Source organism: Passer domesticus, chromosome 2 (genome assembly GCF_036417665.1).
Source record: "Passer domesticus isolate bPasDom1 chromosome 2, bPasDom1.hap1, whole genome shotgun sequence".
In the NCBI taxonomy this organism is placed as follows: domain Eukaryota; kingdom Metazoa; phylum Chordata; class Aves; order Passeriformes; family Passeridae; genus Passer; species Passer domesticus.
Genome location: NC_087475.1, coordinates 37,515,150 through 37,587,238, shown reverse-complemented (window position 1 = coordinate 37,587,238; position 72,089 = coordinate 37,515,150).

The following is a 72,089-nucleotide window of genomic DNA, read 5'->3' as shown; positions in this document are numbered from 1 at the left end:
GTATGGGATAAAGGCTTTGGTTAAGTGTGATTATTTGCTTTATACCACTTCTGAAAGACTTCTTTTTTCTGCTCTTTTACTAATAAATTTGGGTAGAAGATACCTAGGTATGTGTACAATTTATTTGGACTGAATGGCATATAACTGTGTGTGGCATGTTTGTGATAATAGTCTTTATTTTGTACTATATTAAAAATAAAAGCTAAAGAGATTGTAATTTCATTTAATAAGAAGAAAATTAAAGAGGTGGCGATTAAACTAGAAGGTAGAGAGTTGTAGCTTTTATTGTACCTTCTATGTAAGTTTTTTGCTACATTAAAGTAAAAATTGAGTTCAGGTATTCTTGTTAGTTTGAATGACCATCTATGCTCTTTAAAGCATTGATATCCATCACCAAGATCCCTTTCCCTTCTGAAAATCTAAACTTTAACTGACCTATGCATGTAAGTGTATTTTTACATATAAACACTTCTGTCATCTCTGTTGTACCTCTGGATGCTCCATAGTTTTGGAGCCTGTCACATTCAGCCTTTCCTTTCAGTGTTCCATATCTCGTCTCTCCTCCTGGGAAGATTAAAGTATAGATAGAAGATGACAGGACTATTATAAAGCTCCAGACCTTGGAGTAGTGTGTTTTGTGGTATGAAGGTGGTGCAATTATAGATTTTATTCAAGGATCTACACACAGGGCCAGAATGTTACTTTAAACTATATCAGTCTTACCTCCTAGTTAATCTAAAAGCTCAAGGAAGAAGTCCTAAAAAACTATGTAACTTTTTTATTGTTCCTGAAGATATAGTGAGGAAGTGAGGATTGTTATGGGACAAATATCCAGAATAACACTTTCCTCTTAGTTACAACTGCCTCTAACATCATCATGGAATATGTTAATTTAGATGGATTTAGGTGTATTTACTTCTATGCTACCCCCACTTCTCAGAACATAACCCAGCAGGTACATGTTTCCTAATCATTATGTAAAAGTGAAAATCATCTGCAAAAATCTATTGAGCTGGCCTTACCAAAAAATGTAATTCCATTCCATAATTATTTAGAAGAGTACAATTTTCTTAGAAATGGAATAAATTAATTTTATTTAATTGTGATTATTCATTACATGAGACATGGATTTCTTGAGAAACTTGAGAACAGACATCTTGTCTAGCGGCGTTTAGGGGTGGTTTTTTTCCTTTGCAATATGTAAAAATGGAAAAAAAATAATTTATATGTTCTATATGATGAAAAACAAGCAAGACAATAAAAGAAACATTCTAAACCTCCTAAACCTTCTAAAATAAAGTAATAGAGAACCGTAACCTCTAACAGCTTAATAAGGTTAGCCATAATACCAGGTAACAGCCTGTCAGGGTTCTGGTTTGAGAGCAGGATGAAAAAGATGTTTCTGTCTTTACATAAGAATAACCATAAGACAGTCTCTGGTAAAAAAAGAAAAGCAAAATGTCACTAGGGGACCTGTGCTTCAATTTATCCTAATAAACCCAAATAATTGATCAAAAAGTAATATTTACACACTACTAAGAAATAGAACAGATCAGAATGTCCTCAAGCAATACCAGTTTTTCTGCTTTAGAGCACTCAGTAAACACTAACACTTTTCAGTACTGCTTGCTAAGTTGTTTAATGAATAAAATATCAGCTAGTACTTTAAGTATGTGAATACCACAAGTCTCAAAATGTTTTAAATATTAAATATCGCTTTTAATCACTCATGTACAAAAAATGTCTTAAGACTTTAATGGAAAGAAATTGTACAACATACAGTTTACAGATCACTTAGTTATTGTAGTCATAAAAATGCTTTAGTAACGAAATTAATGTGGTAGTTAAATACTCATGAGCTTAATAGAACATCTCTCTCAAATTGAACTTTGGAATTGAAATTAAGACAGATTTATCCTAACGGTAATTTTTTTTTTCCATGGAAAAGATAAAGTAGGCTTGCAAGTTGAGAAGGAAGGAAAGAATTTATCATATGGAAAAAACAAAATGCCTTCAGTCATTCCAATCAATTTCTTTCTTTGTCATTGTAAAAAAAAAATACCCCTGTTTGACAGGTAGATATGTATTTTTCCATTTAAAAACAAAACAAAAAAGTCATAAAGTATAGGAGGTTTGTTTCCAGAAATGGTGCTGTTGAAACCGGTGTATTGGTAACAGATTGTTAGAATGATTTCAATTAATTTATTTCCTTTTCAACAATTTTTATTACTTCTTGTCAAAAAGAAGAAGCTTGTAAATCAATGCAATTAGTCATTTTATACCGTTATACTAGAAATTATCTGCATTTTGAAATATTGGTCAGGTTTCTATAAAAATACTATACACTTTTTATGGCTATCAGATGCTTTCATAATTATTATGAGATTACTATATCTGGAAGTGTTCAAAAAGCATCTTGTGGCACTAAAGGATACAGTTTAAGGCTGATTAGGGTGATGCTGGGTAGGTGGTTGGAGTAGATGACCTTGGAGGTCTCTTTCAACCTTGATGAATCTATGACTATCTGATTGTTTGGTATGAAATCTTGTTTTGAATTCCAATTTGCAAAGAACTGAAATTTCTAACTGTGATTGTTTTGCTAGTAATTTTCTGGACAGTCATAGGAAAGGAATTAAAATATTTACATGAACAAATAACTCTTTTGAGTGTTTGAAATTCAATAAGCTTTTTCCCCTCCCTCCTCTTGTATAGCTAATATTTGTTAGTGCTAATGTTGAAAAAAAAATAAAGATAACTAAACTGAAACAACATAACAAATGATTTTCCCTTCAAGACAGTAAGGCTTCCACAGACTATATGTAGATATTCACAGGCACAGAAAATATTCAATCTTCCAGTCCAAGGTGTTTTTCAGTGAAGAGTCATTCTATTATCTGGTTCTTACGTGGCCTACTTTATGCCAATGCACATAAAATAAACAACTTTTCATCATGTAATGCTGATAGAATTATCTAACATGATAATTCCTCATGCTGAAATGATCTCTTCCTCATTCAAGAAACCTAACAATGCAAAGTTGTTATTTTATAATTTTCACTGATTGTTAATGAAATTGCATAAACAAATAATAAGAGGTGCTTAACAAACCAAATGAGAACTTCTGATTGCTTTTTCAGAGAATGGAAGACTATTCAAAAAGCAACTGAGAATTTATGGGTCAGGATTAAAGAGTGGGCAGTACCCATATTGATAACAGTGGTAGTGAATAAGGAAGTCAACTGGTGGGGAGATCACTAGTGAATTGATTTCAACCACATCTTTATTCAGATTAAGCTACTCTTCTCCATATATGTTCAATCAAACTGTCATATTCAACTGCTTCTTCTATGACTATCTACTAAACAAAAAAAAAAAAAAAAGAAGTTTACCTAACAAGCTGGAGCTACTTATCTGATAAAGAGTAAGCAATGTAGCTGGGTGTCAGATTAATTTTTTCTTGTCTTCTTTTTCAATTTTCATAGAATGACCTGGATTGGAAGGAACCTTAAATATTATCTAAGTTCAAGCCTCCTGATGCTGGTTAGGACACCTTTCACTAGACCAGGGTGGCTCAGATCTCCATCCAACATGGTCTTGAACACCTGGAACAATGTTAAGAGATGAGTTTCAAATATTTTATAATGGTTTATATTTAGTAATGAATTTAAATTACTACAGTACACAAGCAAAGAGTTAAGAAGCTGAAAATGAAGCAGATCTAAGGGATGTCCCTAGGTTTGAAAACCATTGTGTGGAAAAGGATGTGGGAAGCAGAAGGTTTTCTCAGAGTCAGCAGAATGGCCTTATGAAAATGTACCAATGAGATTTCTTTCCTCCAGAATTCATTGAACATACTGAAAAAAAGTTTCTCTCTTGATAAAACAGACCCTTATAGCTGACTACAGCAGCAACATGGTGGGGAATGTGATTGAAAGTGCAGGCTGCAGTGTCTGAACTACCTCAGGTCTGCAAACAGAGACTACCCCTTCTCACAAGTGGGACAAAAGCTCTCCCCAGCAGCAGTAACAGCAGCTTCAAGACCATTATTGGAAGCACTTCTCTGACTTATTTACAGTGATGAAAATGTAAACAGATAGGGCAAGAATTCAGAGCAATGCAGTTCCCTTTCATGTCACTTTTCTTCTGCTTTGTTATAGATTTTGTTGATGGAGCTGCAACAATCATGACATTATTTAAATTACATCCAACTAACATAAATATTTAAATAGTGATTCAGGTATAAAAAAATGGGCAGGAACTGATCTATAGGCAGTTCCACCTGAATATGAGGAAGAATTTCTTTATTGTGCATGTAACTGTGTACTGGAACAAATTGCCCAGAGAGGTTGTGGAGTCTCTCTCACTGGAGATTTTCAAGAATCATCCAGACACAATCCTGTGTAATTTGCTCTGGCATGACCCTACCTGATCAGGGAGGTTGATGAGCCACTGCGGTCCCTTCCAATATGACTCAGTTTGTGAGTCGGTGAAATTAGCCAGAGTTATGGAAAACAGCTCATTCTAAACACAGATGAGTGACTGTTATTAAGGAAACAAGTTGGAAAACTTTTTCAATAGCCATTTTATTTCTTTTGCTTTAGGGTTGTTATCTTATAAAAGCAATAAACAAAGAACAAATAGAATTTTGCTTTTTAAGTTACATAAAAAGGTAACGTAGAGCTCAAGGGTAGAACATTTTCCTTTAGCTATAAGTCTAAACAAAACAATGTAACACTTTTTCTATTGCATTATTCAGATGGATTTCTAGGGGTTTTTTTGTGTTTAATATGGAAAAGGATTTTGTAAAACTAAAATTCCCTTTAGGTAGACTAAGATTCTCTGAAACCGTTAGTTTCTTTTCTCTCTGAAGAAGGCACATTCAGAAAAAATATTTCATGTGCATGTGTGAGATTTATACAAAGAGGTCTCAGTAATACTAATGGGAACATAAATAATTGTGTGACAACTCTAAACATATTTCAAACCAGAGAGATGCATCTAGATTCAGTAAGGAGGGAAGAAATTGCATTCCATGGCCAAAGTTTAATTTAGGCTAAAGTGAATGGGTTTAAGCTATGCTACATGAGTTTGAGCTCAGCTTGCCATTTCAAAAGCAAAATAGCCTGAACGTAAGAAAAGCTTATAATTGTTCCAAGTCAGAGCTAGAGAAATTCTTATATAATATGTTTTGCAGAGATTTTTTTGATAATGGCTTTTTGTTTATTTTTTTGCCAGATAGGTTGAATGGAACTTTATATGCATGTGCACACACACAAAAACACATACATGTGTTTTACTTAAAATGAGATTTGGTTATTAAGTTTTGTTTCGTCGGGCCAGGGTTTTATGAGCCTTTAAAAGAAAACTTAATACACACAAAGGATAGCTCAGCTATTACCTTTGGAGGCAAATAATGAGCAGGATGGCTTCTGCTGCAGTGTTGGAAACCAAACTGTTTAATAAAAGGAAAAACAATAAACAGAAAATCCGATCCAGGTACAGAGGTCTGCTCCTGGTAAAACACCTTCACAAAAGCCTCGCAGTTTTTTTGTCTTCTCTTTTTCTACCTGATGGCCCAGGCGGGATCTTTTGGCTCTCATCCAATTAGGTGACCCTAAGGTTTTAGTGAAGTCTCTGGGGTCCTATAAGGTGGCTTTTCACCTGATCGTTGGGAGAAACTTCTGGGCTTTCTTCCTTTTTTGGGGGACAAAGGCTAGTTTGTCCCTCTCTCATTGGGGGCATCCCCCTACACTCCTTCATCTCACCCTTTACTATACATTTAGAAAGAAAGAGGAGAAAGGAGTATAGATTAGAATGCTAATAATTTTTGCTGCCAATTCTCTATCTTAACTTTGGTGAAGTGTTTTTCCCGGTAGGCTTCAAATTTCTGGTTATATGTGTGACTTTTACATAGAGGTAGGTTTAACAACTTTTTTATCACAACAATAACTACAAAACTTTTTCAGTGCAAAACTTTCTTGTAAACAATTTTAACTAATGCAAACTTAGAAAACAGTCTTTGCTTCTATCCGTGGCTCAGTTGTTTGTGCATTCTTCTTCTGGTGCCGTCTGCTGCTCTCGGATCGGCTGCACTTGTGGCTTGACATTCTTTGCAGGGATCCATCGAAGACCTGTGTTTGTAGAAATGCATGCAAACCCCCGGCCCCATGTTACAAGAGGATGGGGTCCTGAAATCTGTCCTGTCTCTGGATCCTTGATGAAGACTGGTGGTCTTTCCTTGAGCTTTGCTTGACTGGTATTGCTGAAATGCCTGAAAATTGGTGGTACCTGCTCCATAAAGGAATTGTTTAAGAAGTTAAAAACATATACAGCTTTATTCAGCCTCTCTATTGTAGAAAGCACTTCTGTCCCCCCTTTCTGTCTTTCTAGTATCATTTTCAATGACCTGTGTGCTCTTTCTACAATAGACTGGCCTGTGGAAGAATGTGGAATACCTGTGGTATGTTTGATACCCCAAGTTTTGAAAAACTCCTGCAATTTATTAGAAATGTAGGCTGGTCCGTTGTCAGTTTTGACTTCTTGAGGAATACCTAGGGATGCAAATGCTTGTAAGAAATGTTTAATCACATCTCTACTTTTTTCTCCTTGATGTGCAGAAGCAAAAATTGCTCCTGAGAAGGTATCTATTGATACATGTATATGTTTGAACCTTGCAAATGACTGATATTGAGTGATGTCCGTTTGCCATATCTGCAGGCTATTTAAGCCTCGAGGGTTAACTCCTGTTGCTATTGCTGGTATAGCTAATTTCTGGCAATCTGGACATGACTGAACAATTGCTTTTGCCTGATTCTGAGAGATGTTAAACATTCTTACTAAAGCAGGTGCATTTTGGTGATAGAAAGCATGGCTCATTCTTGCTTGTTCAATAACATTAGGAAGTGTGTGCTGGATTGGCATGGCTAACAAATCAGCCATGGCATTTCCCTCTGCTACGAAACCTGGAAGAGAAGAATGTGAGCGAATGTGCATTACAAAGTAAGGTTCTTGTCGAATGGAAAGAAGTAAGATTAACTGTTTGAGCAAACTATATAACTGATCATTAGCAACTTCTTTTAGCAGAGATCCTTCTGCTCTTTCCACCACACCTGCAACGTAAATTGAATCTGTTACTAAATTAAAAGGAAATGTGAATTTTGAAAAGACCCGTACAACTGCTGCCAACTCTGTAATCTGTGCAGAACCATCTACTTCCTCAATATCTGATTCCCATTTTTTTGTCACTGAATTCTGCCAAGCAATCACAGATTTTTTAGACTTCCCAGAACCGTCTGTAAAAAATGTGATTGCCTCAAGGGGTACATTACTTCTTAAAGGCTTATGAATTAATTTTAAAGATGAACTTAATAGCTCATGTTTGGGACAATTGACTGAAATTTTTCCTGCAAAATTTTCCAAAGCAAATTGCATAACTTCTGAATTTTGAATTAACCATTCTAAGTAGATGGTTGTGACAGGCAGAAAGATTTCTGCAAAATCTCTTCCTGCAAGGGAAAGCATTCGAGATCTAGCCTTGATAATCAATTGTGAAATAATTTCAGGGCAAGTTGTTATAGTTTTACCCAATTGACGCGATAGGAAAACCCACTCTAAGATTATCAGATGGTCCTTCTTCTCTAGATCCCACTGGAATATCAAACCATGAAGTTGTGGACTCTCCCCTAAAACTGCAAACAAAAAAGACAGGTTAGGATTATACCGATGAGCCTGACGTGACTGGATGGTTCTCATCACTTTCTCTAAAGCATTTTGAGCTTCTTTGTTGAATTCTCGCGGTGAGTTTAAGGCTGTGTCTCCTCTTAACAAATCTGCCAGAGGAGCCAAGTCCTGATTTGAAAGGCCTAGTAGTGGACGAAGCCAGTTCAGAGTGCCTACAAGCTGCTGCACTTCATTCAAGGTCTTTGGATTTGTCCTTAGCTGGAGTGGTTGCGGAGTTACCGTTTGTTCTGTGATCCTGTATCCTAAATATTTCCAGGGAGGAAGTGTTTGTATTTTTTCTTTTGCTACAGTGAGTCCTGCTTTCTCTACTGCTGAGATGACCTGATCTGTTGTCTCCTGCATTGATGCTTGGTCCTTTGCTGCTACTAAGATATCTTGTTAAAATCCAGTTTCTAACCTGAGATGCCATTGTGATAAAATGTCCCGTCCCCAAAGAACTATATCAGCTCCTACAATGAATGGTCTTGTGGTGGCAACACGACCTTCAGGCCCCTCAAATGTGACTGCGTGCGAGCTTCGAAAGCTCTCACAGTGACCACCAATACCTGCCAGCTGATCCAGCGTAGGCACGACGGTCCAGTCCTGTGGCCATTTCGATCTCGATATCAGAGTGACGTCTGCTCCGGTATCTATCAGGCCAGTGAGGGTGATGGCTTGCCCGAGGTGCTTCAGGACACAGGTGAGCTGAGGCCGCCCGCGGCTGATGTGCCTGGTCCAAGCGATGATAGCTGTGTTGTTCTGTGACTCTGGTAGGAGGAAAGCTTGCGCTATGGTTAACCCTTTGGGTAAAAAACATGGAGGGTCTAGACACAAAGCTAAGACTGTAATTTCCTGTGAACAGGTGACAGACAGCACAGTTGGAATGACATAAAAACCTTCTGCATGGGATCTGCTCACTCCCACTATTAAGAACTGACGTGGTTGTGGTTCAGGTCCCAGCTGTCCTGTAGACACTGTGTAAGCAATAGCATTGGTTAGCATCACTGGCTGGGCTGTAGACAGCTCCAGTCTGGTACCTGGGGACATTGTGGTCGGAAGTCCTGCAAGGATGTGTTGCAGTTCTGAACTTGGTGGCCTGTGGTGGTCTCTGGCCTCTGGTGCAGTGGTTTTTGTATCATGGCACGCCACTGCTCCGTGCTGGGCTGCACGTTTCCCGGCAGATGGTACGAAAAACCCTGTGCTGGGTAAAAGCTGTTAGTATTGTGACAGAAACCTCTGCATCCACTGTTTCTTGGCAATGGCCTTCTGCGGGTCCTAGGACATCCCCTTTTAAAATGACCTCTCTGACCACACGAATGGCACGAGTCCCTTGGAATTTGTTGGTTCTCAATTGCACCTTTGAATGCTATTAAAGCTTCTGCTAGGGTTTGTGTTTGCCTTTCTACTGCTTTTTCCTGCTGCTTTAGGGTGTTTTCTTGAGCTGTTGTGATGGCACTGGCCAATACTTCTGCCTGCATGGCTGCTGCATGCTCAGGGGTGCTCAGGCGGTTGCAAGCATCTACTAGCTGTGTCAGGGTGGGCTCAGGATCCTGTGGTAATGTACGTAATGCCTTTTTACAGGTTGGGTTTGCATTAGAAATTGCAAGCCGTTTTAATAACTCTTGTCTGGCTCGGTCTATTGGAATCTGCTTTTCTAATGCCATTTTTAAACGGTCCAAAAACTTAATATAAGGCTCATCTATGCCCTGTTTTATTTCTGTGAAATCTAGTTCTGGCTTGTTGCCATCAGGGACCTGTAACAAAGCTGTTTTTGCTGCTTCTTTGACATCCTGCAATACTTGTCTACTAAGAGTTCGGGCTTGTATTTGAGGATCTGTATGAGCTCCTTCACCTGAGAGCTGATCTATAGTCAAATTTGCAGTAGCTGGAGTTCCTGCATAACCTCTTAAAAGGTCGTTTAACAAACGTTTCCATGCTAGTTCCCACAAAGAAAATTCTGTTGGAGATAGCAGGGATGTGCAAAGCTGTTTTAGATCATGTGGAGTGAATATGTTTGCTGTGAAGGTGGCCTGTAATAGGCTTCTGAAATAGGCAGAATCTCTACCATACAGACGAGAGGCTTTGCAAATCTCTTTTAACTCAGCAAAGTTAATTTGTTGCCATGTAGCCCTGGGTCCCGGACCTGCAGTGTATTTCACAGGAAAAACCTTCAATTTCGATGCAATTTCCCACTCTCCTTCCTGAACTGCATCCTTTCTTATCCTCTGCCAGGTATCTGTGACTCCCTGTGTGTTAAACTCTTCCTTAGATTGTTTGAAATTACATTGTGGAGCATAGGAATAGTTTGTTTTTTGTTCCGGTAAGTTATCGGACATGGGCGCCGCCATTTTGGACAGGGTCAGTTCCGGCGCATCACTTCCGGTTCCCACGCTCGGCAGAGAGGGGGTGTGCTGTCCCGGGCTGTGGGCGGGGAGCAGGGGCAGGGACACCGACCGGGCACCGCCTACAAAAGGGGTGCGTCCCTGCTCCGATGGACAGGAGCTCAGGGAGCAGCCACCCAGGGACTCCTGGGAGTCCGACGAGGATGGCGAGCCACGCCCACGAAGGACAGAGCTGGGCTCGGGGCTATAATGGCGATTGCCACGTGCTCTATTGTTCTCAGACTGGATTCTATCGGCTCGGCTTTTTCCAGTTTTACTGTCAAAATTCACCGATTTTGAACGCCAAAGCAAGGTTTTGAGAGGAGATAGAGAGGACTTTGCTCTGGTAGGGTTTTTGGAAGACGGGTTTTGCAGACAAGCCTGGCCAGGGCTGGTCTGCTCCCCCCTGTCTCGGGATGGGGTCGGTGAGGCAGGCGGGGGGGCAGCTGGCCTGGCTGCCTCCCGGCCTCTCCACGGTTTCTCGGCTGGGATAAAGGAAGGCTTTTGGGTCCCCTCAGAACTTCGCTTTCTCCTGTCTTCTCTGTCCTGCCTGCATTCTGCTCTCTCCCTGGTCTTTGCTTGCTTTTCATTTTCCATTATTACAAATTTCAATACCGTCCTGAATATTGGACGCAGCTTTAAGTTGGACTTCTTGTTCTTTTCTGTGTTATATAATTTCAGTCCAACTGAATCCCAGAAGTCTGGATCGAGTTTCTGAGACATGTCTGAGTTTGGGAACTCTTGTAAGACCCATTTTACAAGCTTTTTAAGCTGTTTTTTGTCAAACTGAATATCTTGGATTTCCAACTTATAGTTAAAATACGAAAAAAATTCCTGCTCAGCTACTGACAACCGATTCCCCATGGTGAAACTCACCGAGTCTTCTGGTCGTCCTTCTTGGTATAGACTTTTTCCCGGGTCCTGGGTGCAACAGTTTCAGCTTAGCCGATTCACAGTATCCTCTGAGGGTGTGCCGTTTGCTCCCGTCCCGTCTGAATTATAGCCTCTTCTTCACCGGTATGAGGCTTCGATTTGGGATTCCCTCTAAACCCCAAATCTCTTCTTCTGAGTTTTCTTTTTTAACGCGACAAAAAACTCAGGTGCAGGCCTGCTTCCCCAAAAACGCAAATACCAAGGAAAATTGTCCTATTTTGATTGAGGTAATCAAAAATTCCTAGACCATCTTCCTCAATATGAGAAATTCTGTCCAGGTGCCACGTATTAAGTTTTGTTTCGTCGGGCCAGGGTTTTATGAGCCTTTAAAAGAAAACTTAATACACACAAAGGATAGCTCAGCTATTACCTTTGGAGGCAAATAATGAGCAGGATGGCTTCTGCTGCAGTGTTGGAAACCAAACTGTTTAATAAAAGGAAAAACAATAAACAGAAAATCCGATCCAGGTACAGAGGTCTGCTCCTGGTAAAACACCTTCACAAAAGCCTCGCAGTTTTTTTGTCTTCTCTTTTTCTACCTGATGGCCCAGGCGGGATCTTTTGGCTCTCATCCAATTAGGTGACCCTAAGGTTTTAGTGAAGTCTCTGGGGTCCTATAAGGTGGCTTTTCACCTGATCGTTGGGAGAAACTTCTGGGCTTTCTTCCTTTTTTGGGGGACAAAGGCTAGTTTGTCCCTCTCTCATTGGGGGCATCCCCCTACACTCCTTCATTTGGTCTCTATATTTAACTAGGCAGAGTCGCTTAGTGAGGAGACAATTAAAAGAATGACAAATTGATCTATTTTTATGAGGCAGAAGAGTTCTAACTCTACTGTCTGGGAAACAGTGTCACCTCCAATAAGATGAAATGATTGATGCTGCACTAAAGGAACAGGGATTTCAGGAATTGCCAAAGCAACCTTGCAGTTCTCAGAAAATGAAAGCTTTCCACTTGACACTTCCCATCCTGTAAGTATTGTTTCACTAAAGAAGAAACAGATTAAATTCCAGCTGCTGTCAGTTCTTAGCCAGGTCTGTTGAAGAATGTGGCTTTTGAAAAGTTGTATCAATACTTCCCTTTCATTATTACCAAAGCAGGCTTAACTGTCTTTGATGTCTTCTTACCAACATCATTACAGTTTTCTACAACGAGAGAATAGTGGGCTTTATTTAAGGTCACGTTGAAATTCTGAGTTGAAATTGCAATGCATTGGGGGACTGGATTGTTCATTGTTTATAATACCTTCCCTTTTGCAGTCCCTATCAAAACCAAGTGAAAGAATGGCTTCAATTTTCTCTCACAAACATAGCTCAAGCTATTAACCTGAACCATTAGAGTTTTCAGAGTGCAAGCTCAAACATCTGTCTTTTGCTTTTCTGCAGGCTTAACATTGCTTGTTAGAAAACATAACATGACCAAAAAAACAGAAAAAAAGGAAAAGGTGATGAATCAGTTATACACAATTGTTTGGCAGACAGTCTGCTAAATCTATAATGTTTTATATGTGAACTTTTGTCATACTTATTGATGAATATATCACACTATTCTGTGTGTTCAATGTCTAATGATATCTGGGTAAGATGGAAAATTTCTCTCTAAATACTAAGTATACATAGACAGAGGATATTACATTGAAGCTTGTGCAGAGTCTTTTGGGAAATCAATCTAACAAAGAGAATGCATTTAATCACCCAGTCTTGTGGTATTTGTATAGTGCTGCTGCTCAGTTATAAATTGAGTATCATTTCTACTGCTTTACCAGTGTTAACAAAGTAACACATAAATAACAACAGCAACAACAAAGCCAACAGAGAAACAACAGTAAAACTTAGTGCAAGTTGTTTTCTATGTTCCTCTCTGGCTATTTGGCTGGAATATTTTGGAAAAATCCAATGTGTAGCACACAAAATCTTGCTTTTTATGAAATCTGTGTGCAATTTTAACCCACCTTGTGAATTTAAGAAAAGATTTGCTGATAAATATACATGTCATGTCCTAAGTCAAATTACAACTATAGAATCATGGTACTTAGTTGCAGTCTGGGATTAAACTTGGTGGATGACTTCTCACTTCCAAACTTTTCATACTACTTGTAATAGCTCCTCATCAGAGTTGAGCACATCACAGAGCAATGTGGTGTTGGGAGTCTGTGTCAGTGTGCTGGGGAGATTGTTATGTGGATTCAGAACTGGTTTGGGTATCACTGAGCAGTGGGTTGTGAATCACAACTATACATTTTTGATTGTCTACCACAGAAAAATATATTGTTGCTGTTAAACTTTTCCAGATTACCCTCAAATAAATTCACAGTCTGAACCAAAGTAGAAAACTGCTGGGGAACATTCAGTGGTGTTATGACATCTATGAATTGGCATTCTAAAATACCATGTCAGCCTTTTACAGTTTCATTTTTTATGACTTAGGGACTTTATTTCCTGTAAGTTATTACTTAAATTATATTCTCATTTCTTATTTCTTATGCAAAATTTTAAACAAATAAGTGTGTGTACAAAAATCATTTAGAAAAAGGCCTAAAATGCCTAAAAGGATTGCAGCTCGTGGACAATCAAAATGAATGAGGAAATAGCTGCCTACACTAATGCTATCAATTTATCCACTTAGTGAAATTTTTAAAAATCCCCCTGATATCTTAAAGACATAAAGAAATTTATAGTTCTGTATATTGTTATAGACTAAAAATTTGCTAATTTTGGAATTTACTCCTAACACATTAGTTCACCTGCATGTGGGACAGCACCGCTACTTTCGGTAGTGCCCGAAAACTACCTCACCAATACTGGTAAGTCAACAGAAGAGACAGTCTACAGAGAGCAGAGGATAGACAACTGCACTGCAAAGCTAATTACCATGTTCCATACGAGATGCTTATGCAAGTGAATGCTAAACCTTGTGTTCATCAGCCTGCAGTCATTTCCTGTATAGCTATCCAATTTACCTAGGTAATTTTAAAACTTCATAAAATTGGTAGTGGTTTTATTTTCTTCCTACTGACCAGTCAATTATTCACCTCTATGGCCTTACATGCTTTAGAATTGGTCTAAATAAAGATACTATCTTTAGTACAGCTAAGTCATTTAAGTCATTTCACTGAGAAGGAAAACAGATATGTGTATATAAGATCTTTGGCAGATTCCTCTTGTGCGTAACTTCAATTAAGAAATTTGTAAAGGTCTATAAAATACGAATTTTTAAAGTCCATCTTGGCAATATATAAAAGAAGTATCTTGCAAAAAACATCAACACAGGATAGAAGATTACAAACATTTCACATAACAGAGGTCAATTTTTCCTGAAAATAATGTTAACTGTTATAATTAGATTCGTTTCAAAAAACAACATCAATTATCTACTGGGATATAGAAATCAAAATTATGCAACACCAGAAATTTAACACATTTATGTTTCAATAGCATTATTGCATACTTACTCTTAGTCTAAGTAAGGGGGAACACAGTACTTTTAACACTTTAGTTAAAAGAAAAGGTAATTTTAGGTGCACTAAAATAAATAACCAAACTAGGTAATATTTCTCATATACTTAAGAATTCTGATATTTAACTAATCTCAAACTACTAAAGTAAGTTGGACTTTTTATTAATATTGGATCTGAAGCTAGATACTATGGCACAATCTTTTGGTGTAACCAGGTAAAAAAATTATATTAACTATTAGAATTCCTTGAAAAGACATATTTTCCCTATGCTAAAATACTTGACCTGGACTACAAATGAAAAAGATAAAATTATTTTTTTTCTCATAAAATGCTGATGATTAATATTGAGACCATAGATGCTGAATTTGTTGGGGCTTTTTTGCATTGTTTTTGGAGGATTTTTTAATGTTTGGTTGGATTTTTTGTTTGGCTTGGGTTTTTACTTCTGATGTTCTTTGCTGCTATACTTTGTTGTTCTTTGCTAATGCTTACATAGACATATCTTCTCAGTATTTTGGATTTGTTTTGGTGAAAAATGACACCCACTAAATTCAAGAATCAAATAATGAAAAGGCCAAATGATTAATCAAATAATTTCTGGTATCATAAGTTATAGTCTGACTGAAGGGTTTAAATTTAAGCTTACCACATCCAACATGGTTGTAAAGAGAAAGCACAATAGCAAAATTTATATTAGTCCTCCTGGAAAACAGGAATTTTAAAATTATTGCCACCTTACCAATGTAATTTTTTCAAATCACCAATTACAAAATATCTGTATCTTATTCTATGACAGAAAACCACCCTTAGCACACAGTATTTGTCAAGCTAGGTGAAATCCTAGGCCAAGCATGCTTACTGTACTTTCATTCTTATTTTAGCTATTAAAGGTCAGAGAGTTAGAGCACGTGTTTGCGGTGACATTGTGAAACTGATAAAACTGCAGCCACAGACACTCTTTAGGAGCTCTACATTTCTTTATTTAAGCTTGATGTAGAAATAATCCATCTCTTTTTTCCTAGAAGTCTTGGTTCAATATTGCAGAGTAAAGGCATTATGTTTCACAACCTTCAGCTGATTTCTCATTGATCAGTGACATTGATATACCTGTGTATGACACACAGAGAAAATTAATACAAATTTGAACTTGAATGAATTTGTCTATGATGGTGGACTATAAAATAGTGAATATGCCTGCCAATTAAGATTTCTGTATCTCACTATTGTTAAAACCTAGTTTTATATTCACCCTACCCCTTTTTTGTAATATAAAGTATTTTTAAGTAAAGCAGTATTTTTACTATGGGATACCTCGGTAAAGAAATTGTAAGGTTATTGTAGGAAATGCTGGACAATTAGTTTATTTCTTTAAGTACAAAAGACACAAAAATCACATCAAAAGTAGACAGAAGTGTGAAGAGTGAATATATATTAGGTTTTGTTACCTGATTCTCTTTTAGAGTGAGTATAGTTCCTACTATTCTATCATTAATGTCTAAAAATCTGCAAATCATATAATTCATTATTTTTCAGTTGGACAGTAGGTTTTTGTTTATTTGTTTTCCAAATTTTACTGATTTGTAAGTGAGGTAACCCTCCTCAGGCTTCACAACATCTTCATGGTTAAATAAAAGCACCATGTCACAAATGAGTGTCAAAAGTAGGAAAAATCTTTCCTAGAGCTCAAAAATGCCAATTTCTTTTTAATTTATTGCATCAGGTTTTTGCAGAATATCCCTATTAAATCACTTGGAGATTCTGGACTTGTTCCTCTTAAGGAACCTGCACCACTTCTTAGTAGAGTTTCAGGAGAGTGAAGTTAGCTCAAAGCATTTATGGACCTTAGTGAAAGGAATGGAGTGTCTCCAGAGTTGTATTCCTAAATTATATAGTCTTATATTAAAGGCAAAGACTGTGGCTAAACAAGAGAACCAGAGATATAATGAATGAACATGTAGGTCAAGGCTGACCGAGGTCAAGGAAGAAGTAACATAGATGAGTGGTTAATAAGAAAGCCAATTTTTTGCCAAGAGTAGTAGTGAAAGTTAACTGGCAGGCAAAAATGACATCTCTGTTAAAGTCAAGAGAGTGTAATGAAGCAAGTGAGTAAAAAGAGCTGTGACTGGAAGGCGGAATACACTGACAGGCATTTTTTCACACAGTATAAAAGCTGGCATAAGAAACAGAATAAATTCAAGCCATTAAAATATGCCAATCTCAACTATGACCAGAAAGTACAAGAAGCAAAGAATGCACACCAATCAAACATTATTTTCCAAAAGCTGGAAATGGCTTTTGCCAATTTTTTTAGGTTTGTTGCTTACTTTTAAGCAAAGACTTAAGACATAGATATAGACATAGATATAGACATAGACATGAGAGCTAGAAATCGTGACACATAACAATCTAGGTTCCCTGAGGAACAGAGCAGTAAAGCAACAGGCCCAAGGCAGTCCCTTGGAATTTGGTCTCCTACAGACCTTATGGAAAAGAATAGCTGTATTAACAGTGAAATGTGAGTGTTGAAGTGTTTCTTTTACTTTGTGTATTTTACAGTAACTACCCTGAAGCCATTTTTTATTAATACTTAAAACTTATTCTTGTTTTACATAACCAGAAGGACCTACAATAAGTTGACTGCTAAGGGTTTGGGTATTTTTAACACATCTCAGCATTTTCAAAGTGCAAAGGGCACATTAAGCTGTATATAATACCAGATTGATCATGAAAAGATTATAAAAGGAATCTTGCTGGTTTTGGCCCACAGATGCATTAATCAGACACAAAAAAAAGCCAGGAACACAGGGAGTGCAGATGAACAGGCTCATAAATTGAAAGTGACTTTTAGTGACTGACTTTCACTATTGAGAGACCACTATGACTATGACTTTTTACCAAATTTCACCCTCTAAAGAATTGCACTCTCTTCTCCAATTTGATAATGCCACTGGCATTTTTCTGCTTCTTACTTAACATCTCACCTCTTGCTCTTCTGATAACATGCTGTGCAAAAGATCTGCCTGATGAGTGCCTGCAGCAGTGTATTCTGGAGCTAAATTGCTTTTGTAATCTTTTTACTAAAATAAAATGAGCAGCAGGATGTTTGTCATTTCAGCTGCAACAGAATAAATATTTTATCATCCCTTCTTCAAAAGCTCATCTGTAGCTCAATGGGTTAATCGAACAATTTAAAGAGAAAAAACATTTAATTCACTTTACCTTTGATTACATTACATGGCCTATTGTGTTGAAAGCTTGAAGTAATTTCTGACTGAGGTTTACTTAAAATACTGATTTTTAGTTACATTCCTCAGATAAACTGCCACCTTTTTCAGATGTGTGCTCAATGTTTACATATACAAAATATGACTATCTTTAAAAGAATTTCCATCAAAAGAAGATTTTCAGTTTTGTAAGGACAGTGTTTCTTTTTCCTTTTTTTTAGAAACTCTCAAAAGCATCAGAATTCAGTACGCAAGTAATAAAACATTAATGAAAAGGCATGCTGGAGCATTTGAAGTGGGGAAAACAATCACTTCACTTCTCATCAAACATGCAGAGAATTTAATCTGGTGCCCTTTAATAAAGATAGGCAAGGTTTTTATCTAATTACGCTGTCCCTCCCAAGTCGTTAGAGAATCTCTCAGTGAAGGTCAAGATTCAAGGAGCAGAACTTCAGGCCACATCTGCTGCTGACCTTGAACGCTGTAGGGAATCAAGAGCACTACTGCTTCACAGGACTTTGATTTGCAGCATCCTATTCACAGCACTTTATGCCAAGAAAAATCATGTGACTTGTTGAAGATCAGTAGAAGTAATAAGCCAAGTGAAGCATGATGAGGACAAATGTGAAAATTAATAAAAGCAACATGTCTTGTTTTATCCTGTATCTATTTGTGAAATTTATATTTATCAGAGAGAGACAATTGAAATAATAGAGTGAGAGGAAGAGTTTTATTTTGCACAATTTTATTTTCACCTAAGCAGGAAAAAAGGCATAAAATAAAAAAAAAAAAGAGAAGGAATGAAAAGAAAATGGTTGAAAGTAACTGATTTCACTATTGAACAAATTCTGTACCTTTGTACAAGCCTTCAACTAGAGTTTTGCTTACATCACTCTCATGGCTGATACTATCTTGATAAAAATACATTTTTTAATAAACAAAAAAAGGAAGAATTTCAAACCAGAAGCCTACATGTAAACACAGAGGAGAGATCCTTGACTTATAGACCTGATAGCATGAAATATTTTATATCCTGGTGCTCAAATCTCTGATTATTTTAAGAAAGTCTTTTCCTCGGTTCTGTTTTGCCTTATCATGTCTCACTTTGTCCACCTTGCCTTCTTCTGTCTTGCTAGTCTCTAATAGCAGTGACATTTATTGTCTGTAAAATAACATCTGTTCAAGTGAATGTTTTCCATCCTTGCTGATCATGAGATTCCTCCGTTTTCTGTACAGATCTGTCTTTGCTGTTTACTTTAAAACCTCTGCCTGTAGGAAAATTCATTCCAGGTCTGTTTGGCATAAAAAGCTACTATTTAAGTGTCAATGTGAAAGATGAGGTGGGAGGCCAAATGCTATCCTCATTTATGATTGTGAGAACAGAATCAATCTCTCTAATTCCAACGTGAAGGACAGAAAATCCCTACAAATAATCTTAACTTAGAATCTGCTAACAAATCTGTAAGATGTCATATTAGCTTCTTCTCTGTTATACTTTAATTTCACAAGGAAAAGGGGTCACAACTGAAATTAAAACAATAATATATGAAATTCTATACATGTTTTACTGGTAACAATTTGTTATTTTTATACATTTTGAAAATTTCAAAAGATTGTCTATTTTTTCTATTGTGTACTTTTAAATTATACAATACACATAAATAACCCATATTTTTTGTTTTCTTTAGCTCCCTATGTACCCACAACTAAATTGTTTTCTGATTTACTTTTTTATTTTTCTTCTTTCTGTTTTTATTGTTTGTTTTGTTGCTTGGTTTTGATGGGTTTTTTTGATTTTTGTTTGTTTCTTTCTTTGATTTGCTTGCTACTAAGGAAATGTAACAGGGGGGGTTCTCTCAATTGCAAGAGAAGACAGACTTGGTCTCTATTCTCTCTTTCACAATTAAATAATGATCCCACTGTTCTATCTGGGGTGAGCTACCTTAGCAGAAGGCAGTCTATTTCAAACTCTTGCTATGTGTCTCTTAATCTTTCAGAAGTCTGTCTCGAGTTGCTCAGGCCCAAAAAGAACAGAAGTTCATAAAAACTAAAAACTCTGCCAAAGTTTGCAATGCTTCATGTGCACAGCAAGTCTTGGAAGATGACCTTTTTGTTCATTGACAGAAATTTCCTTCCATGGAAGGAAAATATCACTTCCTCACTCCCACCCCTGCAGCCCCCCAGTGTTTTTATCAATTTCACTGCATTAAAACTGTATTTTCTTCCCAACACTCTTATGCCTGAGTCATGTAATAGGAATTGCAAGAGATAGTTAAAAGCTACTGTATGTCTTTTATTTTTGGGATTTATCTAAATATTATCAATGTGATTGCTGGCACTCAAACATAACAAGGTTTCTCTTCACAGAAAATTGAGGTGAAGTATACCTAAAACAAAAAAAAAAATTAAGTGTGATAATTGAGAGCAACAATGATAAAATCACTTATTCTTGGTATTTAAATTCTTCCACTTCTTAGAGTTAAAGAATCTTCAAATAGGTGACAGTGCTTTGGTAAGGTGGGAGACAAATATGTAATGGAAAAGGACAAACATAAATAAGATACTTTATAAGTATATAACATGAGCTTTCAGTCTGAATTTTGCCTCTGCGTCTGCAAATAAGAATGCCAGTAAGGGACCATTGAGCTAAGAGAGATTTTGGCTACAAGGTGGAAAAGTCTTTGAAAATGTTCTTGATATATACTAGGTTAACCGTGTAAACATGGAAGATTAAAATGAATTAAATATGGTAAATAGTGATATACCTTGAGCACAGAACATTATGAAGCCTTTTGAAAGATCATTATTTATTTAGCTCTTGCTCCTGGCACCCATGTCCAGGTTGCAGTCATTTGAAACTCATCTTCCTACTCTGTAGCATAAACTTGAAGAGGTTAACACATGGAGGAATTTAATTTGTGTTTTTAAATTACTACTGGTACTTGGGAGTTCTTCTCAGAAGGCATTCAAAAATATTTCAGCTTTTCTTCACTCAGTCTCCATCCTGCTCCCATAAAACCAGTATCTTCCTTTTGTTCACTCATACCTCATGCATAAGCCCCCTCAGAGCAACAAATTCCATTTCAACTAATATATATCCAAAAACATAAGAGTAAATGACAGAGGGTTGTACTCTAGGTCTTCTGCCATGCAGACCTTTGTTCTTACATAGGCTCAACCCTATTATTAGTTAATGAATATTAAATTATTTGCTCTATAATGGAACAACTTCAAGACTACTTACTATAGCAAAGGACATTATGGGCTCATGAACAAGGCATTGAAAGAAGCAGCAACATATTTCGTAGGAAACGTTTCAAAGGAAGTATCACTACTGTTGAATTATACTCATGCACTTTCTAAATTAAGTTATTTAACTGTGCAAAAATGCATGGAGGAGAAATGAAGTGAGGACATTCATGTCCCTCAAAGCAAGGTGTTTAACACTCTTCAGCATTTCTTCTTTTTCTACTTTATGTAGTCCTGCACTCATTGTTCTGGGCTTTAACAGGGATGTAAAATTCTTCATTCATTCCAGTATGTGACATCACAAGATAGTTGTTGTAACTCCAAGAAATGTGCTCTTATACTCACCTATAGCTGCAAGAAGAATAATCTCTCATCTCCCTACATCAACAAAAAAACCAACTCATACTAACATTGTTTTTGTAAACAAATTTTCAGACATTTTTCTATGCATGGAACAGGAAATCAAGGAACTAAATTTGGTTCTGAGAATTCCCATGACACCTCCATTCTAAAGTATTCTAATCAGTAATGTTAAAATCTCTGCCACATAGTCATCTACACATTAAAGAAACAAAATACTTGTTAGATTAAATGTTTTTTGAAGCTTATATTTCCTTTCTAATCTGATAGGTGGCAATAGAATAATACTAATTTCTATAGTTATATACTGTATACTTCTGCACTCTGTCTCAGTGGATAACAGTTTTCAGAGCCCCAGAGCATCTATTGACAACCAGACAGGACAAGAGATCCACCTTGCTACCCACCTGCAGCATTTTATATTTCTTTCTCTGTTTTTCATCCATATTGCCATTTTTTACTGCAGTGACTGAACTCAACCTGTTGTCCAGTCCTAGAATTATCATATTCCCAGATCCACATGGTATTTGTCCCTACCTCCACTTTTGCATGACACTTAAAAAAGTGTTTCAGAAAATCACATATATATTTGGATATTTATTTTAGATGGTCTAAGAAATAATTGTAACCAGTTTCCAGCAAAACCACAGGATAATATGTGGGATACAAAATGTTTAGAAATGCAGTTGAAAATAGAAATATGCATGGGGGTGCCTACTTAATGGTCTATGAAAGCATTTTGTACTTTGTCATCATATAAATTGAGTATCTCTGTGTAGACTAACTCCTATTAGCTTTCACACAACTAGTTTAGTCACACTGCTAATATTTTACATGTTTTTAGGGACAGAAAATTTAATATCCTTCTTTTCCTTGAAAAGTTTGCACATTTCTGTGTATATGGTATCCACCTGCACACAAGCATGGTTATGGGAAACATTGTCTGTATAAGCTATATAAAGTTAAATTTATTTTAATTTAGCATAGGTGAAAAAAATTTTAGTTCTTTGTGGGCAAGTTGATATCTCTAGCTCTATACCCATTGCCAAAGCTAAATATTCACCCCAAATAGGATATAATGTTTAAGTCTGGGGTTTTTATGCAATTTTTATTCAATTTATATCAGCTTGAGTAGTATCTTTTATGGAAGTTAGCCCAGAGTTATAGATTCATGTTCAGATTAGAATGTTGATCTACTTCTGCAATTTAATCAGCTAAAAAATATTTCTACATTATTTTAGAAGAGTTGAATTTGTTTCTTCTGCTAAAAATGTTTCTATTTTTTAATGGTATAAATAATGATTTTTACAAATTAAAAAACCAAGTCCCATACAGATTAGTAAAAACATTGATTCTGTGTTTTCAGACACAACAAGAGAATCTGCTTTGTTAGGATGTTGAAAAATCAGAAGTTTGTTTCTATCTCAGCATATTATTTGGCATACTCAATAGGCAGAATAGAATGAGTTAAATATATGATGCTTTTATTTGCTGCCACTGTTGCTTACAGTACATTTATAACAAGCTTTTTGTGACTCCTTGTAATGGTGAGGAAACAATTTGTTTTGAGAATTAATTTGCTGAATGGGAAATGTTTCCAGTTTGCTTTCCAAGCTATAATGACGTGACTGAATTCAGAAGTGCCCTTGAAAATCTGCAATGTAGAACAGCATATACACAACGCATTCATTCTATACAGTGCCAAAGAAACTATTAACAACAAATAAATACATGCTGTTTTTCTTAATTTAGTAACTGGTTCTGGTTTTGATTTTATTTTCTCATTTTATATCACCTCTCATACACAGTTTGCAGTAACTTGATGAGGTCTCTCGAGTTACCACAGAATTTAAGCATGTGCTGAGTTCTTAGCACAATGAATAAAAGTCTGCCTGTTTAGGCTGAGTATTCTCTGCAATGCCTATGTAGCCCTTAAATTTTCATAATTCTTTAAATCAGACTATTAATTACGGTTTCTGAGAGTTCAGGTCTTATCTCAAAGACAATTAGTGATCAGTGATAAAGAGAACTCAGTCATCACCCTTTACTTCTCTCACTCACTGCATTAATAACCCAAATTAATAGCTTGAACTGAAGAAAATCAAATATAATTTTCTATTTTTTTACAGGGCTGCTGTGTGCTTTAGCTCTCTAAGCACTTAGCCTACAGAGTCCTCGTCAAATACCAAGTATCAATTAATTAAATAGTTGTTAAGTGCCTAAATATATGTAATCAATAATAATGGTCTGGTTTTATTTTTAATCAGAAGATAAAACATTTTATACTTTGTGAACACTTGAATTGTAAAAAGTCAAAAAACAACAAGAGATCTTATTATTGATTAAAATTGATAAAGCAGACGAAAATCAGCTGCTCAATTTAATTACTTTCTCCTAAGTCTACATTCAGGCCTTTAGCCATCTAAAATTGCTAGAAAAAATCCATTGATCAAAGGTCAGCCTACCATTGGGGGGAAAAAAGACATTATGAAGAAGATAATTTGTTCAGAAGAGCCAGTCATTGCATAAGGTCTAAAAAATATTAACACCAACAAATCAAAATCTCCCAAACAATCTTTTTTATAAATATTCACTTACCTTCAGCTTTCTTACCCATACTACCAACACTTCTGTGAACAGAGAAAATTTGGAGCATCTCTCTTACAAGGAAAGGCTGAGAAAGTTGGGCTTGTTTAGCTGTCAAGGAGGGACACCAACATCTAGAAGTATTGAAGTGAGGGGGTCAAGAGGATGGAACCAGGGTTGTGGTTGGTGGTGCTGAGCAACAGGATGAGAGGCAGCGGGCAGAGACTGAGGCACAGGAAGTTCCACCTGAAGATGAGGATGAATTCTTTGTTGTGCAGGTGACTGAGCACTAGAACAGATTTTCCAGAGAGGCTGAGGAGCCTCCTCACTGGAGTTTATCAAGAACTGTTTGGATGCAAACCTGTGCAATGTGTTCTGGGATGACCCTCCTTAAATGTGGAGGTTGGACCAGATGACCCATTGTGATCACTTCCACCCTTACCTATTATGTGATTCTGTGAAAGCAAAAAAATGTATTATACTTTAAATTCACCAAGCTTAATCTCAAGGTGGGGAAACACCCACTATTTTCGATGTCATCATCTAATTGATGTTGCTACTTTTGTTGAAGACAGGCATCAACTTAGAGAGACATGGGGTTATACCTCAGGTACCAGATCCTGCCAAAAAAACATCTTCTAAATTCTTATAATCATGGGTATTTTCTTTTTTGACTGGGCACAGCAGGATCCATGGGATACCTGTCACTCAGATGCTGCAGTGCACTTCAAGTTTCATAAGTCTATATTTTCCATGCAACCAGTTTCCCATACAATAGTAGGGTTACCATATGTCTGTTAGGTTACAGACTGGCAGTCCCCTAAGGTTCAGTCTGAGGGGGAAGAACTTGGCTTGAGGCTGTGCTCTGATGTTTATATCAAAGTGATGCTGACACATATTGAGAGCAAAAGTCAGGAAATTTACCAACAAATAGTTGCTTTGAAAGCTGTTTCTTTTGAATCCTGATGTCTTTGTTCTTTTCTGTTCAGAAAGCTGACAATTTGACATTGTGGGTGTTTCCTGGTGTTTTTTCTTCTTGGTACTTATACAGGAGAGGACACCAAGTTGTCTGGTTTTGACTACATCTACCTCTACTGACAGTTTCAACCATTCTACACACTTTCATTATCCTAATAACAATATAATTCCAAAATTCTTTCTTCAAAATCCTTAGTAGTCAGCTTTTTCAAACATCATTACTAAGTTCATTCAAATAACATGAAAATAGGCACTTTTAAAAATACATATTTATTATTTTACTTATCTTTTTGTTATGTTCAAATTTCCATTAATTAGTCATGGACTTAAAAACAACATAATTATTTTATGTATAATATTTTTAATATTATATTTAAAAGGCATCAAAGTAATAATTTTAATTTTCATTTTATTCTTCTAACATAATTACAGTAATGTCTCTTGTTATTTAAACTGACCTCTTGGAACACTATTTTGAGAAAATATTAAATTGATATATCCTTAGGAAGCTGTTGTTCTTGAAAGTAGGGAGTTTGACTGCCAGCACAATACTCAATAACATTCAGAGAAGTTTCAGATGAGCAGTAACTGCTGAATTAATTCTGGTCAGCATAGAGAGGTGGCAACAGGAAAAAGGTTGCTTCCTGAGACAGAAATAAATATTTTTTGACGTAACTTAATTCACAGCTATAGGCATGTGAACAGGGGAATGGGCATGGGTTTGTTTCCTTTAGGAAACTAAAATTGTCTATAAATTTATGCTTTTCCCACACTGTTTTCCTTTATCTCTCCAGGTCAGCACTCAGTCTTCAATGGAACTGGCTTCTCTGAGCTTACCTTATGTTCTGTTCAAAAGATATTAAAGTAATTCTTATTTACTAATTATCAAAGGGCTGTACGAGAGAGTGTGTGAATATCATCAAAATATATTAATAAATAAATACCTAGAGGTATACTTTATACTTTTGCATTTATATATATCTACACAGCTCCAGCAAATTGAACATTTTGCAACCCCATGGCATCAGATGTGTGAAGTTGTTAATGAAGTCAGGTAACATCATTGTGTCTACTCTAAATCTTTGACAGGTCATGACAATCAGAAGATCCCCCCCGCCATGACTGCAAAAGGCAACATTTTTAAGAATAACAAGAAGGGCTATTTGGAGAGCAACAGGATCGTGAGCCTAAACAAAAAAAGTTGAAAAAGCTATGGACAAAATCCACCTGAAAGCATGCACATGAAGAACAAGATTGTGATTGGAAACAGAGATAAGGGAATTACCAAGGACATATAATGTCTGACCAATTTGTTTTTCTTTTGTGATGAGCTTCCTGGCTTTCCTCTTAAAAGAAGTGGATGCAGTACATGGCAGTTTTATCAGGATTTTTAATATGATCTTGCACACAAACTTTACAGCCAGTTTGGTACGTTATTGACTGAATAAATGGACTTGAAGGTGAAAATAAATTAGCAGGTCCTCCTGATTTTTTAAATAGCACAAAGTCATTGGTCAGTAGCATTACTCAGGATTTTCTACTGGGGCTTTTGTAGTTATACATCTGAAATCCTGTACAATGGGACTGAATGCTCCAAGCAATGACAAACTGTGGGGAACTAATCCTCACTGAGATCTCAGTAGGCTATTGAATGGTTTGAAATTACCTCATAATATTCAACAAAAACAAATGTAGTTTTCTGCAAGGGACAAGTGCAACAAAGAGCATTTGGGTAGTAGTTGAGTAAAAACAAACAAACAAACAAACAAACAAACAAACAAACAAAACCACAAAAGAAAAAGCGATTTAAAAAGTATTCCTACAGAAAAAGACCAGCATGTCCTGGTGGACAAGCAGAACGTGACTCAGTGGCATGCACTGACAGCAGATGTTGCCAACTACAGTACCTGGGTATTACCAGGAGTGCAGCCAGCCCTGGAAGGAAGGGATGGCTTGCACCTATTCAGCACTTGAGAGACTGAGCCTGGACTATTGTGTCCAGAGATTTGTACCCCAGTGTAATAACAATGTTTTCATAATGGAAAAGCTTTATTAGAGGCCAGATAGTCAGGGTACTGAGATACTTTTGACATGAAAGCAGAATAAGAGAACTTGGTCTTTTTCAAATTTAAGGAAAGGAGAATAAAGGAAGATTTTGCTAAGTTCAAACATCTAATTTCTTCAACTGCCAAGATTTTTGAACTTCTATAGACTACCAAAAAAAAATTCTGAAAGAGTGGTAAATATGTGCATGTATGTGGCTCATACTTAGTTTTAATGACCCTATATATCAAATGTGTTACCTGAGTTCTTGAAAAAATAGAGGGAGGAAAAGAGCAAAGTTTATTAATCTGAATAAATCTTTACCCTTTGATATTGCTACACACAAACTATTATCTATTCATTTTTACTAAAAGGGGAATTTTATTAATTTCAGATTAGACATGTAAAATAATTTCTTTTACACTTGTGCTTATGTATCACTTGTCACTTTCTACTGCTCTGATTTTTCTATTGCATTCTTTATTTTCTCTCTAGTTTTATTATAGGTCTAGCTTCTAAAGATAACACACAATTTGATCTAACTTTATATTCTTAAATAGTAAAATATAAATTTGAAATAATTTCCTGTAAGACAATGTCCTAAATCTGAAGGATGGACCATTCCTAATTTATTATGCTAAGAAGGGCTCTCAGAACTTTGTGAGCATGAAAGGTGATTCTTGTAGTTTTTCCTATTCTGACATTGTCACACACCTCAGGAAAACTATGACGTAATTACCATCATGGAAATCTGTTAGGATGACTCAGACAACCAGAGTGCCTACCAGGGCAACAAAGCTGATGAAGGGTCTGGAGTACAAATTCTTTGAGGAGTGGCTGAGAGAAGTGGGATTGTTTGGCCTGGAGGACAGGGAAATCAGAAAGACCTTATGGCTCTCTGCAAGTACTTGAAAGAAGGATGTAGCAAAGCAGGGGCTGGTCTCCAGGTAAAAAGCAATAGGACAAGAGGAAAAGGTTTCACATTGTGCTAAGGGATGTTTAGACTATATATTAAGAAAAATTTCTTCACTAAAAGAGTTGTCAAATTGAAACTTTCTAGTACTGTCAACAAGGATTCTGCTTCACCGCTTACATTCACTCTGCCCTTCTCTAAAAACACAACAGCTACTGTCTCCCAATAAGGCTTAATTTCATCTATTTAATTATTCCTTTGTTAGCAATCTGAAGGAGAAATTAAAGTAAAAGGTACTAAGAGCCAAAGCAAATACAGTTAACAATCACAGACATATTCAATGACTGATGCAATTACAGGGTTTTTGACAGCTACAGTCTTCCAGCTACAACAATGTATGAGTAAAACACCTCTTGAAACAAAGATTATACCTTACCATGTTTCTAAATAGAAAACAATGAGCTCTTTTCTCTGAAGTTTCTGGTCCTTTTCAAAAATCTCTTTACATCTATTGTCTGTATTCATGAGTTCCACAATGTAACTATACATCACATAAAAGTTACCCAATTTTGTTTGCTCTAAATTTATTGTCTGGTAATTTCAGCCATCCATTTTTGTTGTTGTCTTAATTGTAACAGATACGTAATAATTTGGTATTCAATTTCCATTCTTTTTTGCAGAGAATTTTCATACCCTTTCATAACAGGCTTTTTTCTAAAAATTCCAAACTAAATCTGTGCCCTGTTCCATGTCATCATTCATCCTTTTATTTTATACTACTCCTAGCTATCAGCACTGAACTTCCTTTACTGTATTGTCATTCCTTCACTTCGGCAGCCAGATTTAAGCCAGAGATCACAAATTTGTATGATATTGTATATCATATACAAATTTCATCCCTCATTATTAATTCTTTTTCTTCTATCTGTGATGAATATACTAAGTGTGACTCTCCACAGGTATTCTGGTAAGGTTCCAGCAGCAGAACTATACTGAAAATTAATTGTTGTTTTTATTTTTGTTTGCTTTTGTTTGTTTTGTTGTTTTAGTTTTTGTTTGCTGAGGCACAGAGGGACCATATCTCTTAGCTTTTGTACTGGTTTTGATGGGACAGAGCTTCATAGAAGTGCATATACAACGTCTCGTGTGAAGTGATTATCAAGTTCTTCTTATGTTGTTTTGAAAGCAATCATTGTGGGGGTTCACAAGAGTTTGGGAGGGAACAGAGGCGGGACAGCTGACTCTCCCTGCCCAAAGACATATCCCATACCATTGTGGAGTGTCACACTCAGCACCAAAAGCTATGAGGAATATATAGGAAGGGTGTTCAGAGTTATGGCATTTGTCTTAAGTGACCACTATGAGTGATGGAGCCTGGCTTTTCTGGAGATGGATGAACACCTGCCTGCCCATCAAAACTGGTGAAAGAATTCCTTGTTTTGGTTTGCCTTTAATGTGCACCTTTTCTTTACCCATTAAAGTCTCTCTACCTCATCTGATGAATTTTCCCACTTGTAAACTTCTAATTGCTCCACCACCCACTGTGGGGAGTGACCTGGTGGTTGCATGGGGCTGCTCTGCTGCCAGGGACAAAACCAGAACAGCTCATTAGAATTTTGTTTTTTAGGAGCAATTGCTGTGAGATCTTCCTGAAAGATTTTTGGAAGGATCTTTATGCACAATCTTATTGATTCTTTAAAGGCTAATATATTTATGAGGCATGCACAAAAATGGCTTGTGTTTTAATTTGGTATACTAGGTTTATTCACATATACACCATTTTCTTTCACTGTCTACACCAAGACAAGACACTGGTCTACAAAGTTCTCTTTATCAACATATCATAAAGTCATCTTCCCTCTCTTTGATTTCAAAAATGATTTGAGCCATATATTGGCTTAATGTACTAATTCAGAGATAGGAGATTCATATCTGAGATTCATATCAATTCAGTGATTCATATCTGAGATTCAGAGACTCATAATAGAGTCTTTGAAGATTTTATGAATATGATACATGACATTTTCAAAGATTTCATATCTGACTTTCTTTAGAGTGTCTTTAGAACTCATCGAGCACCAACTAGATTGAGCTGGCCAGCAGGGTCCTAGTTCCATAAGGCTTTTTAAATTCTGACATTCCTGTTTTGTATTATTCATGAGATTCATTATATATTTGAACTACCTTGTTATCTACTGGTCATTCATAAATGATACCCTCAAATACCTTGTTATAACCTGTACCAATACCCAAAATACCTGCAAAAAGCTTCTCTTGCTCTGATGAGAAAAATATCTGTCTTTTCTGGAACTAATATCTATATTTGTTATCCAGACAAAACAGAAAACAATAGACATTATTCTTGCTTTTCTACTTTTGAAGTCAATTCTAGGTATTCATGCTTCTTCTATAGTTTATTAGTTACAATACACTGTGATTAAATCTATATGACAGATAATTGTTGCTAATATTTCAAATATCAAGGAGTAAATTTTCCACTGATGGAGTTATGCCACGGCAACCTGGCCCTATCAGTACAAGCTCATTTCCATTTGTGACAGATGAAAGCCTTTGGAAGCATGGAAACTTCAAAGCCCACAACACTGAGATGCACAGCATTATGGATGCATAAATTCAGGAAAAGGCTGTTTTATCAAAGCTGGGGGTAATTAATGCAAATCCTTAGACTTTCAAGCAGGTAAATAAGCATGAAAGCCTCACCCATTTCTGCAAAACTGTATACATTGGTTTGTTTTGGTTCAGGAAGCTGATGAGGAAGTCAAAAATATGCCCCTTGTCAGGAATAAGACACAGATGCACCCTCTAGACTGTGAATTAGACTGTTGGTGCTGAGTAAATATGTTAAATATAATTTGGATTAAAGCAGAAGAGGTTGAAGCTTAAGAAACAATTTTGAGAGAATGAAGCATAGTGTCAATATCTAATCAGCGAGTAGAAAGCAAGAGTCTTGAAGTAATAATGTGAAATATGTTTAAGTAAAAACTGCACCTTCCTTTTATTAATTAATCAAGTGGTGTAACAATTAATAAAGACAAAGAGAGTTTTTTTATATTACTCTTTATATTACTCTATAGGTGTAAGAAAGTAAAAAGATTTTTAGAAAAAATAATTTCTAAAAGAAAATTCATTTTGAAACAAATGTGGAAAAATGAGTAATTCAACCCTATGATTATTGTCAATTTCACATTTTGCCTCTTGGGAAAAGTCATGTTCCCCCTGAATTTGCCAATAAGCTGCAGGAAGGTGACCATTTGTTTCTAGGATGTTTTTAATGCTTGGTGTTACCTTATTTTTATTACAGTTACCAGAGGAAGAGAGTCAGGATATAGACTTTACAGCCTCTGACAGCCCTTCTAGGGAAATGCGTATAAAATCAGCTTTCATATGAAGGGAGGGAGCCAAGGCACTGTAATTTAAACACAACTGAGTGAAAAACAAAGCATATTTTGAAAGAGAACTTCAAAACTAATATTCTGCTTTGTGTCTAAGAAGTTTAAATGTCTTTTTACTTGAAGTCACAGCTAAAACTACATCCCTCAATTCCCCAAAATATTTCAGCTCTGACAGACACAGGGTAATAACTGGAAAGTAAAACACTCTTCTGTTTCCTTAGTACACACCTAAGGATTGTAAAAGGATTCTTTAAAATATTTTTCTTTACATTGGTCATGAAAATAACTTTTTTCCTTTAACAATTGCATAATTTAATAGATTGTGGGAGTGTTTGTCTTATCTTAAACAACAGATGGGTACCTATCTCATGGTCTAGATTATTTCCTGCAAAGCTTCATTTTCTTCTTTAAAATTGTCTCTTTTCTTTCCCATACTAATGAAGTTTGCAGTGTTTCTCTGTGAAAGATCTGCATTCACATAAGTCAAATTACACAAATTTATGCCAGAGTTTGAAGAGAGATCCTGATTTTCTCAAGCAAGTTTCTATGGTGATACTTTTTACACATCTTTTCATAAGCAGTACACTATCCTTTGTCATGGTAATCTCCTAAAATATATTTAAATAAAATCCTATAATAGCTGTGTTTGGAGTTTGGCCCAAGTCCATATTTTTTGTTTGTTTGCTTGTGCTTTCTTCTTCTGTAAAAACCATGTATTTCACAGCTTGTTCTTGTTTGTTCAGTTTGTTAATGTATGATTCAATCTTTAAATACAGCTCTATGCCTAGGTTTCCATCAGACGCTTTTCTAATTTATTTGCCATCTTTTTCTGATTTGCATTTCTAGTAGTTAATAACATTTTGCCAATTTAACTAATTTCACAAGATAAACATTTCAGTTGCAAATAATTTAGCTTTTAAAAACAGTAACTAGAATTTTTTATACTTGTATTTTTAATCAAAATGGATGTATTTTTGCCTTGTCTTTCTGTTTTCAGGTGTTTTACACATACTGCAATGATATTTCTATAACATATTACCATTACCATTAAAATTATTGAGCAAGACTCAAAAATATTATTTCTATCATGAAAAGACAGACCTGTTTCAAGGTCCTACATCTCCTCATATATCAGAAATCAACAGTGATGAATTAGGAGTCATGAATCAAGATTAAGGACCATATGTCATGTGCTCAGAATAAGACTGAAAAGAAGACATTAAGAAAATACTTCTGTTTATGTGTCATGCATAAAAATTATTATGGATTTTTGAGGTACCCTCCTGCCGCAGGTGCTTCCTTATTTAAATAAAAGATGTAGTTGGAAAGTTATTGGAATGTGAAATTTTGTGGTACAGCTAGAGGGAACAAAAGGAATCGAGGGTTCAGGCAGAGATCAAGGTGAGCTTCCACTGTAATCAATCACAGTCCTTTTAGCATTGTTCCAGACTCTGCATACTCATACAACTGCTCAGTAACCAATGCACTGTGATTCCTGTCTCCTAATCAAACCATGCCAAGATTCAGATTAATGGCACCTCCTTTGTCCTCACTGGTTTCCAAATAAAATTTTTTCTTACATTCATTCCTTGTTTGAGGAACATCATTCTTGATCTTTCAGTCTTCACTGCAAAAGAATCCTCTGTTGAGAAGTGTTTCCTCCTGGATAGAATTGCATCACTTTTGAGGGCAGTGTCATGATCTCATCATGACTTCAAAAGGTAGAGGGACCGTCCAATGCTGTCTTGGACTCCGTGTCACCACGGACACGATATGGTTTTTGAACAAGAAGCAGGAAGGACAGCACAGGACAGCCTTTCCCTGGAAGGTGCAATGTTCACTATTTAATCTTATGTTCATGTTTTTCAGAATCACAATTTTGATCCTGTCTGCCTACCAAAAGAAAATTATCAGTCTATGATGTTGAAATGAAAGTTTAAGGCTCTGACACTATTAAAAGTGTTGAAAAATGTCCCCTGCTCAGGTTTCAGCTCATCATTTCATGTCTAGTTGGGATTCATATTCCTGGCTTAAGCCCTTTGAAAAATAGCCATTGACACTACAAGTTATAGTAAGATCAAAAGACACTTGAAAGAAAAGTATTTCCAGAGAGTGATTCACCTAACTGTAAAATACAGAGGATGAAGAGTGTCCTGGATAAGCCTTTCTTTATCACTCCTTTGATTATTAGATAATGACCTCATACTACACACTTAATTCTAAGCATTTACTGAGATTCATATGCACACCTTGCCCTTCATCATTTTGCATGCTCTTGTGTTATATATTCTTCAGGTGAAGGAGAATATTATCTTCTTATAACTTACATGAAACTAAACCAAAAAATGTACTTAAATGCTTGCTGGGGTAAATTAATTGCATTTCCTAAATTGCTACTCTCCATTCTGTTGATGATAGTGTCTTCCATTTTACTATAAGCTATTTAGATACAGTAGATATTTCCTTATATTTAACTGATTGCTATTTTCTGCCACTTTTCCGACTATTAGAACTTTCTGATGTTTTCAAAATGTACCATGATTCATACAGCTTTTTGGAAATATTGCTTCCTTTATTCCATCTTCAGTAACCAATTTTATTTTATGAGTTGCTTTTAATAAGCTGATTCATGCCAGGTGCCAGTTTTTCTCATATTCTTTTAAGAAACGAAATGACTAAGAAAGTTAATGATCAAAACCTGCACCATTGGGAGGTGAAAGAGTTCGTTTTCTGACACAGACTCATTAGATGATGTGGCACACACCAAGGGTGGCATTGATTATCATTGCCTCTGTACTCTTAAAGGTTAATGATCAGGATAATTAGCTGACCTATTGTAACCAGATAACATTCAATTGATAAGTGTCAGGTGATTGCAGTTATTAAAACAGAGTGGGAACAGACTCTCTGACTTTGGAAGATACTTATTAACAATTGCCTGTGAAAGAAGCTGTGGAAAATATCACATGCCTCTTTCAGAAAGGTCTAGTTTAGTAATTTCTATTCTATTTTACCAATGCCCCAGATAATCATCTTGTCAACAAAAACAAAACAAACAAAAAAAACCCAAAAACCACAGATGCTGTGGTGAAAATTTGAAAAGATAGTTCGTCACATATTACAAAGCATAAAAGGAGGATTTAAAGTAACGCATTGTCCTATGGTGATGTTATGATGCTTGTAACCCCAGTCGTTCTGCTTATGCTGGATATTATGTTCTGTGCTTTCAAGACTGGCTCTGAAGAGCAAAGCTTTGTTTTATTTTGTTATCAGTCTACTCATTCTCCCAGCGGTGGTGGGACACAGAGGTGGGGGCAGTACGTAGCGCAGTTTTTGCTTTTTGCTCTTACTTTTGCTTTGCTCTGGCTCCTGCTTTTCTCCTGCTTTGATCTTGCTTTTGTTTCTGCTTGTTAGTTAGTTTAACTAGGCAGTCCAGATTTTCTCTCCTTTTCTTTCCTTTTCTTGGAACCACTTGAACCTGTTCTGGACTGGGACCGGGGAAACACCAAGAGTTTGCACCTTGTGGCTGCAGCAGCCACCCCCAGCGGCAGAGGGACTGACAACAGAGAGACCACTCCCAGGAGAGGCTTTCTGAATTTGTCATCTCTTCAGAGCGATGAAAGACTGTTGTCATCTGGTATTGTTCATTCTGTGTGCTGGGGGCGAGGGGATGCTGTGCCTGTTAAATAAACAGGTTTTTTCCATTTCTCTCTGAGGAATCCTTCCCAAACCAGTTGGAGGGAGTGGCCATGTGGGTTTGATTTCTGGAGGAGCCCCGTTTGGAGGTTTTCTACCAAATTTGCCCTAAACCAGGACACACATGTATTTATTTTGACAATATTATTTCCCAGCAAGAGAAGCAATCCCATGATAAAACTATTTCAACATTTCTTATTTAAATGTATGGTGTTGCTGGTAAATATTTTGGTTTTTTGGTTTTGGTTTTTTTTTTTTGGGTATAGGACTTTTAACCTGAAATCAAGCAAAAGTATGTGTGGAAAAAGTACAGTGAATATTTTCCTACATAACAGGAACAAGCACACTCTTGATATTTAAGAGATTTGATCCAGAAAAATAATTTGCCCTATGTAATTGGACATGTCTGAGTTTTGGAGGATCCCTGTTTATTTCCATTTTGCTTTGTTTTGATATTGTACTTGCACTCTGTCAGCATAGATATCATAAGAAGTAAGACCTACATAAGTCCTGTCTTTTACTACTCTAGCTGATGAAGTAGGTAAAAAGAACAAAATATTTTATACAATATTCTTACACATATTCTAAATGTGAGCATTCATATTGATTTTCCATGAGTATAATGATAATGATAAGGTTTTATATACTTCTGCATAACACCAAATTTAAATGTGCCTCATCATAATTTTCCAATTTTTTTCAAATTAATTATTTTTTCCACATCTTAGCATTCTAGGAAAAGTTTTGCTGTTTGATTACTATACTTCCCAATTTATTTGGTTTTGTTGACTACTTCAAAAAGCAAGCTAGAAATTTTCTGGAAAGTTTCTGTTTTATAATTTTCCTAATTCCACATTCAGGTAAACAGATTATTTACTCTATAATGTATATCGTTTTAAAGGAGAAAGTGACCTTATTTCCCCCCACATCTCTGTCTTGATTTTTATTTCATTGTACTAAATCTGGCATGACGGTTTATAACAGCTGTTCCACTTTTCCTTTCTTCAAGTACTGCAAGCTATAAAGTTTCATTTTAGGCTCTTAATGCTCTCAATCATTTACCTAATAAAACAGACTAATGAATCTTCCCCATATAAAGCTTCATTTAGCTGGACTTGACAATATAACAATATTGCTCAAAGACATGTGAAAAAGCAACTAGAATACTTGGAGCCAGATACGTGGAAGTAGCTCACAGTAGGTCACATATAGGAAAAGGATTATAACAGTAGAGGGATAAACAAGAGGTTTTGCCTCAGGCTACCTCTGGGGCATTTGAAGCAAAGTAATTCTACCAGGACCAGCATGGTGAAGCATATATTGGAACATAAGCTGCTCATAAAGTAGTTGTAGAGATTATATGTCTTCTAAATGCTTAATTTTAATTGGAATGTTGTTAGCCTGAAGGCATAAAATCATGTCTAATATATTTTTTCTTTTAACAGTTTAATAAATAGTTACAGAACATACTTAATGAGAATTGCATTATAGAATTAAAACCCATTTAAATTTCTTAGTTTTCTCTTAGTAAAAAGTTAGAGAATCAGAGTTTAAAGTTAGTATAGATAATTGCTTTTAGTTTACTATCTCACTATTGATTGAAGCTGCATACTGAAGATATTGATTCAACTGAATATTTTGGTATATATGCAGAATATTTGCAAAACAAAACAAATACATTTGAAAATATGTATGTCCAAATGAATATTGTCTTTTGTATGAAATGGCTCTTTATATTTCATGGGAGAGCACTGTTCATGTTCACTGTTCTGAATAATGCCTTAAATACATAATAAACACAGGTTAACTATTTGGAAAGATTCCTTCCTTCCGTCCTTCCTTCTGTCCTTCCTTCCCTTCCCCCCAAGTAATTCTCTAAATCTCTTCTCTTAGAGGAAGAAGTAGATAGAAAACCACTTTTGTTTCTCCATAAATGAATAAGCCACAGTGATTTTTGTGCCACAGTAAATTGTACAGCTCTGTGTGTGCACTACATTGTGTTTGTTTTCTTCAGTTTTTTTATATAAACTATCTAAATTAATGACATGCTAAATTATTTAATTAAAACCCAAGAATTAGCTTTATTAAATAAAAAATATCCCTTTCTATGTCAAGCTTAATACCAAGATGATAGGCAGCTTGTTTAGCAATTTCTCTGGCATGTATCTGTGAGACTCTTGGTATGTATGAAGGCTCTGTTTAACAGATATTTTGTCTGTGATAATATTAAACAAAATAATGAAAAAATATTTTGTGAAAGTAGAGGGATAATCCTTCTACAAAATGAGGAACCAGACATACTAGATTTCTAGGAAGCTCTGACTACTTGTGATTGCCACCCAGGTGTAATCCATTATTTCCTGCAGGGCGGTAAGGATACACTCATTTCATTATTTTTGAAAAGGTAGTTTCTGTGCCTCCAGAAAGACACTAGATATTTGGCCAACTCCTGTCATGGACAGAAAGAAGGAACAGAAGATTCACTCCTGGCTCTTGTCTTCGAACAGTAATTACTTCTATTAAAGTACACCACACTTATTTAAGGGAGGAAGAGGCTTGATATGTTACCTTTCATTAATGGTTGATGTCTTTGTGAATCTGAAATATCAGCATAGCCAGACTAACTATCTGTGACAGCTTTCACCCTCGATTTTATTTATACTGCTTTGTGTCAGGCCTAAGTTGGTTTGCTGAAGGGCACAGCCACTTTCAGACAATGTTAAACCCAAATTCCTTCCTGACTCTTTAAGCCTTGCCTTGGTTATTTGTTTGAGAGGATCTTGGGTTTTGTTTTGGTTTTTGGGTTTTTTTTTTGGTTTTTTTTTTTTTTTTTGGTTGTTTGGGGTTTTTTTGGTTTTTTTTTGTTTTGTTTTCTGGTGTTGGTTGTTTGGGGTTTTTTTTTATTTTTTTGGTTGTTGTTTGTTTGAGTTTTTTTGTTTTGTTTTGGATTGGCTTGCTTTGGGGTTTTTTTTTGGGTTTTTTTTGTGTATGCATGTTTTAGGTTTTTTCCTTCTATATCTCTCTAAATACACTGTTACATTTTAAGGCAAACATAGACTTCATACTTCCAGTATAGCTCCCCTGTAAATTCACTTAGCTTCCTCTCACACCTGTGCTATCACTAATTGCTTGTTTACCTCCCTGGCTATAAACATTTAAAGTCTTCAATTACTCTGTGCACTAATTATCTTGAATAGCTGGTTTGGGGCAAGGGAAGAAGTCACTGGGAAAACACGTATTCTTGTTTTCTAGGATTAGTAAGCTAGTCTTCCTGTAACACTAAGGCAGTATATCCTTCTGGCTTTCTGAAATTAATTATCAAAGCCTTTTCCTTTTCTTTTTAAGCTAGTTGGAATGCATGGGAATTCATGTTATTATTTGAAAATCATAGAGGTATATTTGTGAAGAGTAAAACTTACTCCCCTCATCATCCTCTGCTCCATTATACTCCTAAGACACATACTATCGTTATCTTTTGTAAATCTTTAGCAATAATTTTTTTTCTTTTTTTATGCTTTCCACATTCATGGACTCAGACACTCTGTCTTTCTCATGCACAATCCTGTATGACTATGTGCTGTGGGGACTATTTGAAAAAAAAATTGTTTTTTATTTTGAGAATTTCTTTCTAAAACGTCAGTACCAATATCTGGTTTTTGCTGCCTGACCTCTAACACTACTTTTTATTTCATTGTTCTGAGAATTTGTATTTTTCATTTATTCATAGTTCATATTGTATTTATTAATTAATCCTCTAATGATGTAACAGACTTTTTTGGTCATGTTTTATTCAAGTCAAATTAAGTGATTTTTCCTGCATGACTTTGTCAACAACAAAATTGACTCCTTTATTTTTCTATTTTACTAATAACACTGAAATAATTCTTCTTTAGCATTTAATTTATTTTTTCTTTTAATAAGTGTAGGTGTTAGGCATTTCAGAACAAATATATGGAAATTTTGAGAAACAGTTGAGGGGCAAATAAGGTATTATTGCAAAAAGAAATTTCCTGATGTTTATTCTTCTTGGTTTGTTAGATTTTTTTCCTCTATATACCCATTGAGGTAGTGACCTTCTGTCCTCTACACAATATTGGGCTTCATTTTAGAACAGCTGTTCTTTTCCTTTGTTATATGCCACGTAATTCCTTGTAAATGAAACTTGTCCCCTTTGGGAGGACTTAATCAGCATTTTCTCCATAGGTGTAATGAAATATTATAAATCTTTCTGCAGACAGAGGGCATATAGTAAATTAGTGTGATACTGACCAAAAATTCTCATATGTTTAGGAAAAAAATGAGCTCAATTATTAATTATAGTCATTAAAACACAAATTTACAATTACTGGAAACAGTAACAAACATAAATCAGATTACATTCCTCTGCAAAATAATCAAGCATTTAATATTCTCTTTTTCTATTTCAATAGCTTTCACCTCTCACAAGAATGTTTCTCTCCATCCTTCAGACTTAACTAATTCTTTTCAGGACAAAGCATTTCTGTTTTGCTACACTTCTTTATTATATGGAAGTTTTTCAAATTGGTTCACGTCATAAAACAAAATATTAACTGTGGATCTACTTCATGAGACATCAACACTAGCAAAAATGTTTATATTTTCCTTGGATAGCCAAATCAGCCACTCAGAAACTAAAAATACCTGAATTTGTGTCCTATTGAAGTCCTTCACTGTCAGAGAAACTAACATTTTATAACTCTATAAAGTTACTACCTATTAGGTATAGTATTGTTTTGCAATCTGTTGCAAAACTCATACAAATAATGTGTTTGCTTCAGTTTATATGATCTAAAATTTGTTAGAGTATGAAAACTGGAGCATGTCACATTGTTTTTTGTTTGTATTTAAGTAATAAGACAAATTTAATGATTGAATCGTATTAAATAAAGGAAATATTGTCATTTTTTTAAAAAGTACCCTGAGCTGCTAGAACAAAATAACAAAGTAGTTTTCACTTTTTTTTTACATTACTACATTACTCCTCAATTTAATTTTTATGAAGGGGAAAAAGTGATGGGAAATCTTTAAAATAAACGTCCACTATTTAAAAAAATATTGCTATACTCCTTATAGACAATCCTGTATCTGATGGGGTGAGACTTCTACATGAATTTTAAAAAGGCAATAATTCAGGTAAATAACATACTCAGCTCAAAACTGGGAAGACAGAGCTCTACAGTATGGCCCCCAGGGCAGAAGCCCAGCGGGGAGGCCGGTTGTCCAGGATAGCTCACGGAGGGTCCAGGATCGCCCAGCGGGGGGTTAAGGCAGCCCAGGCAGCTATAGTGATTTGCAGCTCAGCTCTTTAGTGATTTCAGCTCTTTCAGCATGCCTGGGGCCGTCACCCTGGGTATCGCCGCAGCAGACGCAGAGAGAGAGAGAGCAGCGCTGTGTGGGTTCCGCAGGGTTCTTTATTGGGGTCTCCGCGAAGGTTCCATTGACAGCTCTCCTCTGCCGAACCGGGCAGAGCTAGGGGTTTTTATACCTTACAGGGGGATTGAAAACTGTCCAATAGTAAGGGTCAGGGGAAAGTGGCCTATGGATCTACAGAGAGATAACAGGGTCCGAAAGGCGGAAGAGGGGGGCTTCTAAAACCCTTAGTCATGCTGACTTTGGTATTTCCTAGCTCAGGCCTCTGTTCTCCAGGGCCTTGCAGGCCTTGTGCCTGCTACAACTCCACTTTCTGTATTTAGAAAAAAGGCGTTCCCTATGGTTCTTTTAAAACAGTGGACAAGGCATGAGAACATAAGTAACACGATGACAATTACAAGAAAAATCCACAACATTCCCTTAACCAAAGATGCAACCCATCCCGTTAATCCCCATTGACCGAAGAGATCATTGACCCAGTCTGGGGTCTGTTCTACTTTTAAGTCCTTCACAAGTCCCTTCAGTTTCTGGATGTTGGCGTGGATGGATTCCGAGCGTGAAGAGAGATTGAAGCAGCACATCCCTTCGAAGTCCTCGCAGCCATGTCCGTGGGCAAGCAGCAGGAAGTCAATCGCTGCTCGATTTTGGAGTGAGGCATGTCTTGTGGTTTCTTCTTCCTTTAAGAGATCGCTCAGGGCAGCAGAAGTAGCGTTAGCCTGCTTACTGAGCCAGCACCCAAGGTGATTTATGTCACCCAGGGCCTTAGCTGCAGCTACCCATGGTAGGAATATAGAGACCGCTATCTTTTTAGGTTTGTTCCAATCGTATAATTTGGGATCGCAATTTTCATCAAATGCTGTGTAGGACCTTTTGTGGCGTTTTAACTCGCTCTCTTTTTTCCAATTGTGCAACAAGGTAATATTTGGAGTAAGGGTGGAAAGTTTTCCTAGGGTACAGGGACCTCCCTGGAGTCGTGAGGGGATCCCAGCCCATACTCTGTCACCACAGATGAGAAACGTTCCCTTGGGTAGAACTTTGGGATGGAGAGAGGACACAGAGATCATACGAGCAGTGTAATTACACCAATCGTGAGGGTTGTAGGCTTTGTTAATTGGTGATATGTCTTTTCGGTATGTGTTTTTGTTCAGATCAATTTCAGGCAAATTATTCTTTGGACGTCTAAAGTAAAATTTGACACAGAAGGTGGCCTTAGAGGACCCCAACAAATCCAATTCTTGAGGTTCCTCAAGAGCATTGGGCAGTATTTTTGTCCACTGGTCCCAAGTTTCTACCTGGTGGGGTCGCTTACCTGTGGTGCGGAGAAGCTCTGAATTATAGGCGGGCCAGTCATCGGCTACAAAAGGAATTCCTACTAGACATGTGGAAAGTGGGTTATCAACGCTCCCCATGGATAAGCACATGTTATCCTGTTTTAATGTTCTTGCTAAGGTTACCCAGACATTATGGCTCGGCTGTGGGCCGATCCAACCGACGGCACATGGCACGGTGAGGAACATCCAGGCAGCAGTGAGGACAGCGCCAACGGAGATATTTTTCATCTTTGGGCAGGAATGGGGCTTCTGATAGGGAATATAAGCAAAACTTGTTATTTTTATGGTAGGAGGGGAGGGTTAGGGTTCCTTTCTTGTTCCTTTCCTCTGTTCCTTCCACCTCCCCCCTTTATTTTTAGTTTTTTACTGTTTATTTTTTTTTGTTTTGTTTTTTCTATGGTACTAAGGGTGGAGGAGTGGGTAAAAGGTTAGAGGCTTTTGGTAAGGGTAGATAAAAGGGATAATAGGGTTTTTAGGGTAAAAAGGGTAATAACATCTAATTCAAAGAACAGTTTTGTTTTCAGGCTGTGCCTGGCCTAGGGCTTGATGCCACAGAATGTTGTTCAGCTTTCTGGTTTGTCTGCTGCTGTGTGATGGGACAGTCGTCTCCTCCACCTGTGGATGTTTGGCGACGTCTTCGTCTCCAGGCCGAGCTGGTCTGGTTTTGAGGAGGTCTTGTGTTTGACTCAGGAGGATTCTTGTCACTGCTTGTGGAAGTGGTATTTGCAGTGCCTAGGTATGGTTTTATGTTTTTCCCTGGGTACCATCTTGGACCAGATGGTAGCAGAACACACGCGTATCCTCTTCCCCAGGTGATGAGTTCGAAAGGTCCAGAGACTTTATGTGTTTCTGGGTCCTTCACCAGCACAGGTGGTTTCTCTGTGAGCTTTGCTTGGGTGGTATTTGCAAAGTGGCGAAGTATGGGTGGATCAGGCTCTGAGGTTGTACTGTTCAGGAAGTTGATGACATAGAGAGCCTTGCAAAGTCTTTCAACTGGAGAAATGATTTTTGTTCCTCTCTGCTGCTGATTGAGGACTCTTTTGAGAGTTTGATGTGTCCTTTCCACGATGGATTGTCCTGTGGGGTTTGCAGGTATACCTGTCTTGTGTTGTATTCCCCACTCACTGAAGAACTCTTTTAACTTACGAGAGGTATAGGCAGGTCCATTGTCTGTTTTGATCTCCTTTGGTACTCCCAGGGTTGCAAATGCGAGGAGAAAATGTTTTATGGTGTGCTGCGCAGTTTCTCCTGTATGTGTTGATGCAAATACTGCTCCTGAGAACGTATCAACCGATACATGCACGTACTTTGACCTTCCAAAAGGCGCAAAGTGGGTTACATCTGTCTGCCACAGCTGGCAGCTGTTTAAGCCTCGGGGATTGACTCCCGTCCCCATAGATGGTATCTGGAAGTTTTGACAGTTCGGGCATGTGGCAACAATAGCTTTTGCCTGATCTTTTGAAAGCTTGAACATTCTGATCAGGGCAGGCACATTTTGGTGAAAAAATGAGTGTGACAACTTTGCCTGGGCAAAGATGTCAGGGACATTAGCAGTCTCTATTGCCATGGCTAAGGTGTCTGCTTTCCTGTTCCCTTCTGTAATGAGACCTGGGAGGTCAGTGTGTGACCTCACATGCATTATATAGTAAGGTTGTTTTCTGTGGGAAATTAAGCGTGTTAATGTAGAAATCAATTGGTATAACTTTGGATTGGAAACCTCTTTGAGAAGAGCATGTTCTGCTCTCATAGCTATGCCAGCAACATAAGCTGAATCTGTGACCAGATTAAAAGGTTCGTCTTTGAATTTCTCAAAGGCTCTGACAACAGCTGCTAACTCCGCAATCTGTGGAGATCCCTCCACTATTTTTATGTCAGATTCCCAATTTTGGGTCTTAGGGTCCCTCCATGTCATTACCGACTTGTGGGATGACCCTGAGCCATCTGTAAAGATGGTTAGAGCTTTGAGAGGTGTCCTACTTTGGACTAATTTTGGAGTCAGATGAAATGTCACGTCACGATTAAAAAGCTTATGTTTTGGGATATGCACTGAAATTTGGCCTGTATAGCTGTCTAAGGCATACTGGAGACTCTCATTGGTCTGGAGCAAATGTTCCAGGTCCCCAGTGGTCATTGGCAAATATATGCATGTGAACTCACACCCTGCAAGGGAACGGAGGCGAGTTCTAGCCTTTTTTATTAAATGTGCCATAATTTCTTGGAAGGTGGTAATGGTTTTTGTGGGTTGGTTATTTGTAAAGATCCACTCCAGGATTAGTAAAGGGTCTCGAAGTTGAGTGTCCCATTGGAAAATCAGTCCATAGAACCTAGGTGCTTTTCCCAGAATGACGAACTGGAAAGGCAGGCTGGGCTCGAAGCGATGGGCTTTGCGTGAAGACAGGGCTTCTTGGACCTTGGTGATGGCATCTCGGGCCTCTGGTGTTAGAGTGCATGGAGAGTCCAGATTCTCCTTGCCCCGAAGAAGGCTGAACAGTGGAGCGAGGTCCTCTGTTGTAATTCCTAGCAGTGGACGTACCCAGTTGATGGATCCGCACAGACTGTGTAAGTCTCTCAGGGTTTTTGGGTCGTCTCGGATGGTGAGCTGCTGGGGTACGATGGTCCGTTCCCGGATCTGGAGTCCAAGGTAAGTCCATGGGTTGGTGTACTGTATTTTGTCCTCACGGATCTCAAATCCTGCCTGTTCTATGGTTTCAATAGTCTTTTTAACTGCTTTGTCCAAGTACGTTTTTTCTGGTGCACAGACCAGGATATCGTCCATATAGTGATGGATGATCGCACCTGGGAATAGGTTCCGAACAGGAGACAGGATGTGAGCAACATACCACTGGCATATACTTGGACTGCACTTTAGTCCTTGTGGAAGAAAACACCAATGATATCTCTTGAGTGGAGCCTCTCTGTTAAGAGAGGGAACGGAGAAGGCAAACCGTGGAGCGTCCTGGGGATGCAGCGGGATGCTGAAGAAACAGTCTTTAATATCAATGATAGCAAGTGTCCAGTCTCTAGGCAGCATCGATGGTGAGGGCAGGCCAGGCTGAAGGGGACCCATGTCCTCGATGACCTCGTTGATTTTTCGAAGATCGTGGAGGAGCCTCCACCTGTCCGTTCCAGGCTTTTGTAGTACGAAGACTGGAGAATTCCAAGGGCTGGTGGTCTCTACGATGTGGCCTTTGGCGAGCTGTTCATCCACAAGGGCATGTAGTGCGCGCAGTTTGACTTTAGAGAGGGGCCACTGCTCGATCCAGATCGGGTCATGGCATTTCCAGGTGAGACGAGGAGTGTCTGGCAGTGCGCGCTCCTCAGTGGCCCCAATTAGAAATCCGGACTGGGAATACGTAGGGAGGCTCCCCACTGACATAAAATGTCCCGTCCATACAAGGTGATGGGGGCCCTTACCACAAATGGGCGGGTGGTTGCCAACTTGCCTTCAGGCCCTTCGACGAGGATGTTGTTCTTGCTCCGCATGGAAACTGTAGCTCCACCGATCCCTGTGATCATGCTTGCCACAGGTTGTAGCTCCCAGTGTGCTGGCCATTCTGAGCGGGCGATGATGGTCACGTCTGCACCGGTGTCCAGCATCCCTGGTAGGTGGAACTTCTCTCCTCTGCAGGTAAGACCGCACTCGATGACAGGTTTACTCGGTCCCACAACTTGTATCCACATTGCTGTGGGGTTGAGAGGAAGCTGTTCCCTGTGATTCTTAGGGAGTAGAAAGGCCTGTGCGAATGGGGTACCCTTTGGAAGAAAATATGGTAAGTCTGTGCAGTACACCTGGACAAAGATTTCTTGTCCTGGGTGCACTGTTTGTACTTCTGGAACAACAAATATTTCCTTTGGGGTATGGAGAGAATCACCTAGAATTAGGATGTTAGAAGGACCTCCTTTTGGCCCACGTTTGCCTGTGGGAACACGATAAACATTGTCATTTTTAAAGTCAATGGACAGTGCAGTTACCAGCTGACGGCGCGTTCCCTTTGGTATTGCTCCGTGTGTTGGATCCTCCTCATGTGGTCTGGAATCTCCTGGGATGGTGCGTGACTGGGTCTGGATGGCCTTTGATTTGGTGTCCTTGCGTGGGGCCCCACCACGCTCCGCTGGAAGTTTCCCGGACACGGCTGATAGTACTGCTGATTCTGGGGCCTTTGGTGGAAATTGCGAGGGTACCTGGGAGGTGACCTCTCTGGACAGTCCTTTATAAAATGTCCAAAATCTCCGCAGTGGTAGCAGCGGACCTGGTCTTTAGAAGCTATTACTGCATATGCACTAGAAACTCCTTCTGCAACACCCTTAGTAACTGCTTGTGCCACTGTGTCTTCAGTGGACAAGTGGCGTGTGCAGCTTTCCAGCATTTGCTCTATGGTAGGTTCTATGTCCATGGGTAAGGCTCTCAGAATTGTTTTACATTTTTCATTCGCATTACTCATGGCAAGTTTACACAACAGTTCTTTTCTTGCCTCTGTGCTCTCTATCTGTTTTTCCAGAGCATCCTTAATTCTATCCACAAATTTGATAAAGCTTTCATCTATTCCTTGTTTGATAGTAGAAAAATGTTGGGTGGGGGTAGAATCATCAGGGGTAAGAAGTAAGGAGGTTTTTGCTGCTATAGCCACGTCTTGTAATGTTGCCTTAGGTAAAGTATCAGCTTGGTCAGAGGGTTTCTGCAAATCCCCTTCACCAGCCAGCTGTTCGAGTGTAAAATTTGGCTTATCAGCATCTGCAGCATAGTTATCTGATAATGTTTTTAATTGCTTTTTCCAATGCCTTTCCCAAAGCATGTATTCGGCGGGAGAAAGGAGGCACTGGGCAATATTTTTAATATCGTGGGGTACCAGAACATGTGCTGAGAACGTAGCTTCTAGGAAATTTCTAAAAATATGTGAACTTCTACCATGTTCTGTGGCTGTATTTCTTAATTGCACAAGTTCTTTATTTGTAATAGGTTCCCATGTCTTTCTATTAGTGGCACCTCCTTTTTTTCCCTTCTTATATTCTACTGGAAAGGCAGTAATTCTCTGAGCTAATTGCCAGTCCCCTGCCTGTGTGGCTTCCATTTTTATTTTTGCCCAAGGATCAACATATTCTATTTCCAAATCAGAATCGCTGTCACTGCTGTCATCAGATGACGAGAAGTGAGAGCTATCAGGTCGTGCCTTATGTTTCTTATGGCTGGCTGGAGCTGCATTTGGCAGAGGTGCCTGTGGCTGGACCGGGTATAAGGCAGCACATGGCAGTACGTGGCTACAGTGCGACAGCATTGCCGGAGTGGCCGTGCAATGCGTGATACAGCATGCACAGGACTGGGGGGCGTGGGGAGGGGGGGCAGAACTGAGGGAAGTCTGGGGGGTCCCGACCGGGGGCTGCGGAGCGTGGGTATGGGGTTGCGCAGCGAGGGTATGGGGGCAGGGGGGGTGCGGGATGTAGGAGGCGGCGGGACTGAGGGAGGGTGCGGCGGATACAGGGTGGCTTGGGTCAGGGGCGGATACGCGAGCGGGCACGATTCCGGCGGCAGGCAAAAGCGCGGTGGTGGGGGGGGGGCGCGGGTACCCAGGGGGGCTGGTCCCGTGCCGCAGCAGGGATGATGCCGGGGGCAGGGAAAGACGCGATGGTAGCGGGGGGGGCGAGGGCGGGGGAGGGAGTGGGGGCGGACGCGGCAGGGACAGGAGGGACGGCAAGGGGGGTGGGGGGGGCCCCAGCAGGGTCGGGGGGAGCAGGGGGAGGGGTGGGGTTTGGGTCGGTCCTGGCGGGAACTGGCGCAGATGCTCTCGGAGATAACGCAGAGCAAGGAGGCGCGCAGGATGTGGCTCCCGAGGGGAAGGCGGGGGGGAGGAGGGGGTGGGCAGGGGCCGTGGGCGCCCTGGGGTCGGGGGGTTGCGGCGCAGATGGCGGGACACTAGGACCCAGCGGAGTGCTGGATTCCAGGGTGGAGGGGCTGTTATCTCCTCCATTAGCATTTGAAATAGGCGCTTCTGTTAAGTGAGATAAGAACTTTTCGTTTCGTTCGACAGAAGTTAGCCCTGTAGTTACTATCTTTTTGTTAGTTTTTTCTACAGCTTTAGTAATAGCGTGGAACATAGGTAAAAACTGGGTTACAGAAAAGTCTTGGTTAGTTTGAAACTTATATATCGTGGTCCCAATTGTATCCCAAAAGGAGTCTAAGGTAATAGTCTGTGTATTAGTATCTGGGAAGTGGCAGAGAATCCATTTTATAAAACGTTTCAGGTTAGTTTTTGAAAGGTTACCTTTAGAAAAAGAAAAGTTGTTAGAAGATAGGATTTCTAGGATTAGGGAATATAAATCTCTCTCGTTCTGGGATCGTTTACTAAGCTTTGATCCCATTTTTCAGTTCCCGCCAGCAGAAAAAAGAGAAAAAAAAAAGAAAAAACCCAAAAAAAAAGGACCCAAGGAAAAATATTTTTGCGCGCAAGAGAGGCTGTGTTAAACTTACACTTTTCAGCCTGTTGTGGGTCAAAGTTCTGCTGGGGGTCGTCTGCTCGTCAGCCTCCGCGGACACTCGCGTGCCCAGATGTCGGGGTGCGGGTCGGCTGACCTCCTGTCCAGAAGAGTCCTTCTAAAACGAAGAGCTTCTCCTTCCAGGATCTCTGGCGAGCGGAGGCAGTGACAATTTCACGAGGAAATGCTGCTCCTCTGAAATGCCAGGTCCGGCATTCAGTTCCGCGGCCAGGCTATCGCGGCGGTTCAGATGTTGGCCCAGGGGCCCCCCGCTGTTCGGGCGTCGGCTATGTTCGGGGCGCCGGCTATGGCCCCCAGGGCAGAAGCCCAGCGGGGAGGCCGGTTGTCCAGGATAGCTCACGGAGGGTCCAGGATCGCCCAGCGGGGGGTTAAGGCAGCCCAGGCAGCTATAGTGATTTGCAGCTCAGCTCTTTAGTGATTTCAGCTCTTTCAGCATGCCTGGGGCCGTCACCCTAGGTATCGCCGCAGCAGACGCAGAGAGAGAGAGAGCAGCGCTGTGTGGGTTCCGCAGGGTTCTTTATTGGGGTCTCCGCGAAGGTTCCATTGACAGCTCTCCTCTGCCGAACCGGGCAGAGCTAGGGGTTTTTATACCTTACAGGGGGATTGAAAACTGTCCAATAGTAAGGGTCAGGGGAAAGTGGCCTATGGATCTACAGAGAGATAACAGGGTCCGAAAGGCGGAAGAGGGGGGCTTCTAAAACCCTTAGTCATGCTGACTTTGGTATTTCCTAGCTCAGGCCTCTGTTCTCCAGGGCCTTGCAGGCCTTGTGCCTGCTACACTACAGGTCTTAGGAAATATTATTACTGGTCTTTTTTTTTTTTTTTTTTTTTTTTTTTTTGGTAAATAAGGAAGCAACCATGAGAAAGCAAAATAAACATTACTGTTGTCTGAATTAGATAAAAATAATAGTTATAGTCTCATACAAGATTCTTGCCACTAAATTGGAGAGATTTTATTTCAGGGATGGACTATTAAACAAGCAGGATACTGGCTCTACTGGCTCTACTGCCTAACAAACATGCTCCAGATCTGATCATCTCAGTGACTGGCTGAATTGTTGGGATTATCTGCAATGCAGATTATAGATTATTCTTTTATCAGAAAAAAAATCCTGCATATTTAAATATAATATATGCATTGGAGTTTAAATCCTTTTTTTGCATGTATCGTGTACTATCCACTATTCTTGAAAGACTGAGTATGCCAATTGTTGCTTTGAATGGATGACATTAATTCTGCCATTTTACGCTTATCAGATGTGACAATGTTGTTCAAATTGTCACACAATACATTTTTTATCTAAGACACAAAGATAAAAATGAGAATGCTTGCTTTATCAGTTAATAAAATATCTCCTAGGGGTAAAGAAACAGATGATGACTGAAACAACTTATTAAGAAATCCAACTGCTGATAAATCAAGGCCATAGTAGTTCATTTCAGTATGGAAGTAGTATGAAAAAGACTCCTGTTAATAAAAAAGATAATAAAATCCATTTATTTATACACATATCACACAACTCCTGTTTGCTATTGAACAGTAGTTTGAAAATAAATGTTCTGGTTTTTTCAGTTTTATATCCCAAAATGGCTACAATTGATTATGACTAAAATTTATTACATTGCTGGGTATATTTGGTGCATTAATAGGAAGGGAAGTGAGTGATCAATTCATTAAACCGAGACCTACAATGAGAATATTCTGTGTTCTGAGTGAATAAGAAAGCACAAGTTATATAAATCTATAGCAGAAGGCAAGGAGTTCTGTTGTTATTATATCACTGCTGTTATTTTTTTGCTGCTCTTTTACTTGCATCATTCCCCCTGGGTCTCAGAGCCTTCATGGTTCATTTTCTATTGATTCTCAAGCTTACTTCAAAGAATTGGAAAGACGAAGAAATATTCAGAAGTGAGCAACAAGTAGTCAGAAGTAAGTAAATTCTTTATGATGTAAGTCACTCAAAAAGATTTATGACAATGTGCTTTGTATTATAGTAGAATTCTTCACTTAGCTCTTCTCTGAGTTCCATTTCATATATTTTACAAGGCTTGCAGTTTGTCTTTTCATATCAGTAGGCCTTTTTATTTCATTTTCTCATACACTTTGACATTTAATAGGACTGAATAATGAGAGTTTCTCATAATGGATATCCTGTGGTTGTTTATGTTCTCTGTAAAGATACAGTTTTAACTGTTAAAATATTCTTTGAAGCTCACATAGAGTGTATGACGAGCACTCACAGTTTTCTTCCCCTTTTTGAGATCTAAATCTCAAGGGGGCTGCTTTTCTTGTAAGAACAGATGAAACCTGTGCTCAGCCAGATTTTTGAAAATTGCAATGTGATGTTAACACTTCTGAAAGTTTGACTAAGTTGACTATTCTTAATCAATTTTAAATGTGTAAACAAGTATAAACATCTAATGAAATTGCCATTGACATAATAAAGCCATCTTTGGTACTGATTTTTTCAAAGTGATGTTACCCACAGCTAGTAAATAACCAATAGCAAACATCTGTAGTGACCCAAACAAAATCTGTAACAGCAAATCAATAACACCTTCAACTTAATTTTATTTAGAACAGCAGGACATTAATTTAAAAGCACTTATTTGAAGCAGAAACTTTACTGTAGAAAGCATTTAGTAATGCCTTTACACATATAGTGGCATACATAAATGTATGGAGAGACACATGTTTATATACTTATATCACACAAATCAAAAGCTTTAACAGTTAAAATAATTCAGTTGTAGTCCCAAGTAGACAGCTAAGCACAACCAACTTAGCTGATATGGAGGCATTAACTTAGCACAGTAAAAGCTTGTAGACAATGCCATGTCATAATTTCAGATAAGGCCAGCTCACCGAAGACCATTTAAAGTATCTGTTGTAACAGGAGATCTGTGTTGTGGTATGAAGGAATGGAGTTTTCTGCAGTAAAAATGGTAGAGTATGACAATGCAAAATGCAATAAAATAAGGGTGATAACTTAAAAGTAATGTTAATGAAAAGAGAGATAAATACAGTGCAGTGTAATTCATGCTGCCTATTAAGAGTCGTCTCTAGAATAAGTGTTTCCCAAAATTTTACTTGGGATGAATTTTAAAGGAATAAATTGTCTTACTCTAGAAGATACAACAAGTGCACTAAAATTTGTCTGATATAGATGGTCATGGGAATAGGATGAAGGAATTTAGTGTACCATAAGTTTAAGAATACAAACAGATCCTGAATACCACAGAGGGAAAAAAAATAGACAAAGCTTCTGGCTTCCCCTAATTATTTCTACCAATATTTTGCAAGTGGCTTATTCTCCTAGTAGCAAATTCAAAGTCAAAAAGATTTATGTGATACAAAATGGGAAAAGCACATTAACCCCATAAAGGAAGAGAAAGAAAATAAGAACAACAATAAGCAGATGCTAGAGACAAGTTTATTCTTCCATCTGAGATCACTCTTCCACTAGTTTTCTAGCTTCTTAATTTTAGGGCTTCTCAAATTAATAAGAATTTTTATGATGTTCTACGCTTCATATAGAAACATGCTGTGTCTTCTTTCCAGGTATTTTGCAATAAATGTATGATTTTCCCTAATTCAGTGTTTAAAGAGTAACACGTCATATATAATTTAAAGGTACTGGGTGATCTTCTGCACAGCAGAAATGATCCGCAATTGTCCATAGGAAATTTTAATTGTCATGGCTTCGTCTGATATAACATTAATTTCTTCTCAGTAGCTGGTACAGTGCTGTATTTTGGATTCATTATGAGAATAAGGTTGATAATATACTTATATTTGGTGGGTACTAAGGAGTATTTATTCTATGTCAAAGACTTTATGTCTCATGATCTGCCAGTGAGGGACAATGCCAAAAGTTTGGGAGAGAGACAGGATGGGTTATTCAAAGGAGCCGAAGGGATAATCCACATATGCCCAGTATACAACCTGGGGAAGTTATCTGGAAGGAGGGTCTGGTTGAGGTTCAGAGATGGGATCTGGTATGGGTCAGCAGGTATTGAGCCATTGTATTATGCAACAAATGGTTTTGTTTTGTTTTTTATTATTATCATTGGTGTTATTTTTATTATTGCTTATTATTATCATTAATACTAATACTACTTCTACTAGTAATAATATTGCTTGTTTCTTTTATTAAAATTCCTCATATCAAACTACAATTTTACTTTTGATTCTTCTCCCCATTCCACCATGGAAGGGTGGAGGAGAACATGCGACTGGTGCTAAGTGATACTCAGTGCTGCTAATTGCAGCTGGGCTTAAACCCCATCAGTGGTTAGGAAACCCCTTACAACACTAGTTGACCAACTCAAAACCAGTCTCTCCTCCTTAACAGAAATATAGCACTCTGGTCCAGTATCCTGTGAATTCCAAAGGAAATGGAGATTTTACCAGGGGCAAATCTTTCAAGAAGTAGCTGTTGGATGAAAGAATTAACTGTGAGTCTCCACTTGTAGTTAGAAAAGACAAACAGTATAATGTTCTTGTGTCAAGTTAAGACTAATACTCAATCTGTGGAGTTAAATGACTTTATTTTTTTTAAGCAGAGCAAGAACTCAAATGAGCTGTTTCCAATTATTTACTATGGATTAAGTTTTGCTATTCAAATACCATTTAACGCTTTTTTTCACAAAATGTGTTTTTACTGAGGAAAGATACTATTTATCACATGTAAGGCTAATAGAATCTATACTTGTGCCAGATTAAAATTAATTGAGCTGAGAGATTCGATTTCTGAACTCGTTTAATGCTGGTACCTACTTCTCCAAAATCATCTAGTACTTTATATGTGTGTGTGCATTCAAAATGAGATTATATGCAGCTACCTGATTAAAAGTTCATTCACCTAATGATTAAAAGTGTCTTTTCATGACAGTTGTAGTATATAAGGCTCAGAACTGAATATCTCCTGCTGGTTGTAGAAGTGAAGGTCTATAATAGGAATAATTTATGGCAGCACTTACTAGAAACTAATACTGATCCTACATTATAGTAATTATTTTATTGTATCAGATACCTATTTAAGAAGAAATTCTTTTCAGGAATTATTTTCAAGCTATTGACAGACAATGGAATAGAATGTAAAAAAAAATCAGAGTATTTTATACAGTGTAAAGTGTTATGTCTCCATAAGGGTATGGTCAAATTAAGCACTCTTAGACACTGCTGAGGAGTACTGAGCATCTTTAAAAGTTAATTTTGTAAATTTTAAAAATGGAGAGAAATGAAGGGACATAAAAAGGTATAGTTAATATATTATAATATTACTGTGTCACAAATAAAAACAGTTTCCAACACCAGCTAAAATGGTTTAAGAATATTTGGCTTTTATAAATTTTGGACAGAAATTGTTTGTCCATGACCACAGATTTTCCAATTTCTTTAGCAAAGATTGAGAACTTCTGTGTTTTTGGGGTTTTTTGTTTGTTTACTTTTCTCAAATGGAGGGAATAACTTACTTTGGTCCATTCTTACACTTACTTGCTGAAATCTCATGTATTTTGAACGTATTTTAATGCCATTATTTTTAGCTGAAAAAAAAGTAAGATTTGCTTAAAAGGAGAAAAAGTGTCAGGATTGGGTTTCAAACAAATCCAATTTATATTAGGACTTACAGGAATGATATTTGAATTAGTATTTAAAATCCTTCTAATATAAGGAGATAAAAATATTTTTTGATTGCTCTTTTTTATTCCTGAACAACAAAGATACATTAAAAAACTCCATAAATCCCTGCATTGTTAACAATCTCACACTGCAAGAACACACAAAACCTAATCGATAACTGATCAATAGAAAGCTGACCTTTGCTGGAAGTCATAGAAAGATTCCCTTGCTGAAGGTTAGAACCCCTTCATGCTGAAGCTACTTAATTATTGTAGGTAATTGAAATCTGGTCTTTACTGAAATGATGTAAAAAGAAAACAAATTGCTTGCACTCCTTATTCGGTTTTATTTTACCACTTCTCCAGAACCATAAGAACAAGATGTTTTGAAGACACTTTGCAAATGAGGATCATGAAATGCTGCTTCTAGGGTCTTAATCTTGATTCATTTGAACCTTCTTAAATCAGAAATATTTCTATAGAAATTAAGTGATTTGTACCAGATTAATTTAACTGACATAGAATGTGTAAAGAAAAAAATCAATGGTTTCATTCAGTTTTGTCTGGTTTTATATGTGATTATAGTAGTTGCTTTGGTAGATATTGTCACATGTCCTTTCTCATGTGGTTGGGGGTTGGTGTTTTTTATTCCTATGAGCACTCTGCATGGCCCTAGATAGCTAATTATATTAGCCTATGGAAGCTATTTTTGCACATTTCTCCAGCTGGTGCAATATTCAGTTTGAGTGAAATAGGGATAATATCAAGGAAGAAGAATATAAAAGTTTTTGTAATTTCACCACAATGAGCACTTTTTCTCTCTAAATGAAGTATGTAATTATCAAACTTTGTCTATATTGTCATATGGTTTAACCTTCATTGAACTAATTAGGATGAAGCTTAAAATTACTTGCTGTGTAACTTGATTAAACAGCTGATTTTTTTTTTTTTTCCCTTTCAAGGAGAAGCTGGGGGCAAATGTAGGCAACTGAGTTAAAAAATTATTATCAATAGCACACAAGACAGCAATTAAGAAAAGGATCAGGAGTTGCAGTGACCTATATAAAACAACCTTCTGGGCAAACTGGACAAACACATGTAACATAGGTAATATTGTACTATGGAGGAAAAGAGGGAAAAGTGAGATTTTACACATCTATTTTGATGTCCCAATGTTTTTACACTGTTTATCCTGTGAGACGTACAAAAATTTTTATTAAGACTGGTGACATGTGCTTACCTTTCACAGCAGCTGAGTCTTATGCACCTCACTCTCCTTGTGAATAATTTTGTTCAAGTTAGAACAAAATCCTCAATATGCAGTCATCTTACCTAATATAAAAATAATTGTATTAAGTATTTTTCAGGGGCTGAACTCCCAAAAATACTTAATGAAATCACGTGACAGAGCAGTTGATTCCCTTAGTCCAAGAAACATGCTGGCAGTAAGCCTGAATATATTGACTCTCACATTAGTCTAGGCTCTTCCAACATGTGCATCTACTGTTGCTGATCAAACTTCACTACGACAGTTTTTCTGGATATTCTGTAGTGATGATCAGCATTCACAGACACTAAGTCAATATTTCAAAGATGATTAAAATATAAAGATTTTTGTTTATACTATTCAGACAGCACTCAGCTGTGATTCATGCTTCTAAGTTTTTACTAGTTTTGAACAGTTAAGAACCTAGCACAGCTGATGTAATTCTTTTATAAAACTAACATTTTCAGAATATTGCCAACAAGCAAGAAGAGGAAAGAATCACTTTAAAGAGTTAATATTTCTTAGTGTATTTCATGGTCCATAGCATCCTGATGTCACTTCACAGGGACAGCCAAGCATCTACCTGGAGACCAACTTCCTATGTAAGAGCTCCTGCTTCTAGGTGAAGTCTGGAGCCCTGCAGTCATCCATCCCCGGAGATCCACAGGTGTTCATTGCTCTCTGTATGCCTTTATTGCTCCTTAGTGAAAATCAGGGCACAAAGATGTGGTAGGCAGATGGTGCATATCCAGGCTGCTGAGTGCTCCATATTCACAAACCCACTGGTTTTATTTAGAAGGTAACACATTTCCCACATCCTGCTGGCAAAGTGTGCTGCAGTGCTCTTTCTCTGAATAATTGACCACCACCTCTGCTAAGAATTTCCTGAAGCAGGACACTGTTACAGAGCCAGCTAGATCTACCTCCTTCTCTATGTGAAACACAGGAAAGCAAACAGATGGAACTTAAATTTAAAAAAATAAAACAAACAAACAAACAAACAAACAAACAAAAAAACAAAACAAAAAAAAACCAAAAAAAAAAAAAACCAAACCTAAGAAGAATTTAAAAAAATCTCCCCTCCACCCAAGAAAAGAGAAAAAGGCTTTAAATTCATGTTGTACTCACATGCTCCTAAGTCCATCAGTAAGTGAGTAATATGTACCTTTCAGCCAAAATTAAAGACTTTTCCTCTACAACTTTCCCAATTTTAAATAGATGATAACCACAAAACTTATAAAACTACACAAAGAATCCTTATTTAAGCTTTGGTACTCTAGATGGGATACATAAGATTCTTGTTACTATATAGAAACAGGTAAAATATTTGTATGTCTATTTCTCTAAAGCCACTATAATGATTTTTCTTTTTATGTGTTAAACATTCCTGTTTGCCCTTCAGACTTCATAGTCATTGAAAGAAAATTACATGCCTTAGAAAAAGATCTTCGATTGCTGGCCAGTTGACAAAAAAAATTTGTAACTCAGAAAAGAAACACAAGTATAAATTATTTGCTTCCTTACAATGAGACACTCTAAGAAAATAAATAAACTAATTAATTTATTTTCTTTTAATGCAAATCAAATCTGGGGAAAAAAAACCAACAAACTCAAACTAAACCAAAAAACACCTTGAGATGGAATCCTCGCTTTTTAGAAATCTTTAGATTTGTGTGTTTTATAGCAGATTAGGCTACCCAATTGTCATATATTTGGTTTTAGGTTAGCAGAAAAAAAAAGTTTTATATAAATTATTAGTTTGTCAGGAGACACTGTAATATTTTGTGATGCTGAATTATGACAATATGGTTTCATGTCTTGACTTGAAGGCTGTACCAATTTATAGGATAAAGACTAATACCCTTGTCACCATTTCAACATCAAATAACTGGTTTGAAGAGAAATGTTACTCTTGAAAAGACATTTTTGATGGAAACATTGTTATTACTACATAAGTATTTTCTAGAAAGCATGGGATGAAGTGTAGGGAGTTTATTTCCCCTAAAAAAAGTCTATAATCTCTGGACAATCGTTTTCTTTCAGATTGAGGATTTGTACTTCACACAAAATAATATGTAACTTTTTCAGACTTCCTTTCAGTAAAAATTGAATTAGTTTGCAAAGCCACTTAATGTAAATGAAGTGTGTTGGATCATTCTTCCTTCTTTAATACATTGGAATGCTATATTACAGATATAAAAAGGGATTAAATTATTCCAACCAGTTACAGTAGTGCTTAATCAATACAAAAGTTTAACATTTCTCTGAATTGCAATTCCTGAAAGAAAATATTTACCCTGTGTTGTAGTTATATATAGAAAAGGACTATGGAAATGCATTCGGCTTACGTTTATGTTTGATACTTGTTACTGCAAGAAAATCTGAGACTGTATCCACTAATGATTCATCTAGCATTAGAAAGCAGGAGTCATGTCCTACTGGTACTAGAAGTATTTGACTGAATCCTTTGAGATAGTTGTGATAGAATGGCTATTGACTGAACAAATATTTTAGAGGGGAAAAAATTCCTGTAGGAACCTAAACTGCGGACTTTGCCTTAAAAGTGTATATTGCAATAACATGTGGAGCCAGAAGAGTTTTATTTTTATTTGAAACACGTAGCTTTGTATACAGTCTGTGAAGAGGAGAGGTCTACAGAGGGAAAAATGTGCAATAAAATGTACAGTATATTAGAAATGAGACTCTGAAAAGTACTATAGTGTCACATCATTCTGTCCTGCTACTGCTGAAATAATCCTTTACAGAAAATTCAGAAAGTCAGGAGAAAATGGTGATCAAACTAAATGTCCAGCAGTCATTAGTGGAAGCTGTTGGGAGGTGAGTGCTTCTGAGATGCTGTGAGCTCATGACTAATGAGTTTACATAGATAATTAAAGAGAATAGCATTAGAATACTGATTTGAAAATAAGGTAGTGGAAAACTGACATTCTTCATACATGGACAGAAATTAGAGGAACAGTAACTATGTGAAAAATTGGTAGAATATTTTGTGATGTGGAAATTATAGGGAGTGGGAAGGTCACTAGATACAACAGGAATGAAGGAAAAAAAAAAGGTTGTAAGAGAATCAGAAAAAAAAGACCTGATAAAAAGATGAAACCTGATAATAAGACTGGGAAAAATAAACAGCAGGAGACGAATGCAATACAAGAAAGCAGCAAAATATGGTTGGAGTGGAGTAGGAGAAGATAAATTAACATTTGGTATGTGCAGAAGAGAATATATCTTTCACTGTTAAAATCAAATCAATTAAAATAATTTATCTACATAATGTGGATATAAAAATATAGCAGTTATTTTGGAATACCATTTCAGTGCAATAGGTGTTCTTAAGCATTTTAAAAAAAGCATAAAATTCTCCTTCAAAAAACTATAAACATGAAACCAATTCTTCAAGTGTAGGAAAATTAACACTATTAATTTTTATATATATATATTGCAAGAAGAGGATCAGAAAATGAAAGTTCTCTCATATTGTTATTCTACATATTTTTTTTCAAAAACTCTTAAACTTGGACAGAAATAGCTTCAGAAGTGTTTTTATAATTAACCATAATTAATTATTTTTATGTTGGAAAACTCTGTAATTTACCTAAGTATTTAAAAATACGAATAGAATGGAGAAAATATTTGGAAAACACTCATGAATGTATCGACATCACCCTTCACTACAACCACCCACACCACTTGCATTTCTGTCAAAGAAAGAAGAATAACTTCTTTCCAAAAAAAAAAAAAAAAAAAAAAAAAAAAAAATTGTTCCAGCATATTTGATCTTGAAAATTTGAATTTGGATACTTTGGAACTGGAAAACATGATTTTTTTATATGTATAATTTGTGGCAGAAATATAGATATCTTTACAGGACATAGTCTTGAGATACTCATGGGGAGGTTTAGGTTGGACATCAGGCATCAGGAAGGATTTCTTTACAGAAAGGGTGATTAGACATTGGAGTGGGCTGACAAGGAACATGATTGGAGTTACCATCCCTGGAGGTGATTAAGGAAGGTCTGGACATGGCACTCAGTGCTCTGGTCTAGTTGACATGGTGATGTTCAGTCATGAACTTGATTGTCTCAGAGGTCTTTTCCAATCTAATAGATCCTGTGATTCTGTGATCTCTGCCCTACACCAAGAAATGTGGCAAATTAAACAAGAAATATGGAAAAAAAAAGGTGCAGAAATGATTTTAATATAATGCAATTGAGGAAGAAAAGGTAGAGCAGCATCAGGAAATAAAAGCATCTGGGAATTTTTAGGTTGCAGCTGTTTCTCTAAAAGAAGAAATTAAAAGAAGAAACTGCAAGGGGACATCTTTAATCACACTTTTATTTCTCCCCACTATCACTAGATCTACTTCCAAACCAATTTAGCCTAATGAAAGCATTTTTCTTATGTGGACAAGGTACACACTTTAATTCACCTTGTTCCCACAGTAATTGAAGCATTTGTTGAGGACTCGCAAATACCTTTTAAGCCCCTTCTTATTTTTCTAACTTATGTCAATTACTACAGTTGCTTACCAATAGAAATCCTTTTTGGTAGTATCTTTCCACAAAACTTTGTGGTCAACTGAGAAGTTTACTTCTATCCTTAAAGAGAGCTTAGTCAAAGTCTCCTTTGATATATGTGACTGCTTTTTTGTATCACCTCCTATGATCCCTATTTCTGTCACCTTTCTGTGAGGTCTTAACTGAAACACCTATCTGAGGAGTAGAGAAATTCTAATCTCTTTGTAGGTAAGAAGCATCTGCAAGAGTTCATTGAGCTCAGCCTCTGAGGTTCAAACTTATCAATTTTCTACAAAACGAGCTTAAGTCAATTTGGCTTCTAACTCAAGCTCAAGTCAGGGGAAATGAATCTGGTTCCATTTTTCAAGAGCTGTGTAGATTTTCAGGCAACAAGGAAGGAGCCACAGCACAGTGACATAAATTTTATCCTGCCCTTTGCTGCATCCAGGTAGCTGAATGTTCCTCTGATGACTGATGTGCTGTTTCCTTTAGGAACAGAAAGTCAAGGATGGGCTGCTGTGCTTATGACATCTCTGGTACATGGCCCAGCAAGGCTTTCCTTCTGTGCTGAGGGTGGTCTTGCTGGAAGGAGTTTACAGAAGCTGCTACTTTCTACCCAGACCTTTACATCTTGGACACCTTACCTAGTCTGGTGTTCAAGAGTATGCACATTCTTAAAAGAAAGCCAAAGTGGTTCACTGTTTTACAGAGCTCCTATCAATCCCAAGATAACAAGTCACACTTCCATTTCACTCCACAAGTGAAGCTCACCCTCATCCTTTAAATAAGTATCCCTTAAAAATAAAAGTGTACCGTGCTATACACTTCTCTGCTCTCAGAGGACTCCTGCTTTCTTTTCGCAGAAATTACATTTTCTGGAACATCTTTCATAGCAGCTATCTCTCTGCTCTTATTTTGGGAGAAGTTCCACAGCAAATAGAGAAGTCTTTAAAAAAAAATATATGATCTATACATGGTGGGTTACAATAAAGTAACCCATCAGAACAAAACAAAAACCAAAGCAAACACACACAAACCCCATCAAAACAAGACAAAATGAAATAAAATTCTATCACAATTAATAATTTCCTAGAGATGTCCCTAAACATGGATTCATTAGTTTATATCTAAGCAGTTAAGACATGGTAATCATGTGAGCTGCTTTGTAATTTTCTATGCTTATCTACCTTCTCTTAAACACCAGTTAGGATATTGCATAAAATAATAGCTTTTGCAAACATGCCATTTCTCCCATTTTTACAAAAAGCATGAAAAAGAGCTTTGCTAGAATGCTCACCTTGTCTCACAGTGGCAACACCCAAACAACAAACTAAAAATTCTGAAACATGATCAGCTTTTGATGGTAGCTGCTAGAGAGCTGCTGGAGATCTTGCATACAGGTAGGTTAAATATATAGCTTAGGGGATTTCTTTTGTATCAGATATCGCAAGTTTTTGAACGTTTTAGTCCCAAGTAAACAATAACACAATTTCTCCTTGCAGGGAGAAGTGAACTGTGGCTATGATATTACAATTTTCAACCTCTGATCTTGCCTCCAGCCAAATAAAGCATGATATTTGTTTAGTTAAGACAGCAAAGAACAGGGTGGTCCTTGCATCTAAATAAAAAATCCTTTTGGAAATAAAAATAAATTAATGTCTTTTGGATTCATACTTTTTTTTCAATTTTTGTTCTTTGTGTGTTTATTAAAGGGAGGATTTGAAAAAAAAAATGAATGATTTCTTAAAAGAAAGAGACATCCACTGTCAAAGAATTAAAATTATTACGAAAATTTTGTTTTTGATGGTACTGATCATCTTTAAAAGTTTAGTTCTTTTTCTGAAGAGCTATAAAACACAGAGATGCAGGATGCTGGTCTGATATAGGACAGCATCCTCATATTTCCTCAGGTACATAAATTAATGAATATTATGTATACTTTATGCAGCTTGTGAATGCTTCCGAAGACACATTTCACATGTCTTTTACATCTTTTTTAGAATGCAACTTCATACCAATGTCAAAGAAAAGCAGACCAAAATGGAAAAAAATTATCTCAGCTCTACCTTTGGAACCTTTATACAACTCTACATCAAAGTCATTCTTTTAACAAAAGTAAGCGAAATACAAATCAATTATGTTTTAGAGAAGTCAGAAAATGAAATAATTCTCTGTGAACAGCAGCAATATAATAATTTTCCATAAACAGCACCAAAATGGTCCAGTTCTGTTATGTAAAGACATTCTGATCATGCAGAGCATCTAAGCAGAGAGGCACAGCATAGTCCAGTCATACTGTCCTTTTCGCCAAAAAAATCATTGTGTCCTATGCACCTGCAAAGAATTAAAAAGAATTACTCCTTGTGCACTTTAAACAGTACCAAGACTGGTAGATATTTGGAGATGGTTTTGATCAACCAAAGGATAAAAATGATGTTTTCTACGTCTCTGTTTAAAGACACTATTTACCTGAAAAAGTCACAGAAATAGACAAATAAGGAGATAAACCTTTTTAATCTCATTAGTGAGATAAGCTTTTTTACTAAAAACTGGAGTTTGTACTAAACATCTAAAGAACAGCTTGAAAAATTAGATATAATCCAGTCTGCATCATTCTAGACAGCTGAGAATAAAATCACAAGATGCTACTTCAATAATAATGATAATAATGGGAAAAAACCCCAACCCTAACCCCAAAGATACATTTGAATAATTTCCAATGTACATGAATAATTAAAATTATATTTGCCGTTGTAATTGGAACTCAGATCAGTTTGGATGCTACCTAGGTAGAACAATATATTATTCTACAATTTGTCATGAGTATGTCTACAAGGATAAGCCTTGCCTGATCAGTTGTAGACATCAGCAATGCAGATTGCTCCCCAAAGCTTTCCATTCTAGGCTCCCTTCACAATCAAAACAAATGAATAAGCTGTTCTAGTGTGTGATGCAGGGTTAACAAAGAGAAAAAAAAGTATAAATAATACATAAAATACCTATTCTAACCTGACTTTGTTAGTTCTTTCCCCAAAAGCTTTGAGACCCTGAGGATGAAGTGATGACTGCTATTTTTTTCAGTCACTCAGATTTTTTCTACTTTATGAATAGGATCACATTATGATTGTAACTACACTTTCTAAGTGATCATCTGACATGTTCAAAGCTAATATGATTCAGTTTATCCATAGAGCAAAATTTTTTTCTTTTTTCCTGGCAAAACCATGTGTTAACCAGGTTGGCCTGTCAACACCTAGTATGCTAAAGGACTGGTTTTGTTCCAAAGCATTCTGGTATAACCTGGGCAACTTTCCCAAGCTGCCAGGTGGAAGAGATGGAGAAATGTGGGTGTTAGAAGACTATAAGCCAAATTGTGTCAACTGTTTCTTACTGTATTTTTTTAACTGGAGGAACTCTAAAATTTAAATGGAACTTTCTTGATTTAAAAATAAATAAATGGATGTTGAACACCTTATTTTCCTTTCAGAAAGTGTACGTGGAAAAATTCAAATCTAGCAAGCTTCCTGCTGTGGTAAGGGAACAGATGATATGGTTTCTGGTAATGAAATAATTTTTGTTTGGGGTTTTCTTTTAGTGCTTTTAAAATTATGAATGGACTAATTCTGGTGTATCTCCTGCCTCCATCTAATTCTCAGTCATTAAATTACAAAGACATCAGTTCTAGCTCATTTATATTACTTTCCTATCTGGTCTACAAAATGGAAAAGATTGTCATAGATGTATTTCCATGCTTGTTTTATTTGTGCAATGTTCCAATCATTCTAAAATCTGATCAACAACTGGCGGATATTTTAAGGGGATATGCATAAAAATTATCAGTCCCTTTCAAATTCCAGTTAATTCTCTACATCTACATCTAATTTATCTACAGCTGTGTTAAACTTCTAGATTGATTCTACTAATTTTGTAGTTTTGTCTTCATTAAAAAAAATCTTTTAACTGCCATGCAATTTTTTACTGAGTAATCAACAAAGTAAAAGCTCTAGAGCACAAAAACAAATGTAATTTAATATGCTAATAATCTTATTAATCTCACATTTCACTGTAGTTCTAAATTTTTTTAAATTATATTTTTCAAAAATATTATCAAGAAAATAAGTAAAAAACAAAAAGATGAGATTAAAACACAAGATGAGATTAAGCAATGCAATGTAACAAAAAGAAATCTATTCTCTGGTGCCTAGATGAAGAACTGAAATAGACAGTCAGAGGAGGAATAGCTGAGATTATAATACATTCAATAATATTATTACATTTAGTGTCCTGAATATAATAATAAAATCCTATGCAGTGAGTTTTCATCTGAGTCTAGACCTCTTATTAAATATTGTTATGCCTACTGAGGCATGCACCTTCTCACCTGTAATCCTTTGTAATAAATTCAGAAAAGAAAATTGGGAAAAAAAAAAAAAACAACAGAAGAAAACAACTCAAATCACCAACATCATACAAAACAAAGTGTTTAGCATGGAAAAACGTCTGACTGGTAAAGCAATAACAATGTTAATGATGAAGCATATTCTGACTGAATACAAAGACTCAAATATTAATAAACTTTCTTCTGTGAAGACTACATCACAACTGATTAGCACTGGAAATAAACCTTGGAGTTAATGACATGGGTATTATGGATAGGCAATTTCATTTAGCAAAGCACTTAAATAGTTGATGACGTATCTTTGAACCTTAATGTTGATTTAAATTTCCTGCAAAGTAAAGAGGACTGCATTCCAACACCAACTTCAGAGATTAGGTGGGACATCTCTCTTTTGGTGTCCTGTGTGGGGCTAGGAGTTGGAGTCGATGATCCTGATTGTGTGCCTTCCAACTCACACATTCTATGATGTTTTTATGATTTGATGATTTTGTGAGCATTCCCAGCACACTTCTGAGCATAGTCAAATAAGTTGCTTCAAACAACCCTCAACATATGTTATTTAATTCATTTCACTATTTGGAAAATGAAATACAGTTTTTCCCTGTATCACAACTTTGCCTGCTTGATAAACTAGTATCTGGAGGTCAAGCTACCAGGACAAAATAGGAAGATCTTTTTTAATACAATATTTTAAACTATACCTTTTTCTTAATACATCTTCTTAATGGGTGATGGTTTGATGCATGAAGTGTGAAGTTGCTGATTAACACTGAGACTACTTAAAGCTGACCATATAGACATGACTCAAGCAAATTCAATTATTATACATACATTTAAAATGTTTTTTAAATGTTTTTTTAATCTTATCATTCTTGTTATGAATAATTATCTATATTTTTATATAATATTATTAATTAATTTTCTGATTTAAAGCCTACTGAAGTCTAGGAACATGAGTCCCTTGACTGGAAATATTTCACATTAAGCCTAAGGATATTTGCACTTTTAAAGATTTGCAGATCTCAAAAGGAGGTCTTAACATAAATATAACAGGGCATCTTTAGTTTCTAATTTCTAGGGTAACATTAATTACAGCTGTTGAAACCTTTACACTAAATATCACTGTCACTACAGTAAGATTTCCTGGCTTTAAAAATTAATTCAAACAGTATAATCCATATTATTTAAATCTTGGTTTAGTACAAAGAGGCATAATCCATTTATGGTAGTACAATAACTGCTTATTCACACTTTTATGAGTGTATCTAATGAAATGCTTTAAACCTTTTTTATGCTAAAAGGACTTTTATATATTGATCAGATTTACTGCTTTTTGCCTTTCCTACAATTGCATGAGCAAACTGCATTTTGTGCAGAATCTCCATAAATGTGCACATACCTGATTAGTAGAGTAAAATGATGAGTATACATATCTGTACTTATTGCCAATTATTTATGTTTTATTGTTTTAATTATAAGGAGCAGTCTTTTCAGGGAATGCAATACAGTATTTCTATGTAGAACAGAATTAAAAGAATTAACGTACTTTTAAATTAGACTCCAAATTAAAAGATATTTATCTGGCATTAATTTTAGGTATCACTTAGGGGAACTGAGATGTATTTTAAATGCAGAGTAAACCAGAAACTAGAAGTTACATTTCACTGTTAACCGACTGTTACATGACAAGTAAACAAGTTTAATCGTGTTATTCACCTCATTGACTTTAATGATTCAATAATAGATGTAATAGGCACCTCAGGACCAGATGGCTTAGGGAAAAAAAGTCCCCATGAACTACCACTTTTTCATCTCAAGTATCTGATAAATATGTTAACTCCCTGCACTGCGATGACAGCCGGAATTTCTCACCAGCTGGCCAGTTGCTCTGCACAGTGGGTGATATCATCCTCAACTGAATGTTGAATTCTCAGCTCTGTAGTAAGGTCAGAACTTCAGGGTTTTTCTTAAAAACCACATTTTTTATTGATTTCACATAAACATTACAATCATTGACAAAAGGATAAGGGGGAAAGGTCTTAGGAAAGGGCAGATCAAGAGTTGAGGCTGGATTCAACACAAGCCATGCTTGCAGCAGTGCTCATCACCCCCATGTATTAGCAATGTGGGTTGAATCTGCAAAAAGAATGTGGGGCTACAGACACCTCTCATCAAGTTGTTTTACTACCTCAACCTTTTGCTCAGTATTTTGCTACCTCAAGCACAGCCTGCATATGATCATGACTGGCAGACATTTCAGCCATGAAAACACTGTTTATTTCTAGCTGTCATCTGTGCTGCTGCTGCTGGGGAAAAAAAAAAATTAAAAAGAGGCTCAGAAGAATTTCATCCCCTCCTTTCCCAGAAATGTCAACAAAATGGACACATTTATTATCTCCAGCCTGTATCAGCCAACACTGTTCAGATTTGAAGAGCAGTATACAGCCTACTGTCTGCCACAATTGCTTGATTTTGGCCTTGTGTTTTTTTAGCACATCTTCTCTCATTCTCTCCATATCTGTTCCTGCCTCTGTCTGTGCAAAATCCAATCATGGTAGGGCCTAACAATCAGCAGGGTTTTTTCATGTGTGTATATTCACAGACATTATTTCCTACTTGTTCCCTGACTTGTGATTTGCCTTTGTAAACTAGACCAAACTTGGTTCGGCATCAAGAAAAAATTTGTCCTGAGTTTTGGAAGGGAAACTGAAAGGTACATAATGAAAAGAGAAAGGAGAACAATAACACAGGTGCATTAACCATCTTGTCAGTTAAGGGATTCTGAAAAAACAATTCTGAAAGCCCATGGTAAGCTAATTGTGTTTTTATTTAAAGCCCAATTTTAAAATAAATTGGATTTTCTCAGCAACTTTAATCACACACAAGTTGTATCAAAATGCTAAAAAACTCAGAATAAGAGGTATCACACAACTTTATAAAAAAACCCCAAACAAAAAAAAAAAAAGTTGCATTACTCGCAGAATTTACACAGTATTTATCTCACTTGCTGACATGTGACAAGTTCTTCAGCATGACAAGTTCTTCAGCAGCAATTATAATAACGAAAAAGTCTCTTGTCCTAACATTATGGTATGTATCTTCCCATAAAGACACTTATTAAGAACTGGCTGGATGGCCAGGCACAGAGAGTGGTGGTGAACGGTGCTGCATCCAGCAGGCAGCCAGTCACCAGTGGTGTCCCTCAGGGGTCTGTGCTGGGGCCATTTCTGTTCAATATTTTTATTGACTGCATGGATGAGGTATTGAGTCTTTCATCAGTAAATTTGAAAATGACAACTAAGCTGGGAGCATATGTCAATCTGTTGGAAGGCAGGAGGGCTCTGCAGAGAGACCTGGAACGGTTGAGTGGATGGGCAGAATTCAATAGGATGAAGTTTAATATGTCCAATTGCCAAGTCCTGCATTTTGGCCACAATAACCCCTGCAGTGTTATAGGCTGGGGACGGTGTGGCTGGACACTGCCCAGGCAGAAAAGGACCTGGGGATGCTGGTGACAGCCAGCTGAACATGAGCCAGCAGTGTGCCCAGGGGGCCAAGAAGGCCAATGGCATCCTGGCCTGGATCAGGAATAGTGTGGCCAGCAGGAGCAGGGAGGTCATTTTTCCCCTTTACTTGGCACTGGTGAGGTCACACCTTGAGTGCTGTGTCCAGTTCTGGGCCCTCAGTTTGGGAAGGACATTGAGACCCTTGAGCACGTCCAGAGGAGGGTAACGAGGCTGGTGAGGGGCTTGGAGCACAAGCCCTGTGAGGAACGACTGATGGAGGGGGATGTTTAGCCTGGAGAAAAGGAGACTCAGAGGTGACCTTATCACCTCTACAACTCCCTGAAAGGTGGCTGTAGTCAGGTGGGGGCTGGTCTCTTTCTCCAGGCAGCAACTGACAGGACAAGAGGACACAGTCTTAAGCTGTACCAAGGGAAATACAGGTTGGATATTAGGAAAAAGTTTTTTACAGAAAGAGTGATAAAGTACTGGAATGGTCTGCCTGGGGAGGTGGTAGAGTCACCATCCCTGGATGTGTTCAAAAAAAAATTGGATGTGGCACTCTGTGCCATGGTTTAATTAAGGTGTTAGGACATGGGTTGGACTTGATGATCTTGAACGACTCTTCCAACCTAGTGATTCTGTGATTCTGTGAATTCATATTAATTAATTTACTCACTCAACATCACTTTGGAATAGGGTGCTACTATTCCTCTGTATAAAAGTCCCTGGTTTAAATAAACAGAAACTTAAAGATACTGACAAGCAAAAAAATACTGAAAGCCAGCATAGCAAAGCATTAAAGTACAGAGAAATTGATATTCTCAACACAATAAAAATCAATACAAAGACACATCAATTGTAGCAAGTAATGTGTAGAAATAACAACATAAGAAAAAGGAGATGGGAATAGGAGTACTAGTATTCTAAAAACAGTAATAGAAACAAAAATAATTTTTTCAATTATGGCAGAACAAAACCAAAACCCAAAAATGTAAATCAAAATAGAAGAAATGTTCTCTGCATCATCCTTCATCAAACTAACAAAAGCTTTCCTTACTCAAGTACATAAACCAAGGTACAAAATTTATAAAAATGTGATAGACTCCATAATGAAGAAATAATTGGCCACACTGAGAATTTACTCTTTGGCACTTCACAGCTGCATGCAGGCACAAATGCTAAATGGTCCAGAACAGTTCACTTCTTCGGAGGGGATAATTTTTTTTCTACAACAGATAATATGGAGGGCTGAGATTTTTTCAGCACTTGTTATGTTTTGATGACCCCTACAATCTAGTATGTGATTTTTTTTCAGTTCAGATTGTCTGATAGTAGACAAAGTCTGTGGAGATCAAATGGTTGCATAAACATCAGAATTAAGATCTTATTGAAGCATTTGGATATGCAGGTGAAATATTGAAAAAGTCACAGGATAGCAAATATGCAATTTTTTTTTCTCAAACTTTCCAGTAAAACTCCATGGGAAGAATAATCTAGAGAATCACCTGAAGACTTTGCTTTGCAGGAGCTGGTTGGTTCACAACAAAGGGGAACTAGAAGTGAATTAATATACAGAACTGAGGAACAAATTAGGCACATACATTATATAAAAAGATACGAAAGCCAATGAATAAAACTATTTTTTGATTACATATACCTTTCTCTAAGCAAAAGATTAATTCAAACAACTATTATGAGTGAACTATTTCTAACAGAAATTCACAAAATATTATATTAACTTTGAATTTTTGTCAGTTTGTGGAATTGGTAAATGATAAGGATTAATCCAAACAGAATGAGACACAATAAGAACCACCCTCTTTTCAGGAATGTAGTGGATATAATTCTCCTCAAGAATAACAAACCAAAGAATATAATCTCTTATGAAGTCTCCCATCTCTCCTGGAATGTTCTTTATGCTAGAATACAACATTCTCTGTAATAGATTTCAGCTTCATTATACTGATATGCAAAACTAGTCTACAGTGAGCCCTACATCCCAGTCTTACAAGGATACATGGGACAGAAAGGTATTACACCTCTCTTCTGAATTCACCTCTCTTCTGAAGCACATCTGGGTTTTCATTTACTGGGAAAGCAAGACATGGGTTGCAGAAAGAAGGTGGCAGAAAACATCCCTGTCTTACTTGTACTCTGATATGGGCTGAGCTATACCTGAGCAACTTAGATTCCGAAATGCTCTTAAGAACCTTCTTAGATATCTCTGTCAATTAATTTTTTTCATTGAACTCTTCCTCATGTGGTCAGGGAGACTGTGCTGGGCCTCAAGGCTTAAGCTTTCCTCCTGACTCAGCTGACTGTTCAGCTCCCAACTCCTTCTATTTTTTTTTTTTAACCTGGTTGTAGGGTGAGCTGATTGGTAAACTGATTTGAGGTGCAACTAACTTGGTATGTGTGCTTTGATCTAAGTGATCACTAAGTTGCAGCCTTGGGTAGGAGATTGTGTGCCACATGGTTCAAACCCCTTCTACTGTGGGTATATAATTTTTTATACAAAGTATGCAAGCTTTTTAGTTCAGTGTTTATTCACACAGGATTCAAATTTTAACATTATGTGTCATAGATAAATTCTTTAAAATAATAAAAATTACTGTCACTTTTATTTCACTCTAGTTCTTTTTTTCTTTCTTTGCGAGTGCTTGATATTGAAAATTTCACTTTCAGTTTCAAGAACTCTTTGATGTCACAGTTTGAAGAGGGTTAATTTATTTTCAATGAAAAACTAAATCAATGTGTATGTCTTTTTCTGCCTCCCCCAGGGACAACATCAAAAAGAAATTATTAGAAGCACGCTCAGAATGCTACAGACAAATAAAGGTTAACTGTGTCTGAATTAACAACTAATGGGATTCTACATGTTCTATGGCTAGATGAATGTACATAATACACCAAAAATGTGGAAGTTTGCCTTCTCCAGCATTTTCTAGTTTTACATTTTCTGTCTCCTGTCTACCCAAATCCTGATTATGTAGCCCTTTAATGGTCAGCTGGGTATTGCTGATAATTAACCTCGCAGACAAAGGGTAATTGCTCAATTGTCTTTAGAAAGTCTGATGGGAGAAGTCAGAGGTAGTGGCCAACCAGAGTGAAAAAAGAACACTCTCCAGAGCTAATGAACAAAGTTTGTATTAGTGTCTTTTAACTTTCATTTGACAGTATATAAGTTTTCTCCTTCTAAACATGCGGCTCAAAAGCCAAACTACTATATTAGATATTGTAAGTTTACACTAATCTGCAATATTTCTAGATATTTATGAGATAAGATTTTTAGTCGCTTCCTGTCTTGGTGTTTATATTTAAGGAGGAGTTTGTTTAAACTCTAGTGAAGACATATCTACAATTAACAGTGAGAGATTTTAAATTTGGTTTTAGTGATGGAAAAGTGTTCTGAAAATATATAATTCTGGGTGGTCAAATGTAGTCGTTATGTCAACAGAAATTCTACTAGTGTTATAAGAGAAAACTGAAGATATTTAACAGATGGTATTGGGAAAGCCAAATAATAGACTTATCTTCTAATCTGGTAACATTAAGTTTTCTAGGTGCTAATAGAAAGACCTATGTTATATGAATAGAAAACAGCTGAATCTTTTCTTACAAGTGTACTTTTCTTTCCAGTCAGGATCAAATTTTATCTGAGGACTTTAGTGTTGTTAATGAGGGAATTTTTGCCTTCACAAAGTTTGTGTTAAATCCAGAAGTGTTTTCAAAGTATCTGCAGGGTGCTGAGATACTGGAACAGGTTGCCCAGGGAGGTTGTGTTAAAGCGCAGTGTTCAAGGCCTTGAGCAACTTGGTCCAGTGTGGGGGGATTCGGACTGGATGATTTTTAAGGTTTAATCTAACACCTTAACATTCTATGACTCAGTGATTTTTTATATCATTTACTTTCAGGCACTGACTTTTTTTATGGCCTGTTATTCAAACGAGGGTTTCCACAACTGACAGAATTTATGCCAGATAGCTTTTCATAAATGGACAGGAAGGTAAGTAAATTGCCTTGATGATCCCAACCTAATTAGTTTTAGTATCTATTAGAATGTTGCCATTTTTAACACTGTCTGTATTTTCCCAGACCAATTTTCCTTACTCATGGCCTTACATCTTGCTGTGATTTTATAGAAAGATACTAATTAGTTAGAGATCAATTTGAATTTGTTTTATAGTAGCCAACAGACCTGAGAATATTGCTAAAGTGAATCATCATGGAGTTCAGTTTTATGAATATATTTAAAAATAAAAATAAATTATACCAAATCCTATAATTTTGTGGCACATCCACAGCATGCAGAGAAAATGAGATTAATCTAGACAGCTGAATTCAAAACCTAGAAATCCAGGAGTTATATCCTTAATAAAAACAGTGCAGATATTGAAAATATAGTAGGTTAAACATGCTGCATGCAAAATTTTCTTCATTTTGGTGACTAAGGCATTGGGTTTTCCTCTTGGTATTTGTAGTGTTAAGGGAAGATAATTGTCGTGGATCACAGAAGCCAAACAGCTATGTTTTTCCCTGAAGCCAACAGATGAAGCAAGCCATCATGTTTCCATCTTATTTTCCCCAAATCTTTCG